This window comes from Pavona decussata, unplaced genomic scaffold, assembly GCF_977016875.1.
Source record: "Pavona decussata unplaced genomic scaffold, jaPavDecu1.1 SCAFFOLD_237, whole genome shotgun sequence".
Lineage (NCBI taxonomy): Eukaryota > Metazoa > Cnidaria > Anthozoa > Scleractinia > Agariciidae > Pavona > Pavona decussata.
In genome coordinates this window covers 155,821-227,909 of record NW_028145642.1, presented here as the reverse complement: position 1 = coordinate 227,909, position 72,089 = coordinate 155,821, and positions in this window count along the sequence as shown.

Here is a 72,089-nt window from a genome sequence, read left to right as displayed (position 1 = left end):
AAAAAACCTAGTTGGGACACATTTTTGTTAGAAATTTTTCAAGTTAACCAAAAACTGCACTTTTTTGGCGGGCCTACCCTACCCCCCTCAGGACCAGTTCTATGACTCTGCTCCAACGGGAGGCACAAAACCTACTCCATAGTAGGTTTTCTTGCATGCTGATTTCATTTTTAATGTTTTCACTTGACTCTGACCAAGGCAAAGTCAAATACTCACCCCTATATGGACGGGGAAGCAAAGTGACGATTTTGGTAGGTCGCCATTTCCAATCAGAAATGTTGCCAATCGCCGTTTTCAATCAGAAATGTTGCCAATCGAACGATCGTCCAAAAAAAACCTAGTTGGGACACATTTTTGTTAGAAATTTTTCAAGTAAACCAAAAACTGCACTTTTTTGGCGGGCCTTCCCTACCCCCCTCAGGGCCAGTTCTATGACTCTGCTCCAACGGGAGGCACAAAACCTACTCCATAGTAGGTTTTCTTGCATGCTGATTTCATTTTTAATGTTTTTACTTGACTCTGACCAAGGCAAAGTCAAATACTCACCCCTATATGGACGGGGAAGCAAAGTGACCATTTTGGTAGGTCGCCATTTTCAATCAGAAATGTTGCCAATCGAACGATCGTCCAAAAAAAACCTAGTTGGGACACATTTTTGTTAGAAATTTTTCAAGTTAACCAAAAACTGCACTTTTTTGGCGAGGCTACCCTATCCCTCTCAGGGCCAGTTCTTTGACTCTGCTCCCACGGGAGGCACAAAACCTACTCCATAGTAGGTTTTCTTGCATGCTGATTTCATTTTTTATGTTTTCCCTTGACTCTGACCAAGGCAAAGTCAAATACTCACCCCTATATGGACGGGGAAGAAAAGTGACGATTTTGATAGCTCGCCATTTTGAATCAGAAATGTTTCCAATCGCCATTTTCAATCAGAAATGTTGCCAATCGAAAAATCGTCCAAAAAAAAACCTAGTTGGGACACATTTTTGTTAGAAATTTTTCAAGTTAACAAAAAACTGCACTTTTTTGGCGGGCGTACCCTACCCCCCTCAGGGCAAGTTCTATGACTCTGCTCCAACGGCAGGCACAAAACCTACTCCATAGTAGGTTTTCTTGGATGCTGATTTCATTTTTAACGTTTTCACTTGTCTCTGACCAAGGCAAAGTCAAATACTCACCCCTATATGGACGGGGAAGCAAAGTGACCATTTTGGTAGGTCGCCATTTTCAATCAGAAATGTTGCCAATCAAAAGATCCTGCAAAAAAAAACTTAGTTTGGACACATTTTTGTTAGAAATTTTTCAAGTTAACCAAAAACTGCACTTTTTTGGCGGGCCTACCCTACCCCCCTCAGGGCCAGTTCTTTGACTCTGCTCCCACGGGAGGCAGAAATCCTACTCCAAAGTAGGTTTTCTTGGATGCTGATTCCATTTTTAATGTTTTCACTTGATTCCGACCAAGGCAAAGTCAAATACTCACCCCTATATGGACGGGGAAGCAAAGTGACGATTTTGATAGGTCGCCATTTTATATTAGAAATGTTGCCAATCGAAAGATCGTCCAAAAAAAACCTAGTTAGGACACATTTTTGTTAGAAATTTTTCAACTTAACCTAAAACTGCACTTTTTTGGTGGGCCTACCCTACCCCCCTCAGGGCCAGTTCTATGACTCTGCTCTTACGGGAGGCACGAAACCTACTCCATAGTAGGTTTTCTTGCATGCTGATTCCATTCTTTATGTTTTCACTAGACTCTGACCAAGGCAAAGTCAAATATTCACCCCTATATGGAAGGGGAAACTAAGTGACGGTTTTGGTAGGTCGCCAATTTCAATCAGAAATGTTGCCAATTGCCATTTTCAATCAGAAATGTTTCCAATCGAAAGATCGTCCAAAAAAAACGTAGTTGGGACACATTTTTCTTAGAAATTTTTCAATTTAGCCAAAAACTGCACTTTTTTCGTGGGCCTACCCTACCCCCCTCAGGGCTAGTTCTATGACTCTGCTCCCACGGGAGGCACAAGACCTACTCCATAGTAGGTTTTCTTTCATGCTGATTCCATTTTTAATGTTTTCACTTGACTCTGACCAAGGCAAAGTCAAATAATCATCTTTATATGGACAAAGAAGCAAATTGACGCTTTTGGTAGGTCGCCATTTTGAATCAGAAATGTTGCCAATCGCTATTTTCAATCAGAAATGTTGCCAATCGAAAGATCGTCCAAAAAAAACCTAGTTGGGACACATTTTTGTTAGAAATTTTTAAAGTTAACCAAAAACTGCACTTTTTTGGCGGGCCTACCCTACCCCCCTGAGGGCCAGTTCTATGACTCTGCTTCCACGGGAGGCACAAAACCTACATCATAGTAGGTTTTCTTGCATGCTGATTCCATTTTTAATGTTTTCACTTGACACTCACCAAGGCAAAGTCAAATACTCACCCGTATATGGACGGGGAACCAAAGTGACGGTTTTGGTAGGTTGCCATTTTCAATCAGAAATGTTGCCAATCGCCATTTTCAATCAGAACTTTTGCCAATCGAAAGATCGTCCAAAAAAAACCTAGTTGGGACACATTTTTGTTAAAAATTTTTCAAGTTAACCTAAAACTGCACTTTTTTAGCGGGCCTACCCTACCCACCTCAGGGCCAGTTCTATGACTCTGCTCTTACGGGAGGAACAAAACCTACTCCATAGTAGGTTTTCTTGCATGCTGATTCCATTTTTAATGTTTTCACTTGACACTCACCAAGGCAAAGTCAAATACTCACCCGTATATGGACGGGGAACCAAAGTGACGGTTTTGGTAGGTCGCCATTTTGAATCAGAAATGTTGCCAATCGCTATTTTCAATCAGAAATGTTGCCAATCGAAAGATCGTCCAAAAAAAACCTAGTCGGGACACATTTTTGTTAGAAATTTTTCAAGTTAACCAAAAACTGCACTTTTTTGGCCCGCTTATCCTACCCCCCTCAGCGCCAGTTCTATGACTCTGCTCCCACGGGAGGCACAAAACCTACTCCATAGTAGGTTTTCTTGCATGCTGATTCCATTTTTAATGTTTTCACTTGACTCTGACCAAGGGAAAGTCAAATAGTCACCCCTATATGGACGGGGAAGCAAAGTGACGATTTTGGTAGGTCGCCATTTTCAATCAGAAATGTTGCCAATCGCCATTTTTAATCAGAAATGTTGCCAAACGAAAGATCGTCCAAAAAAACCTAGGTGGGACACATTTTTGGTAGCAATTTTTCAAGTTAACCAAAAACTGCACTTTATTTGGCGGGCTTTCTCTACCCACCTCAGGGCCAGTTCTATGACTCTGCTCCAACGGGAGGCACAAAACCTACTCCATAGTAGGTTTTCTTGCATGCTGATTTCATTTTTAATGTTATTACTTGACTCTGACCAAGGCAAAGTGAAATATTCACCTCTATATGGACAAGGAAGCAAAGTCACGATTTTGGTTTGTCGCCATTTCCAATCAGAAATGTTGCCAATCAAAAGATCGTCCAAAAAAAACCTAGTTGGGACACATTTTTGTTAGAAATTTTTCAAGTTAACCAAAAACTGCACTTTTTTGGCGGGCCTACCCTACGCCCCTCAGGGCCAGTTCTATGACTCTGCTCCCACGGGAGGCACAAATCCTACTCCAAAGTGGGTGTTCTTGCATGCTGATTCCATTTTTAATGTTTTCACTTGACTCTGACTAAGGCAAAGTCAAATACTCCTCCCTATATGGACGGGGAAGCAAAGTGACGATTTTGGTAGGTCGCCATTTTCAATCGGAAATGTTGCCAATCGAAAGATCGTCCAAAAAAAAACCTAGTTGGGACACGTTTTCTTTCGAAATTTTTTAAGTTCAGCAAAAACTGCACTTTTTTGGCGGGCCTACCCTACCCCCCTCAGGGCCAGTTCTATGACTATGCTCCCACGGGAGGCACTAAACCTTCATCATAGTAGGTTTTCTTGCATGCTGATTCCATTTTTAATGTTTTCACTTGACACTGACCAAGGCAAAGTCAAATACTCACCCCTATATCGACGGGGAAGTAAAGTGACGATTTTGAGAGGTAGCCATTTTCAACCAGAAATGTTGCCAATCGCCATTTTCAATCAGAAATGTTGCCAATCGAAAGATCGTCCAAAAAAAACCTAGTCGGGACACATGGTTTTTAGAAATTTTTCAAGTTAACCAAAAACTGCACTTTTTTGGCGGGCCTTCCCTACCCCCTCAGGGCCAGTTTTATGACTCTGCTCCAACGGGAGGCACAAAACCTACTCCATAGTAGGTTTTCTTGGATGGTGATTTCATTTTTAATGTTATTACTTGACTCTGACCAAGGCAAAGTCAAATACTCAGCAATATATGGACGGGGAAGCAAAGTGACGATTTTGGTAGGTCGCCATTTCCAATCAGAAATGTTGCCAATCGCTGTTTTCAATCAGAAATGTTGCCAATCGAACAATCGTCCAAAAAAAACCTAGTTGGGACACATTTTTGTTAGAAATTTTTCAAGTTAACCAAAAACTGCACTTTTTTGGCGGGCCTACCCTACCCCCCTCAGGGACAGTTACATGACTCTGCTCCCACGGGAGGCACAAAACCTACTCCATAGTAGGTTTTCTTGCATGCTGATTTCATTTTTAATGTTATTACTTGACTCTGACCAAGGCAAAGTCAAATACTCACCTCTATATGGACGGGGAAGCACAGTGACGATTTTGGTAGGTCGCCATTTCCAATCAGAAATGTTGCCAATCGCCGTTTTCAATCAGAAATGTTGCCAATCGAACGATCGTCCAAAAAAAACCTAGTTGGGACACATTTTTGTTAGAAATTTTTCAAGTTAACCAAAAACTGCACTTTTTTTGGCGGGCCTACCCTACCCCCCTTATGACCAGTTCTATGACTCTGCTCCCACGGGAGGCACAAAACCTACTCCATAGTAGGTTTTCTTGCATGCTGATTTCATATTTAATGTTTTCACTTGACTCCGACCAAGGCAAAGTCAAATACTCACCCCTATATGGACGGGGAAGCAAAGTGACGATTTTGGTAGGTCGCCATTTTCAATCAGAAATGTTGCCAATCAAAAGATCGTCCAAAAAAAACCTAGTTGGGACACATTTTTGTTAGAAATTTTTTAAGTTAACCAAAAACTGCATATTTTTGGCGGGCGTACCCTACCCCTCTCAGGGCCAGTTCTATGACTCTGCTCCCACGGGAGGCACAAAACCTACTCCATAGTAGGTTTTCTTGCATGCTGATTCCATTTTTCATGTTTTCACTTGACTCTGACAAGACAAAGTCAAATACTCACCCCTATATGGACGGGGAAGTAAAGTGACGATTTTGAGAGGTAGCCATTTTCAATCAGAAATGTTGCCAATCGCCATTTTCAATCAGAAATGTTGCCAATCGAAAGATCGTCCAAAAAAACCTAGTTGGGACACATGGTTGTTAGAAATTTTTCAAGTTAACCAAAAACTGCACTTTTTTGGCGAGCCTTCCCTACCCCCTCAGGGCCAGTTTTATGACTCTGCTTCAACGGGAGGCACAAAACCTACTCCATAGAAGGTTTTCTTGCATGGTGATTTCATTTTTAATGTTATTACTTGACTCTGACCAAGGCAAAGTCAAATACTCAGCAATATATGGACGGGGAAGGAAAGTGACGATTTTGGTAGGTCGCCATTTCCAATCAGAAATGTTGCCAATCGCCGTTTTCAATCAGAAATGTTGCCAATCGAACAATCGTCCAAAAAAAACCTAGTTGGGACACATTTTTGTTAGAAATTTTTCAAGTTAACCAAAAACTGCACTTTTTTGGCGGGCCTACCCTACCCCCCTCAGAAACAGTTACATGACTCTGCTCCCACGGGAGGCACAAAACCTACTCCATAGTAGGTTTTCTTGCATGCTGATTTCATTTTTAATGTTATTACTTGACTCTGACAGAGGCAAAGTCAAATACTCACCCCTATATGGACGGGGAAGCAAAGTGACGATTTTGGTAGGTCGACATTTCCAATCAGAAATGTTGCCAATCGCCGTTTTCAATCAGAAATGTTGCCAATCGAACGATGGTCCAAAAAAAACCTAGTTGGGACACATTTTTGTTAGAAATTTTTCAAGTTAACCAAAAACTGCACTTTTTTGTCGGGCCTACCCTACCCCCCTGAGGACCAGTTCTATGACTCTGCTCCAACGGGAGACACAAAACCTACTCCATAGTAGGTTTTCTTGCATGCTGATTTCATTTTTAATGTTTTCACTTGAGTCTGACCAAGGCAAAGTCAAATACTCACCCCTATATGGACGGGGAAGCAAAGTGACGATTTTGGTAGCTCGCCATTTTCAATCAGAAATGTTGCCAATCGCCATTTTCAAACAGAAATGTTGCCAATCGAAAGATCGTCCAAAAAAAAACCTAGTTGGGACACATTTTTGTTAGAAATGTTTTCAAGTTAACAAAAACTGCACTTTTTTGGCGGGCCTACCCTACTCCCCTCAGTGCCAGTTCTATGACTCTGCTCCTACGGGAGGCACAAAACCTACTCCATAGTAGGTTTTCTTGCATGCTGATTCCATTCTTAATGTTTTCACTTGACTCTCACCAAGGCAAAGTCAAATACTCACCCCTATATCGACGGGGAACCTAAGTGACGGTTTTGGTAGGTCGCCAATTTCAATCAGAAATGTTGCCAATCGCCATTTTCAATCAGAAATGTTGCCAATCGAAAGATCGTCCAAAAAAAACGTAGTTGGGACACATTTTTCTTAGAAATTTTTTAATTTCGCCAAAAACTGCACTTTTTTGCCGGGCCTACCCTACCCCCCTCAGGGCCAGTGCTGTGACTCTGCTCCCACGGGAGGCACAAAACGTACTCCATAGTAGGTTTTCTTGCATGCTGATTCCATTTTTAATGTTTTCACTTGACTCTGACCAAGGCGAAGTCAAATACTCCTCCTTATATGGACGGAAAAGCAAAGTGGCGATTTTGGTAGGTCGCCATTTTCAATCAGAAATGTTGCCAATCGAAAGATCGTCCAAAAAAAACCTAGTTGGGACACATTTTTGTTAGAAATTTTTCAAGTTAACCAAAAACTGCACTTTTTTGGCGGGCCTAGCCTACCCCCCTCAGGGCCAGTTCTATGACTCTGCTCCCACGGGAGGCACAAAACCTACTCCATGGTAGGTTTTCTTGCATGCTGATTCCATTTTTAATATTTTCGCTTGACTTTGAGAAGGCAAAGTCAAATACTCACCCCTATATGGACGGGGAAGAAAAGTGACGATTTTGGTAGGTCGCCATTTTCAATCAGAAATGTTGCCAATCGCTATTTTCAATCAGAAATGTTGCCAATCGAAAGATCGTCCAAAAAAAAACTAGTTGGGACACATTTTTGTTAGAAATTTTTTAAGTTAACCAAAAACTGCACTTTTTTGGCGGGCGTTCTTTACCCCCCTCAGGGCAGGTTCTATGACTCTGCTCCCACGGGAGGCACAAAACCTACTCGATAGTAGGTTTTCTTGCATGCTGATTCCATTTTTAATGTTTTCACTTGACTCTGACCAAGGCAAACGCAAATACTCACCCCTATATGGACGGGGAAGCAAAGTGACGATTTTGGTAGGTCGCCATTTTCAATCAGAAATGTTGCCAATCGCCATTTTGAATCAGAAATGTTGCCAATCGAAAGATCGTCAAAAAAAAAAAACTAGTTGGGACACATTTTTGTTAGAAATTTTTTAAGTTAACCAAAAACGGCACTTTTTTGGCGGGCCTTCTTTACCCCCCTCAGGGCCAGTTCTATGACTCTGCTCCCACGGGAGGCACAAAACCTACTCGATAGTAGGTTTTCTTGCATGCTGATTCCATTTTTAATGTTTTCACTTGACTCTGACCAAGGCAAAGTCAAATACTCACCCCTATATGGACGGGGAAGCAAAGTGACGATTTTGGTAGTTCGCCGTTTCCGATCAGAAATGTTGCCAATCGCCATTTTCAATCAGAAATGTTGCCAATCAAAAGATCGTCCAAAAAAAACTTAGTTGGGACATATTTTTGTTAGAAATTTTTCAAGTTAACCAAAAACTGCACTTTTTTGGCGGGCCTGCCCTACCCTCCTCAAGGTCAGTTCTATGACTCTGCTCCCACTGGAGGCAAAAAACCCACTCCAACGTAGGTTTGCTTGCATGCTGATTCCATTGTTAATGTTTTCACTTGACTCTGACCAAGGCAAAGTCAAATACTCACCCCGATATGAACGGAGAAGCAAAGTGACGATTTTGGTAGGTCGCCATTTTCAATCAGAAATGTTGCCAATCGCCATTTTCAATCAGAAATGTTGCCAATCGAAAGATCGTCCAAAAAAAACCTAGTTGGGACACATTTTTGTTAGAAATTTTTCAAGTTAACCAAAAACTGCACTTTCTTGGCGGGCCTACCCTACCCCCCTCAGGGCGAGTTCTATGACTCTGCTCCCACGGGAGGCACAAAACCTATTCCATGGTAAGTTTTCTTGCATACTGATTCCATTTTTAATGTTTTCACTTGACTCTGACCAAGGCAAAGTCAAATACTCACACCCATATGGACGGGGAAGCAAAGTGACGATTTTAGTAGGTCGCCATTTTCAATCAGAAATGTTGCCAATCGTAATTTTCAATCAGAAATGCTGCCAATCGAAAGATCGTCCAAAAAAAACCTAGTTGGGACACATTTTTGTTAAAAATTTTTCAACTTAACCAAAAACTGCACTTTGTTGCCGGTTCTACCCTACCCCCCTCAGGGCCAGTTCTATGACTCTGCTCCCACGGGAGGCACAAAACCTACTCCATAGTAGGTTTTCTTGCATGCTGATTCCATTTTTAATGTTTTCACTTGACTCTGATCAAGGCAAAGTCAAATACTCACCCCTATATGGACGTGGAAGCAAAGTGACGATTTTGGTAGGTCGCCATTTTCAATCAGATATGTTGCCAATCGCCATTTTCAATCAGAAATGTTGCCAATCGAAAGATCGTCCAAAAAAAACCTAGTTGGGACACATTTTTATTAGAAATTTTTCAAGTTAACCAAAAACTGCACTATTTTGGCGGGCCTATCCTGCCCTTCTCAGGGCGAGTTCTATGACTCTGCTCCCACGGGAGGCACAAAACCTACCCCATAGTAGGTTTTCTTGCATGCTGATTCCATTATTAATGTTTTCACTTGACTCTGACCAAGGCAAAGTCAAATACTCACCCCTATATGGACGGGGAAGCAAAGTGACGATTTTGGTAGGTCGCCATTTTCAATCAGAAATGTTGCTAATCGAATGATCGTCCAAAAAAAACCTAGTTCTTACACATTTTTGTTAGAAATTTTTAAAGTTAACCAAAAACTGCACTTTCTTGGCGGGCCTACCTTACCCCGCTCAGGGCCAGCTCTATGACTCTGCTCCCACGGGAGGCACAAAACCTACTCCATAGTAGGTTTTCTTGCATGCTGATTCCATTTTTAATGTTTTCACTTGACTCTGACCAAGGCAAAGTCAAATACTCACCCCTATATGGACGGGGAAGCAAAGTGATGATTTTGGTAGGTCGCCATTTTCAATCAGAAATGTTGCCAATCGCCATTTTCAATCAGAAATGTTGCCAATCGAAAGATCGTCCAAAAAAAACCTAGTTGGGACTTATTTTTTTTAGAAATTTTTTAAGTTAACCAAAAACTGCACTTTTCTGGCGGGCCTACCCTACCCCCCTCAGGGCCAGTTCTATGACTCTGCTCCCACGGGAGGCACAAAACCTTCTCCATAGTAGGTTTTCTTGCATCCTGTTTCCATTTTTAATGTTTTCACTTGACTCTGACCAAGGCAAAGTCAAATACTCACCCCTATAAGGACGGAGAAGCAAAGTGACGATTTTGGTAGGTCGCCATTTTCAATCAGAAATGTTGCCAATCGAAAGATCGTCCAAAAAAAACCTAGTTGGAACACATTTTTGTTAGAAATTTTTCAAGTTAACCAAAAACTGCACTTTTTTGGCGGGCCTATCCTATCCCCCTCAGGGCCAGTTCTATAACTCTGCTCCCGCGGGAGGCACAAAACCTACTCCATAGTAGGTTTTCTTGCATGCTGATTCCATTTTTAATGTTTTCACTTGACTCTGACCAAGGCAAAGTCAAATACTCACCCCTATATGACCGGGAAGCAAAGTGATGATTTTGGTAGGTCGCCATTTTCAATCAGAAATGTTGCCAATCGCCATTTTCAATCAGAAATGTTGCCAATCGAAAGATGGTCCAAAAAAAACCTAGTTGTTACACCTTTTTGTTAGAAATTTTTCAAGTTAACCAAAAGCTGCACTTTCTCGGCAGTCATACCCTAAACCCCTCTGGGCCAGTTCTATGACTCTGCTTCCGCGGGAGGCACAAAAATTACTCCATAGTAGGTTTTCTTGCATGCTGATTCCATTTTTAATGTTTTCACTTGACTCTGACCAAGGCAAACTCAAATACTCACCCTTATATGGACGGGGAAGCAAAGTGACGATTTTGGTAGTTCGCCATTTCCGATCAGAAATGTTGCCAATCGCCATTTTCAATCAGAAATGTTGCCAATCGCCATTTTCAATCAGAAATGTTGCCAATCAAAAGATCGTCCAAAAAAAACTTAGTTGGGACATATTTTTGTTAGAAATTTTTCAAGTTAACCAAAAACTGCACTTTTTTGGCGGGCCTGCCCTACCCCCCTCAAGGTCAGTTCTATGACTCTGCTCCCACGGGAGGCACAAAACCTACTCCAACGTAGGTTTTCTTGCATGCTGATTCCATTATTAATGTTTTCACTTGACTCTGACCAGGGCAAAGTCAAATACTCACCCCTATATGGACGGGGAAGCAAAGTGACGATTTTGGTAGGTCGCCATTTTCAATCAGAAATGTTGCCAATCGAAAGATAGTCCAAAAAAAACCACGTTGGGACACATTTTTGTTAGAAATTTTTCAAGTTAACCAAACAGTGCACTTTTTTGCCGGGCCTGCCCTACACCCCTCAGGGCCAGTTCTATGACTCTGCTTCCGGGGGAGGCACAAAACCTACTCTATAGTAGGTTTTCTTGCATGCTGATTCCATTTTTAATGTTTTCACTTGACTCTGACCAAGGGAAAGTCAAATACTCACCCCTATATGGACGGGGAAGCAAAGTGAAGATCTTGGTAGGTCGCCATTTTCAATCAGAAATGTTGCCTATCGGAATTTTCAATCAGAAATGTTGCCAATCGAAAGATCGTCCAAAAAAAACCTAGTTGGGACTTATTTTTTTTAGAAATTTTTTAAGTTAACCAAAAACTGCACTTTTCTGGCGGGCCTACCCTACCCCCCTCAGGGCCAGTTCTATGACTCTGCTCCCACGGGAGGCACAAAACGTTCTCCATAGTAGGTTTTCTTGCATCCTGTTTCCATTTTTAATGTTTTCACTTGACTCTGACCAAGGCAAAGTCAAATACTCAACCCTATAAGGACGGAGAAGCAAAGTGACGATTTTGGTAGGTCGCCATTTTCAATCAGAAATGTTGCCAATCGAAAGATCGTCCAAAAAAAAACCTAGTTGGAACACATTTTTGTTAAAAATTTTTCAAGTTAACCAAAAACTGCACTTTTTTGGCGGGCCTACCCTACCCCCCTCAGGGCCAGTTCTATAACACTGCTCCCGCGGGAGGCACAAAACCTACTCCATAGTAGGTTTTCTTGGATGCTGATTCCATTTTTAATGTTTTCACTTGACTCTGACCAAGGCAAAGTCAAATACTCACCCCTATATGGACGGGGAAGCAAAGTGATGATTTTGGTAGTTCGCCATTTCCGATCAGAAATGTTGCCAATCGCCATTTTCAATCAGAAATGTTGCCAATCGCCATTTTCAATCAGAAATGTTGCCAATCAAAAGATCGTCCAAAAAAAACTTAGTTGGGACATATTTTTGTTAGAAATTTTTCAAGTTAACCAAAAACTGCACTTTTTTGGCGGGCCTGCCCTACCCCCCTCAAGGTGAGTTCTATGACTCTGCTCTCACGGGAAGCACAAAACCTACTCCAACGTAGGTTTTCTTGCATGCTGATTCCATTTTTAATGTTTTCACTTGACTCTGACCAAGGCAAAGTCAAATACTCACCCCTATATGAACGGGGAAGCAAAGTGACGATTTTGGTAGGTCGCCATTTTCAATCAGAAATGTTGCCAATCGCCATTTTCAATCAGAAATGTTGCCAATCGAAAGATCGTCCAAAAAAAAACCTAGTTGGGACACATTTTTGTTAGAAATTTTTCAAGTTAACCAAAAACTGCACTTTTTTGGCGGGCCTATCCTGCCCTTCTCAGGGCGAGTTTTATGACTCTGCTCCCACGGGAGGCACAAAACCTACCCCATAGTAGGTTTTCTTGCATGCTGATTCCATTATTAATGTTTTCACTTGACTCTGACCAGGGAAAGTCAAATACTCACCCCTCTATGGACGGGGAAGCAAAGTGACGATTTTGGTAGGTCGCCATTTTCAATCAGAAATGTTGCCAATCGCCATTTTCAATCAGAAATTTTGCCAATCGAATGATCGTCCAAAAAAAACCTAGTTCTTACACATTTTTGTTAGAAATTTTTCAAGTTAAGCAAAAACTGCACTTTCTTGGCGGGCCTACCCTACCCCCCTCAGGGCCAGTTCTATGACTCTGCTCCCACGGGAGGCACAAAACCTATTCCATGGTAGGTTTTCTTGCATACTGATTCCATTTTTAATGTTTTCACTTGACTCTGACCAAGGCAAAGTCAAATACTCACACCCATATGGACGGGGAAGCAAAGTGACGATTTTGGTAGGTCGCCATTTTCAATCAGAAATGTTGCCAATCGCCATTTTCAATCAGAAATGTTGCCAATCGAAAGATCGTCCAAAAAAACCTAGTTGTTACACCTTTTTGTTAGAAATTTTTCAAGTTAACCAAAAGCTGCACTTTCTCGGCAGGCATACCCTAAACCCCTCTGGGCCAGTTCTATGACTCTGCTTCCGCGGGAGGCACAAAACCTACTCCATAGTAGGTTTTCTTGCATGCTGATTCCATTTTTAATGTTTTCACTTGACTCTGACCAAGGCAAACTCAAATACTCACCCCTATATGGACGGGGAAGCAAAGTGACGATTTTGGTAGTTCGCCATTTCCGATCAGAAATGTTGCCAATCGCCATTTTCAATCAGAAATGTTGCCAATCGCCATTTTCAATCAGAAATGTTGCCAATCAAAAGATCGTCCAAAAAAAACTTAGTTGGGACATATTTTTGTTAGAAATTTTTCAAGTTAACCAAAAACTGCACTTTTTTGGCGGGCCTGCCCTACCCCCCTCAAGGTCAGTTCTATGACTCTGCTCCCACGGGAGGAACAAAACCTACTCCAACGTAGGTTTTCTTGCATGCTGATTCCATTTTTAATGTTTTCACTTGACTCTGACCAAGGCAAAGTCAAATACTCACACCCATATGGACGGGGAAGCAAAGTGACGATTTTGGTAGGTCGCCATTTTCAATCAGAAATGTTGCCAATCGCCATTTTCAATCAGAAATGTTGCCAATCGAAAGATCGTCCAAAAAAACCTAGTTGTTACACCTTTTTGTTAGAAATTTTTCAAGTTAACCAAAAGCTGCACTTTCTCGGCAGGCATACCCTAAACCCCTCTGGGCCAGTTCTATGACTCTGCTTCCGCGGGAGGCACAAAACCTACTCCATAGTAGGTTTTCTTGCATGCTGATTCCATTTTTAATGTTTTCACTTGACTCTGACCAAGGCAAACTCAAATACTCACCCCTATATGGACGGGGAAGCAAAGTGACGATTTTGGTAGTTCGCCATTTCCGATCAGAAATGTTGCCAATCGCCATTTTCAATCAGAAATGTTGCCAATCGCCATTTTCAATCAGAAATGTTGCCAATCAAAAGATCGTCCAAAAAAAACTTAGTTGGGACATATTTTTGTTAGAAATTTTTCAAGTTAACCAAAAACTGCACTTTTTTGGCGGGCCTGCCCTACCCCCCTCAAGGTCAGTTCTATGACTCTGCTCCCACGGGAGGCACAAAACCTACTCCAACGTAGGTTTTCTTGCATGCTGATTCCATTTTTAATGTTTTCACTTGACTCTGACCAAGGCAAAGTCAAATACTCACCCCTATATGAACGGGGAAGCAAAGTGACGATTTTGGTAGGTCGCCATTTTCAATCAGAAATGTTGCCAATCGCCATTTTCAATCAGAAATGTTGCCAATCGAAAGATCGTCCAAAAAAAACCTAGTTGGGACACATTTTTGTTAGAAATTTTTCAAGTTAACCAAAAACTGCACTTTTTTGGCGGGCCTATCCTGCCCTTCTCAGGGCGAGTTCTATGACTCTGCTCCCACGGGAGGCACAAAACGTACTCCATAGTAGGTTTTCTTGCATGCTGATTCCATTATTAATGTTTTCACTTGACTCTGACCAGGGCAAAGTCAAATACTCACCCCTATATGGACGGGGAAGCAAAGTGACGATTTTGGTAGGTCGCCATTTTCAATCAGAAATGTTGCCAATCGTTATTTTCAATCAGAAATGTTGCCAATCGAATGATCGTCCAAAAAAAACCTAGTTCTTACACATTTTTGTTAGAAATTTTTCAAGTTAAGCAAAAACTGCACTTTCTTGGTGGGCCTACCCTACCCCCCTCAGGGCCAGTTCTATGACTCTGCTTCCACGGGAGGCAAAAAACCTATTCCATGGTAGGTTTTCTTGCATACTGATTCCATTTTTAATGTTTTCACTTGACTCTGACCAAGGCAAAGTCAAATACTCACACCCATATGGACGGGGAAGCAAAGTGACGATTTTGGTAGGTCGCCATTTTCAATCAGAAATGTTGCCAATCGCCATTTTCAATCAGAAATGTTGCCAATCGAAAGATCGTCCAAAAAAAACCTAGTTGGGACACATTTTTTTTTGAAATTTTTCAAGTTAACCAAAAACTGCACTTTCTTGGCGGGCCTACTCTACCCCCCTCAGGGCCAGTTCTATGACTCTGCTCCCACGGGAGGCACAAAACGTACTCCATAGTAGGTTTTCTTGCATGCTGATTCCATTTTTAATGTTTTCACTTGACTCTGACCAAGGCAAAGTCAAATACGGGGATGCAAAGTGACGATTTTGGTAGGTCGCCATTTTCAATCAGATATGTTGCCAATCGCCATTTTCAATCAGAAATGTTGCCAATCGAAAGATCGTCCAAAAAAAACCTAGTTGGGACACATTTTTGTTAGAAATTTTTCAAGTTAACCAAAAACTGCACTTTTTTGGCGGGCCTATCCTGCCCTTCTCAGGGCGAGTTCTATGACTCTGCTCCCACGGGAGGCACAAAACCTACCCCATAGTAGGTTTTCTTGCATGCTGATTCCATTATTAATGTTTTCACTTGACTCTGACCAAGGCAAAGTCAAATACTCACCCCTATATGGACGGGGAAGCAAAGTGACGATTTTGGTAGGTCGCCATTTTCAATCAGAAATGTTGCCAATCGCCATTTTCAATCAGAAATGTTGCCAATCGAATGATCGTCCAAAAAAAACCTAGTTCTTACACATTTTTGTTAGAAATTTTTCAAGTTAAGCAAAAACTGCACTTTCTTGGCGGGCCTACGCTACCCCGCTCAGGGCCAGCTCTATGACTCTGCCCCCACGGGAGGCACAAAACCTACTCCATAGTAGGTTTTCTTGCATGCTGATTCCATTTTTAATGTTTTCACTTGACTCTGACCAAGGCAAAGTCAAATACTCACCCCTATATGGACGGGGAAGCAAAGTGACGATTTTGGTAGGTCGCCATTTTCAATCAGAAATGTTGCCAATTGCCATTTTCAATCACAAATGTTGCCAATCGAAAGATCGTCCAAAAAAAACCTAGTTGGGACACCATTTTGTTAGAAATTTTTCATGTTAACCAAAAACTGCACTTTTTTGGCGGGCCTACCCTACCCCCCTCAGGGCCAGTTCTATAACTCTGCTCCCGCGGGAGGTAAAACCTACTCCATAGTAGGTTTTCTTGCATGCTGATTCCATGTTTAATGTTTTCACTTGACTCTGACCAAGGCAAAGTCAAATACTCACACCCATATGGACGGGGAAGCAAAGTGACGATTTTGGTAGGTCGCCATTTTCAATCAGAAATGTTGCCAATCGCCATTTTCAATCAGAAATGCTGCCAATCGAAAGATCGTCCAAAAAAAACCTAGTTGGGACACATTTTTGTTAGAAATTTTTCAAGTTAAGCAAAAACTGCACTTTCTTGGCGGGCCTACCCTACCCCCTTCAGGGCCAGTTCTATGACTCTGCTCCCACGGGAGGCACAAAACCTACTCCATAGTAGGTTTTCTTGCATGCTGATTCCATTTTTAATGTTTTCACTTGACTCTGACCAAGGCAAAGTCAAATACTCACCCGTATATGGACGTGGAAGCAAAGTGACGATTTTGGTAGGTCGCCATTTTCAATCAGATATGTTGCCAATCGCCATTTTCAATCAGAAATGTTGCCAATCGAAAGATCGTCCAAAAAAAACCTAGTTGGGACACATTTTTATTAGAAATTTTTCAAGTTAACCAAAAACTGCACTATTTTGGCGGGCCTATCCTGCCCTTCTCAGGGCGGGTTGTATGACTCTGCTCCCACGGGAGGCACAAAACCTACCCCATAGTAGGTTTTCTTGCATGCTGATTCCATTATTAATGTTTTCACTTGACTCTGACCAAGGCAAAGCCAAATACTCACCCCTATATGGACGGGGAAGCAAAGTGACGATTTTGGTAGGTCGCCATTTTCAATCAGAAATGTTGCCAATCGCCATTTTCAATCAGAAATGTTGCCAATCGAATGATCGTCCAAAAAAAACCTAGTTCTTACACATTTTTGTTAGAAATTTTTCAAGTTAACCAAAAACTGCACTTTCTTGGCGGGCCTACCTTACCCCGCTCAGGGCCAGCTCTATGACTCTGCTCCCACGGGAGGCACAAAACCTACTCCATAGTAGGTTTTCTTGCATGCTGATTCCATTTTTAATGTTTTCACTTGACTCTGACCAAGGCAAAGTCAAATACTCACCCCTATATGGACGGGGAAGCAAAGTGACGATTTTGGTAGGTCGCCATTTTCAATCAGAAATGTTGCCAATCGCCATTTTCAATCAGAAATGTTGCCAATCGAAAGATCGTCCAAAAAAGACCTAGTTGGGACACATTTTTGTTAGAAATATTTCAAGTTAAGCAAAAACTGCACTTTTTTGGCGGGCCTACCCTACCCCCCCTTAGGGCCAGTTCTATGACTCTGCTCCCACGAGAGGCGGAAAACCTACTCCATAGTAGGTTTTCTTGCATGCTGATTCCATTTTTAATGTTTTCACTTGACTCTGACCAAGGCAAAGTCAAATACTCACCCCTATATGGACGGGGAAGCAAAGTGACGATTTTGGTAGGTCGCCATTTTCAATCAGAAATGTTACCAATCGAAAGATCGTCCAAAAAAAACAACGTTGGGACACATTTTTGTTAGAAATTTTTCAAGTTAACCAAACAGTGCACTTTTTTGCCGGGCCTGCCCTACACCCCTCAGGGCCAGTTCTATGACTCTGCTTCCTGGGGAGGCACAAAACCTACTCCATAGTAGGTTTTCTTGCATGCTGATTCCATTTTTAATGTTTTCACTTGACTCTGACCAAGGCAGAGTCAAATACTCACCCCTATATGGACGGGGAAGCAAAGTGACGATCTTGGTAGGTCGCCATTTTCAATCAGAAATGTTGCCTATCGCAATTTTCAATCAGAAATGTTGCCAATCGAAAGATCGTCCAAAAAAAACCTAGTTGGGACTTATTTTTTTTAGAAATTTTTTGAGTTAACCAAAAACTGCACTTTTCTGGCGGGCCTACCCTAACCCCTCAGGGCCAGTTCTATGACTCTGCTCCCACGGGAGGCACAAAACCTTCTCCATACTAGGTTTTCTTGCATCCTGTTTCCATTTTTAATGTTTTCACTTGACTCTGACCAAGGCAAAGTCAAATACTCACCCCTATAAGGACGGAGAAGCAAAGTGACGATTTTGGTAGGTCGCCATTTTCAATCAGAAATGTTGCCAATCGAAAGATCGTCCAAAAAAAACCTAGTTGGAACACATTTTTGTTAGAAATTTTTCAAGTTAACCAAAAACTGCACTTTTTTGGCGGGCCTACCCTACCCCCCTCAGGGCCAGTTCTATAACTCTGCTCCCGCGGGAGGCACAAAACCTACTCCATAGTAGGTTTTCTTGCATGCTGATTCCATTTTTAATGTTTTCACTTGACTCTGACCAAGGCAAAGTCAAATACTCACCCCTATATGGACGGGGAAGCAAAGTGATGATTTTGGTAGGTCGACATTTTCAATCAGAAATGTTGCCAATCGCCATTTTCAATCAGAAATGTTGCCAATCGAATGATCGTCCAAAAAAAACCTAGTTCTTACACATTTTTGTTAGAAATTTTTTAAGTTAACCAAAAACTGCACTTTTTTGGCGGCCCTACCCTACCCCCCTCAGGGCCAGTTCTATGACTCTGCTCCCACGGGAGGCACAAAACCTACTCCATAGTAGGTTTTCTTGCATGCTGATTCCATTTTTAATGTTTTCACTTGACTCTGACCAAGGCAAAGTCAAATACTCACCCCTATATGGACGGGGAAGCAAAGTGACGATTTTGGTAGGTCGCCATTTTCAATCAGAAATGTTGCCAATCGCCATTTTCAATCAGAAATGTTGCCAATCGAAAGATCGTCCAAAAAAAACCTAGTTGGGACACATTTTTGTTAGAAATTTTTCAAGTTAACCAAAAACTGCACTTTTTTGGCGGGCCTACCCTACCCCCCTCAGGGCCAGTTCTATGACTCTGCTCCCACGGGAGGCACAAAACGTACTCCATAGTAGGTTTTCTTGCATGCTGATTCCATTTTTAATGTTTTCACTTGACTCTGACCAAGGCAAAGTCAAATACTCACCCCTATATGAACGGGGAAGCAAAGTGACGATTTTGGTAGGTCGCCATTTTCAATCAGAAATTTTGCCAATCGCCATTTTCAATCAGAAATGTTGCCAATCGAAAGATCGTCCAAAAAAAACCTAGTTGGGTCACATTTTTGTTAGAAATTTTTCAAGTTAACCAAAAACTGCACTTTTTTGGCGGGCCTATCCTGTTCTTCTCAGGGCGAGTTCTATGACTCTGCTCCCACGGGAGGCACAAAACCTACCCCATAGTAGGTTTTCTTGCATGCTGATTTCATTATTAATGTTTTCACTTGACTCTGACCAAGGCAAAGTCAAATACTCACCCCTATATGGACGGGGAAGCAAAGTGACGATTTTGGTAGGTCGCCATTTTCAATCAGAAATGTTGCCAATCGCCATTTTCAATCAGAAATGTTGCCAATCGAATGATCGTCCAAAAAAAACCTAGTTGGGACACATTTTTGTTAGAAATTTTTCAAGTTAAGCAAAAACTGCACTTTCTTGGCGGGCCTACCCTACCCCGCTCAGGGCCAGCTCTATGACTCTGCTCCCACGGCAGGCACAAAACTTACTCCATAGTAGGTTTTCTTGCATGCTGATTCCATTTTTAATGTTTTCACTTGACTCTGACCAAGGCAAAGTCAAATACTCACCCCTATATGGACGGGGAAGCAAAGTGACGATTTTGGTAGGTCGCCATTTTCAATGAGAAATGTTACCAATCGCCATTTTCAATCAGAAATGTTGCCAATCGAAAGATCGTCCAAAAAAAACCTAGTTGGGACACATTTTTGTTAGAAATATTTCAAGTTAACCAAAAGCTGCACTTTCTCGGCAGGCATACCCTACCCCCCTCTAGGCCAGTTCTATGACTCTGCTCCCGCGGGAGGCACAAAACCTACTCCATAGTAGGTTTTCTTGCATGCTGAATCCATTTTTAATGTTTAAACTTGACTCTGACCAAGGCTAAGTCAAATACTCACCCCTATATGGACGGGGAAGCAAAGTGACGATTTTGGTAGGTCGCCATTTTCAATCAGAAATCTTGCCAATCGCCATTTTCATTCAGAAATGTTGCCAATCGAAAGATCGTCCAAAAAAAACCTAGTTGGGACACATTTTTGTTAGAAATTTTTCAAGTTAACCAAAAACTGCACTTTTTTGGCGGGCCTACCCAACCCCCCTCAGGGCCAGTTCTATGACTCTGCTCCCACGGGAGGCACAAAACCTACTCCATAGTAGGTTTTCTTGCATGCTGATTCCATTTTTAATGTTTTCACTTGACTCTGACCAAGGCAAAGTCAAATACTCACCCATATATTGACGGGGAAGCAAAGTGACGATTTTGGTAGGTCGCCATTTTGAAACAGACATGTTGCCAATCGCCATTTTCAATCAGAAATCTTGCCAATCGAAAGATCGTCCAAAAAAAACCTGATTGGGACACATTTTTGTTAGAAATTTTTTAAGTTAACCAAAAACTGCACTTTTTTGGCGGGCCTACCCTACCCCCCTCAGGGCCAGTTCTATGACTCTGCTCCCACGGGAGGCACAAAACCTACTCCATAGTAGGTTTTCTTGCATGCTGATTCCATTTTTAATGTTTTCACTTGACTCTGACCAAGGCAAAGTCAAATACTCACCCCTATATGGACGGGGAAGCAAAGTGACGATTTTGGTAGGTCGCCATTTTCAATCAGAAATGTTGCCAATCGCCATTTTCAATCAGAAATCTTGCCAATCGAAAGATCGTCCAAAAAGAACCTAGTTGGGACACATTTTTGTTAGAAATTTTTCAAGTTAACCAAAACTTCAACTTTTTTGGCGGGCCTACCCTACCCCCCTCAGGGCCAGTTCTATGACTCTGCTCCCACGGGAGGCACAAAACCTATTCCATGGTAGGTTTTCTTGCATACTGATTCCATTTTTAATGTTTTCACTTGACTCTGACCAAGGAAGAATCAAATACTCACACCCATATGGACGGGGAAGCAAAGTGACGATTTTGGTAGGTCGCCATTTTCAATCAGAAATGTTGCCAATCGCCATTTTCAATCAGAAATGTTGCCAATCGAAAGATCGTCCAAAAAAAACCTAGTTGGGACACATTTTTGTTAGAAATTTTTCAAGTTAACCAAAAACTGCACTTTGTTGGCGGGCCTATCCTGCCCTTCTCAGGGCGAGTTCTATGACTCTGCTCCCACGGGAGGCACAAAACCTACCCCATAGTAGGTTTTCTTGCATGCTAATTCCATTATTAATGTTTTCACTTGACTCTGACCAAGGCAAAGTCAAATACTCACCCCTATATGGACGGGGAAGCAAAGTGACGATTTTGGTAGGTCGCCATTTTCAATCAGAAATGTTAAAAATCGCCATTTTTAATCAGAAATGTTGCCAATCGAATGGTCGTCCAAAAAAAACCTAGTTCTTACACATTTTTGTTAGAAATTTTTCGAGTTAACCAAAAACTGCACTTTCTTGGCGGGCCTACCCTACCCCGCTCAGAGCCAGCTCTATGACTCTGCTCCCACGGGAGGCACAAAACCTACTCCAGAATAGGTTTTCTTGCATGCTGATTCCATTTTTAATGTTTTCACTTGACTCTGACCAAGGCAAAGTCAAATACTCACCCCTATATGGACGGGGAAGCAAAGTGACGATTTTCGTAGGTCGCCATTTTCAATCAGAAATGTTGCCAATCGCCATTTTTAATCAGAAATGTTGCCAATCGAATGATCGTCCAAAAAAAACCTAGTTCTTACACATTTTTGTTAGAAATTTTTAAAGTTAACCAAAAACTGCACTTTTTTGGCGGGCCTACCCTGCCCCCCTCAGGGCCGGTTCTATGACTCTGCTCCCACGGGAGGCACAAAACCTACTCCATAGTAGGTTTTCTTGCATGCTGATTCCATTTTTAATGTTTTCACTTGACTCTGACCAAGGCAAAGTCAAATACTCACCCCTATAAGGACGGGGAAGCAAAGTGACGATTTTGGTAGGTCGCCATTTTCAATCAGAAATGTTGCCAATCGCCATTTTCAATCACAAATGTTGCCAATCGAAAGATCGTCCAAAAAAAACCTCGTTGGGACACATTTTTGTTAGAAATTTTTCAAGTTAACCAAAAACTGCACTTTCTTGGCGGGCCTACCATACCCCCCTCAGGGCCAGTTCTATGACTCTGCTCCCGTGGGAGGCACAAAACCTACTCCATAGTAGGTTTTCTTGCATGCTGATTCCATTTTTAATGTTTTCACTTGACTCTGACCAAGGCAAAGTCAGATACTCACACCTATATGGACGGGGAAGCAAAGTGACGATTTTGGTAGGTCGCCATTTTCAATCAGAAATGTTGCCAATCGCCATTTTCAATCAGAAATGTTGCCAATCGAAAGATCGTCCAAAAAAAACCTCGTTGGGACACATTTTTGTTAGAAATCTTTCAAGTTAACCAAAAACTGCACTTTTTTGGCAGGCCTACCTTACCCCCCTTACGGCCAGTTCTATGACTCTGCTCCCACGGGAGGCACAAAACCTACTCCATAGTAGGTTTTCTTGCATGCTGATTCCATTTTTAATGTTTTCACTTGACTCTGACCAAGGCAAAGTCAAATACTCACCCCTATATGGACGGGGAAGCAAAGTGACGATTTTGGTAGGTCGCCATTTTCAATCAGAAATGTTGCCAATCGCCATTTTCAATGACAAATGTTGCCAATCGAAAGATCGTCCAAAAAAAACCTAGTTGGGACACATTTTTGTTAGAAAATTTTCAAGTTAACCAAAGACTGCACTTTTTTGGCGGGCTACCCTACCCCCCTCAGGGCCAGGTCTATGACTCTGCTCCCACGGGAGGCACAAAACCTATTCCATGGTAGGTTTTCTTGCATGCTGATTCCATTTTTAATGTTTTCACTTGACTCTGACCAAGGCAAAGTCAAATACTCACACCTATATGCACGGGGAAGCAAAGTGACGATTTTGGTAGGTCGCCATTTTCAATCAGAAATGTTGCCAATCGCCATTTTCATTCAGAAATGTTGCCAATCGAAAGATCGTCCAAGAAAAACCTAGTTGGGACACATTTTTGTTAGAAATTTTTTAAGTTAACCAAAAACTGCAATTTTTTGGCGGGCCTACCCTACCCCCCTCAGGGCCAGTTCTATGACTCTGCGCCCACGGGAGGCAAAAAACCTACTCCATAAAAGGTTTTCTTGCATCCTGATTCCATTTTTAATGTTTTCACTTGACTCTGACCAAGGTAAAGTCAAATACTCACCCCTATATGGACGGGGAAGAAAAGTGACGATTTTGGTAGGTCGCCATTTTTAATCAGAAATGTTGCCAATCGCCATTTTCAATCAGAAATGTTGCGAATCGAAAGATCGTCCAAAAAAAACCTAGTTGGAACACATTTTTGTTAGAAATTTTTCAAGTTAACCAAAAACTGCACTTTTTTGGCGGGCCTACCCAACCCCCCTCAGGGCCAGTTCTATGACTCTGCTCCCACGGGAGGCACAAAACCTACTCCATAGTAGGTTTTCTTGCATGCTGATTCCATTTTTAATGTTTTCACTTGACTCTGACCAAGGCAAAGTCAAATACTCACCCATATATTGACGGGGAAGCAAAGTGACGATTTTGGTAGGTCGCCATTTTGAAACAGACATGTTGCCAATCGCCATTTTCAATCAGAAATCTTGCCAATCGAAGGATCGTCCAAAAAAAACCTGATTGGGACACATTTTTGTTAGAAATTTTTTAAGTTAACCAAAAACTGCACTTTTTTGGCGGGCCTACCCTACCCCCCTCAGGGCCAGTTCTATGACTCTGCTCCCACGGGAGGCACAAAACCTACTCCATAGTAGGTTTTCTTGCATGCTGATTCCATTTTTAATGTTTTCACTTGACTCTGACAAAGGCAAAGTCAAATACTCACCCCTATATGGACGGGGAAGCAAAGTGACGATTTTGGTAGGTCGCCATTTTCAATCAGAAATGTTGCCAATCGCCATTTTCAATCAGAAATCTTGCCAATCGAAAGATCGTCCAAAAAGAACCTAGTTGGGACACATTTTTGTTAGAAATTTTTCAAGTTAACCAAAACTTCAACTTTTTTGGCGGGCCTACCCTACCCCCCTCAGGGCCAGTTCTATGACTCTGCTCCCACGGGAGGCACAAAACCTATTCCATGGTAGGTTTTCTTGCATACTGATTCCATTTTTAATGTTTTCACTTGACTCTGACCAAGGAAGAATCAAATACTCACACCCATATGGACGGGGAAGCAAAGTGACGATTTTGGTAGGTCGCCATTTTCAATCAGAAATGTTGCCAATCGCCATTTTCAATCAGAAATGTTGCCAATCGAAAGATCGTCCAAAAAAAACCTAGTTGGGACACATTTTTGTTAGAAATTTTTCAAGTTAACCAAAAACTGCACTTTGTTGGCGGGCCTATCCTGCCCTTCTCAGGGCGAGTTCTATGACTCTGCTCCCACGGGAGGCACAAAACCTACCCCATAGTAGGTTTTCTTGCATGCTAATTCCATTATTAATGTTTTCACTTGACTCTGACCAAGGCAAAGTCAAATACTCACCCCTATATGGACGGGGAAGCAAAGTGACGATTTTGGTAGGTCGCCATTTTCAATCAGAAATGTTAAAAATCGCCATTTTTAATCAGAAATGTTGCCAATCGAATCATCGTCCAAAAAAAACCTAGTTCTTACACATTTTTGTTAGAAATTTTTCGAGTTAACCAAAAACTGCACTTTCTTGGCGGGCCTACCCTACCCCGCTCAGAGCCAGCTCTATGACTCTGCTCCCACGGGAGGCACAAAACCTACTCCAGAATAGGTTTTCTTGCATGCTGATTCCATTTTTAATGTTTTCACTTGACTCTGACCAAGGCAAAGTCAAATACTCACCCCTATATGGACGGGGAAGCAAAGTGACGATTTTCGTAGGTCGCCATTTTCAATCAGAAATGTTGCCAATCGCCATTTTTAATCAGAAATGTTGCCAATCGAATGATCGTCCAAAAAAAACCTAGTTCTTACACATTTTTGTTAGAAATTTTTAAAGTTAACCAAAAACTGCACTTTTTTGGCGGGCCTACCCTGCCCCCCTCAGGGCCGGTTCTATGACTCTGCTCCCACGGGAGGCACAAAACCTACTCCATAGTAGGTTTTCTTGCATGCTGATTCCATTTTTAATGTTTTCACTTGACTCTGACCAAGGCAAAGTCAAATACTCACCCCTATAAGGACGGGGAAGCAAAGTGACGATTTTGGTAGGTCGCCATTTTCAATCAGAAATGTTGCCAATCGCCATTTTCAATCACAAATGTTGCCAATCGAAAGATCGTCCAAAAAAAACCTCGTTGGGACACATTTTTGTTAGAAATTTTTCAAGTTAACTGAAAACTGCACTTTCTTGGCGGGCCTACCATACCCCCCTCAGGGCCAGTTCTATGACTCTGCTCCCGTGGGAGGCACAAAACCTACTCCATAGTAGGTTTTCTTGCATGCTGATTCCATTTTTAATGTTTTCACTTGACTCTGACCAAGGCAAAGTCAGATACTCACACCTATATGGACGGGGAAGCAAAGTGACGATTTTGGTAGGTCGCCATTTTCAATCAGAAATGTTGCCAATCGCCATTTTCAATCAGAAATGTTGCCAATCGAAAGATCGTCCAAAAAAAACCTCGTTGGGACACATTTTTGTTAGAAATCTTTCAAGTTAACCAAAAACTGCACTTTTTTGGCGGGCCTACCTTACCCCCCTTACGGCCAGTTCTATGACTCTGCTCCCACGGGAGGCACAAAACCTACTCCATAGTAGGTTTTCTTGCATGCTGATTCCATTTTTAATGTTTTCACTTGACTCTGACCAAGGCAAAGTCAAATACTCACCCCTATATGGACGGGGAAGCAAAGTGACGATTTTGGTAGGTCGCCATTTTCAATCAGAAATGTTGCCAATCGCCATTTTCAATCACAAATGTTGCCAATCGAAAGATCGTCCAAAAAAAACCTAGTTGGGACACATTTTTGTTAGAAAATTTTCAAGTTAACCAAAGACTGCACTTTTTTGGCGGGCTACCCTACCCCCCTCAGGGCCAGGTCTATGACTCTGCTCCCACGGGAGGCACAAAACCTATTCCATGGTAGGTTTTCTTGCATGCTGATTCCATTTTTAATGTTTTCACTTGACTCTGACCAAGGCAAAGTCAAATACTCACACCTATATGCACGGGGAAGCAAAGTGACGATTTTGGTAGGTCGCCATTTTCAATCAGAAATGTTGCCAATCGCCATTTTCAATCAGAAATGTTGCCAATCGAAAGATCGTCCCAAAAAAACCTAGTTCTTACACATTTTTGTTAGAAATTTTTAAAGTTAACCAAAAACTGCACTTTTTTGGCGGGCCTACCCTACCCCCCTCAGGGCCAGTTCTATGACTCTGCTCCCACGGGAGGCACAAAACGTACTCCATAGTAGGTTTTCTTGCATGCTGATTCCATTTTTAATGTTTTCACTTGACTCTGACCAAGGTAAAGTCAAATACTCACCCCTATATGGACGGGGAAGCAAAGTGACGATTTTGGTAGGTCGCCATTTTTAATCAGAAATGTTGCCAATCGAATGATCGTCCAAAAAAAACCTAGTTCTTACACATTTTTGTTAGAAATTTTTAAAGTTAACCAAAAACTGCACTTTTTTGGCGGGCCTACCCTACCCCCCTCAGGGCCAGTTCTATGACTCTGCTCCCACGGGAGGCACAAAACCTACTCCATAGTAGGTTTTCTTGCATGCTGATTCCATTTTTAATGTTTTCATTTGACTCTGACCAACGCAAAGTCAAATACTCACACCTATATGGACGGGGAAGCAAAGTGACGATTTTGGTAGGTCGCCATTTTCAATCAGAAATGTTGCCAATCGCCATTTTCAATCACAAATGTTGCCAATCGAAAGATCGTCCAAAAAAATCCTAGTTAAGACACATTTTTGTTAGAAATTTTTCAAGTTAACCAAAAACTGCACTTTCTTGGCGGGCCTACTCTACCCCCCTCAGGGCCGGTTCTATGACTCTGCTCCCACGGGAGGCACAAAACCTACTCCATAGTAGGTTTTCTTGCATGCTGATTCCATTTTTAATGTTTTCACTTGACTCTGACCAAGGCAAAGTCAAATACTCACCCCTATATGAACGGGGAAGCAAAGTGACGATTTTGGTTGGTCGCCATTTTCAATCAGAAATGTTGCCAATCGCCATTTTCAATCACAAATGTTGCCAATCGAAAGATCGTCCAAAAAAAACCTCGTTGGGACACATTTTTGTTAGAAAATTTTCAAGTTAACCAAAAACTGCACTTTTTTGGCAGGCCTACACTACCCCCCTTACGGCCAGTTCTATGACTCTGCTCCCACGGGAGGCACAAAACCTACTCCATAGTAGGTTTTCTTGCATGCTGATTCCATTTTTAATGTTTTCACTTGACTCTGACCAAGGCAAAGTCAAATACTCACCCCTATGTGGACGGGGAAGCAAAGTGACGATTTTGGTAGGTCGCCATTTTCAATCAGAAATGTTGCCAATCGAAACATTGTCCAAAAAAAACCTAGTTGGGACACATTTTTGTTAGAAATTTTTCAAGTTAACAGAAAACTGCACTTTCTTGGCGGGCCTACCATACCCTTCTCAGGGCCAGTTCTATGACTCTGCTCCCACGGGAGGCACAAACCCTACTCCATAGTAGGTTTTCTTGCATGCTGATTCCATTTTTAATGTTTTCACTTGACTCTGACCAAGGCAAAGTCAGATACTCACCCCTATATGGACGGGGAAGCAAAGTGACGATTTTGGTAGGTCGCCATTTTCAATCAGAAATGTTGCCAATCGCCATTTTCAATCAGAAATGTTGCCAATCGAAAGATCGTCCAAAAAAAACCTCGTTGGGACACATTTTTGTTAGAAATCTTTCAAGTTAACCAAAAACTGCACTTTTTTGGCGGGCCTACCCTACCCCCCTTACGGCCAGTTCTATGACTCTGCTCCCACGGGAGGCACAAAACCTACTCCATAGTAGGTTTTCTTGCATGCTGATTCCATTTTTAATGTTTTCACTTGACTCTGACCAAGGCAAAGTAAAATACTCACCCCTATATGGACGGGGAAGCAAAGTGACGATTTTGGTAGGTCGCCATTTTCAATCAGAAATGTTGCCAATCGCCATTTTCATTCAGAAATGTTGCCAATCGAAAGATCGTCCAAGAAAAACCTAGTTGGGACACATTTTTGTTAGAAATTTTTTAAGTTAACCAAAAACTGCAATTTTTTGGCGGGCCTACCCTACCCCCCTCAGGGCCAGTTCTATGACTCTGCGCCCACGGGAGGCAAAAAACCTACTCCATAAAAGGTTTTCTTGCATCCTGATTCCATTTTTAATGTTTTCACTTGACTCTGACCAAGGTAAAGTCAAATACTCACCCCTATATGGACGGGGAAGAAAAGTGACGATTTTGGTAGGTCGCCATTTTTAATCAGAAATGTTGCCAATCGCCATTTTCAATCAGAAATGTTGCGAATCGAAAGATCGTCCAAAAAAAACCTAGTTGGAACACATTTTTGTTAGAAATTTTTCAAGTTAACCAAAAACTGCACTTTTTTGGCGGGCCTACCCAACCCCCCTCAGGGCCAGTTCTATGACTCTGCTCCCACGGGAGGCACAAAACCTACTCCATAGTAGGTTTTCTTGCATGCTGATTCCATTTTTAATGTTTTCACTTGACTCTGACCAAGGCAAAGTCAAATACTCACCCATATATTGACGGGGAAGCAAAGTGACGATTTTGGTAGGTCGCCATTTTGAAACAGACATGTTGCCAATCGCCATTTTCAATCAGAAATCTTGCCAATCGAAGGATCGTCCAAAAAAAACCTGATTGGGACACATTTTTGTTAGAAATTTTTTAAGTTAACCAAAAACTGCACTTTTTTGGCGGGCCTACCCTACCCCCCTCAGGGCCAGTTCTATGACTCTGCTCCCACGGGAGGCACAAAACCTACTCCATAGTAGGTTTTCTTGCATGCTGATTCCATTTTTAATGTTTTCACTTGACTCTGACAAAGGCAAAGTCAAATACTCACCCCTATATGGACGGGGAAGCAAAGTGACGATTTTGGTAGGTCGCCATTTTCAATCAGAAATGTTGCCAATCGCCATTTTCAATCAGAAATCTTGCCAATCGAAAGATCGTCCAAAAAGAACCTAGTTGGGACACATTTTTGTTAGAAATTTTTCAAGTTAACCAAAACTTCAACTTTTTTGGCGGGCCTACCCTACCCCCCTCAGGGCCAGTTCTATGACTCTGCTCCCACGGGAGGCACAAAACCTATTCCATGGTAGGTTTTCTTGCATACTGATTCCATTTTTAATGTTTTCACTTGACTCTGACCAAGGAAGAATCAAATACTCACACCCATATGGACGGGGAAGCAAAGTGACGATTTTGGTAGGTCGCCATTTTCAATCAGAAATGTTGCCAATCGCCATTTTCAATCAGAAATGTTGCCAATCGAAAGATCGTCCAAAAAAAACCTAGTTGGGACACATTTTTGTTAGAAATTTTTCAAGTTAACCAAAAACTGCACTTTGTTGGCGGGCCTATCCTGCCCTTCTCAGGGCGAGTTCTATGACTCTGCTCCCACGGGAGGCACAAAACCTACCCCATAGTAGGTTTTCTTGCATGCTAATTCCATTATTAATGTTTTCACTTGACTCTGACCAAGGCAAAGTCAAATACTCACCCCTATATGGACGGGGAAGCAAAGTGACGATTTTGGTAGGTCGCCATTTTCAATCAGAAATGTTAAAAATCGCCATTTTTAATCAGAAATGTTGCCAATCGAATGATCGTCCAAAAAAAACCTAGTTCTTACACATTTTTGTTAGAAATTTTTCGAGTTAACCAAAAACTGCACTTTCTTGGCGGGCCTACCCTACCCCGCTCAGAGCCAGCTCTATGACTCTGCTCCCACGGGAGGCACAAAACCTACTCCAGAATAGGTTTTCTTGCATGCTGATTCCATTTTTAATGTTTTCACTTGACTCTGACCAAGGCAAAGTCAAATACTCACCCCTATATGGACGGGGAAGCAAAGTGACGATTTTCGTAGGTCGCCATTTTCAATCAGAAATGTTGCCAATCGCCATTTTTAATCAGAAATGTTGCCAATCGAATGATCGTCCAAAAAAAACCTAGTTCTTACACATTTTTGTTAGAAATTTTTAAAGTTAACCAAAAACTGCACTTTTTTGGCGGGCCTACCCTGCCCCCCTCAGGGCCGGTTCTATGACTCTGCTCCCACGGGAGGCACAAAACCTACTCCATAGTAGGTTTTCTTGCATGCTGATTCCATTTTTAATGTTTTCACTTGACTCTGACCAAGGCAAAGTCAAATACTCACCCCTATAAGGACGGGGAAGCAAAGTGACGATTTTGGTAGGTCGCCATTTTCAATCAGAAATGTTGCCAATCGCCATTTTCAATCACAAATGTTGCCAATCGAAAGATCGTCCAAAAAAAACCTCGTTGGGACACATTTTTGTTAGAAATTTTTCAAGTTAACTGAAAACTGCACTTTCTTGGCGGGCCTACCATACCCCCCTCAGGGCCAGTTCTATGACTCTGCTCCCGTGGGAGGCACAAAACCTACTCCATAGTAGGTTTTCTTGCATGCTGATTCCATTTTTAATGTTTTCACTTGACTCTGACCAAGGCAAAGTCAGATACTCACACCTATATGGACGGGGAAGCAAAGTGACGATTTTGGTAGGTCGCCATTTTCAATCAGAAATGTTGCCAATCGCCATTTTCAATCAGAAATGTTGCCAATCGAAAGATCGTCCAAAAAAAACCTCGTTGGGACACATTTTTGTTAGAAATCTTTCAAGTTAACCAAAAACTGCACTTTTTTGGCGGGCCTACCTTACCCCCCTTACGGCCAGTTCTATGACTCTGCTCCCACGGGAGGCACAAAACCTACTCCATAGTAGGTTTTCTTGCATGCTGATTCCATTTTTAATGTTTTCACTTGACTCTGACCAAGGCAAAGTCAAATACTCACCCCTATATGGACGGGGAAGCAAAGTGACGATTTTGGTAGGTCGCCATTTTCAATCAGAAATGTTGCCAATCGCCATTTTCAATCACAAATGTTGCCAATCGAAAGATCGTCCAAAAAAAACCTAGTTGGGACACATTTTTGTTAGAAAATTTTCAAGTTAACCAAAGACTGCACTTTTTTGGCGGGCTACCCTACCCCCCTCAGGGCCAGGTCTATGACTCTGCTCCCACGGGAGGCACAAAACCTATTCCATGGTAGGTTTTCTTGCATGCTGATTCCATTTTTAATGTTTTCACTTGACTCTGACCAAGGCAAAGTCAAATACTCACACCTATATGCACGGGGAAGCAAAGTGACGATTTTGGTAGGTCGCCATTTTCAATCAGAAATGTTGCCAATCGCCATTTTCAATCAGAAATGTTGCCAATCGAAAGATCGTCCCAAAAAAACCTAGTTCTTACACATTTTTGTTAGAAATTTTTAAAGTTAACCAAAAACTGCACTTTTTTGGCGGGCCTACCCTACCCCCCTCAGGGCCAGTTCTATGACTCTGCTCCCACGGGAGGCACAAAACGTACTCCATAGTAGGTTTTCTTGCATGCTGATTCCATTTTTAATGTTTTCACTTGACTCTGACCAAGGTAAAGTCAAATACTCACCCCTATATGGACGGGGAAGCAAAGTGACGATTTTGGTAGGTCGCCATTTTTAATCAGAAATGTTGCCAATCGAATGATCGTCCAAAAAAAACCTAGTTCTTACACATTTTTGTTAGAAATTTTTAAAGTTAACCAAAAACTGCACTTTTTTGGCGGGCCTACCCTACCCCCCTCAGGGCCAGTTCTATGACTCTGCTCCCACGGGAGGCACAAAACCTACTCCATAGTAGGTTTTCTTGCATGCTGATTCCATTTTTAATGTTTTCATTTGACTCTGACCAACGCAAAGTCAAATACTCACACCTATATGGACGGGGAAGCAAAGTGACGATTTTGGTAGGTCGCCATTTTCAATCAGAAATGTTGCCAATCGCCATTTTCAATCACAAATGTTGCCAATCGAAAGATCGTCCAAAAAAATCCTAGTTAAGACACATTTTTGTTAGAAATTTTTCAAGTTAACCAAAAACTGCACTTTCTTGGCGGGCCTACTCTACCCCCCTCAGGGCCGGTTCTATGACTCTGCTCCCACGGGAGGCACAAAACCTACTCCATAGTAGGTTTTCTTGCATGCTGATTCCATTTTTAATGTTTTCACTTGACTCTGACCAAGGCAAAGTCAAATACTCACCCCTATATGAACGGGGAAGCAAAGTGACGATTTTGGTTGGTCGCCATTTTCAATCAGAAATGTTGCCAATCGCCATTTTCAATCACAAATGTTGCCAATCGAAAGATCGTCCAAAAAAAACCTCGTTGGGACACATTTTTGTTAGAAAATTTTCAAGTTAACCAAAAACTGCACTTTTTTGGCAGGCCTACACTACCCCCCTTACGGCCAGTTCTATGACTCTGCTCCCACGGGAGGCACAAAACCTACTCCATAGTAGGTTTTCTTGCATGCTGATTCCATTTTTAATGTTTTCACTTGACTCTGACCAAGGCAAAGTCAAATACTCACCCCTATGTGGACGGGGAAGCAAAGTGACGATTTTGGTAGGTCGCCATTTTCAATCAGAAATGTTGCCAATCGAAACATTGTCCAAAAAAAACCTAGTTGGGACACATTTTTGTTAGAAATTTTTCAAGTTAACAGAAAACTGCACTTTCTTGGCGGGCCTACCATACCCTTCTCAGGGCCAGTTCTATGACTCTGCTCCCACGGGAGGCACAAACCCTACTCCATAGTAGGTTTTCTTGCATGCTGATTCCATTTTTAATGTTTTCACTTGACTCTGACCAAGGCAAAGTCAGATACTCACCCCTATATGGACGGGGAAGCAAAGTGACGATTTTGGTAGGTCGCCATTTTCAATCAGAAATGTTGCCAATCGCCATTTTCAATCAGAAATGTTGCCAATCGAAAGATCGTCCAAAAAAAACCTCGTTGGGACACATTTTTGTTAGAAATCTTTCAAGTTAACCAAAAACTGCACTTTTTTGGCGGGCCTACCCTACCCCCCTTACGGCCAGTTCTATGACTCTGCTCCCACGGGAGGCACAAAACCTACTCCATAGTAGGTTTTCTTGCATGCTGATTCCATTTTTAATGTTTTCACTTGACTCTGACCAAGGCAAAGTAAAATACTCACCCCTATATGGACGGGGAAGCAAAGTGACGATTTTGGTAGGTCGCCATTTTCAATCAGAAATGTTGCCAATCGCCATTTTCAATCACAAATGTTGCCAATCGAAAGATCGTCCAAAAAAAACCTAGTTGGGACACATTTTTGTTAGAAAATTTTCAAGTTAACCAAAGACTGCACTTTTTTGGCGGGCTACCCTACACCCCTCAGGGCCAGTTCTATGACTCTGCTCCCAGGGAGGCACAAAACCTATTCCATGGTAGGTTTTCTTGCATGCTGATTCCATTATTAATGTTTTCACTTGACTCTGACCAAGGCAAAGTCAAATACTCACACCTATATGCACGGGGAAGCAAAGTGACGATTTTGGTAGGTCGCCATTTTCAATCAGAAATGTTGCCAATCGCCATTTTCAATCAGAAATGTTGCCAATCGAAAGATCGTCCCAAAAAAACCTAGTTTGGACACATATTTGTTAGAAATTTTTCAAGTTAACCAAAAACTGCACTTTCTTGGCGGGCCTACCCTACCCCCCTCAGGGCCGGTTCTATGACTCTGCTCTCACGGGAGGCACAAAACCTACTCCATAGTAGGTGTTTTTGCATGCTGATTCCATTTGAATGTTTTCACTTGACTCTGACCAAGGCAAAGTCAAATACTCACTCCTATATGGACGGGGAAGCAAAGTGACGATTTTGGTAGGTCGCCTTTTTCAATCAGAAATGTTGCCAATCGCCATTTTCAATCAGAAATGTTGCTAATCGAAAGATGGTCCAAAAAAAACCTAGTTGGGACACATTTTTGTTGGAAATTTTTCAAGTTAACCAAAAACTGCACTTTCTTGACGGGCCTACCCTACTCCTCTCAGGGCCAGTTCAATGACTCTGCACCCAGGGGAGGCACAACACCTACTACATAGTAGGTTTTCTTGCATGCTGATTCCATTTTTAATGTTTTCACTTGACTCTGACCAAGGCAAAGTCAAATACTCACCCCTATATGGACGGGGAAGCAAAGTGAGGATTTTATTAGGTCACCATTTTCAATCGGAAATGTTGCAAATTGCCATTTTCAATCAGAAATGTTGCCAATCGAAAGATCGTCCAAAAAAAACCTAGTTGGGACACATTTTTGTTAGAAATTTTTCAATTTAACCAAAAACTGCACTTTCTTGGCGGGCTCATCCTACCCCCCTCAGGGCCAGTTCTATGACTCTGCTCCCACGGGAGGCACAACACCTACTACATAGTAGGTTTTCTTGCATGCTGATTCCATTTTTAATGTTTTCACTTGACTCTGACCAAGGCAAAGTCAAATACTCACCCCTATATTCACGGGAAAGGAAAGTGACGATTTTGGTAGGTCGCCATTTTCAATCAGAAATGTTGCCAATCGCCATTTTCAATCAGAAATGTTGCCAATCGAAAGATTGTCCAACAAAAACCTAGTTGGGACACATTTTTGTTAGAAATTTTTCAAGTTAACCAAAAACTGCACTTTTTTGGCGGGCCTATCCTCCCCTCCTCAGGGCGAGTTCTATGACTCTGCTCCCACGGGAGGGACAAAACTTACTCCATAGTAGTTTTCTTGGATGCTGATTCCATTTTTAATGTTTTCACTTGACTCTGACCAAGGCAAAGTCAAATACTCACCCCTATATGGACGGGGAAGCAAAGTGACGATTTTGGTAGGTCGCCATTTTCAATCAAAAATGTTGCCAATCGCCATTTTCAATCAGAAATGTTGCCAATCGAAAGATCGTCCAAAAAAAACCTAGTTGGGACACATTTTTGTTAGAAATTTTTCAAGTTAACCAAAAACTGCACTTTCTTGGCGGGCCGACCGTACCCCCCTCAGGGCCAGTTCTATGACTCTGCTCCCACGGGAGGCACAAAACCTACTCCATAGTAGGTTTTCTTGCATGCTGATTCCATTTTTAATGTTTTCACTTAACTCTGACCAAGGCAAAGTCAAATACTCACCCCTATATGGACGGCGAAGCAAAGTGACGATTTTGGTAGGTCGCCATTTTCAATCAGAAATGTTGCCAATCGCCATTTTCAATCAGAAATGTTGCCAATCCAAACATCGTCCAAAAAAAACCTAGTTGGGACACATTTTTGTTAGAAATTTTTAAAGTTAACCAAAAACTGCACTTTTTTGGCGGGCCTACCCTACCCCATTCAGGGCCAGTTCTATGCCTCTGCTCCGACGGGAGGCACAAAACCTATTCCATGGTAGGTTTTCGTGCATGCTGATTCCATTTTTAATGTTTTCACTTGACTCTGACCAAGGCAAAGTCAAATACTCACCCTATATGGACGGGGAAGCAAAGTGACGATTTTGGTAGGTCGCCATTTTCAATCAGAAATGTTGCCAATCGCCATTTTCAATCACAAATGTTGCCAATCGAAAGATCGTCCAAAAAAAACCTAGTTGGGACACATTTTTGTTAGAAATTTTTCATGTTAATCAAAAACTGCCCTTTTTTGGCGGGCCTACCCTACACCCCTCACGGCCAGTTCTATGACTCTGCTCCCACGGGAGGCACAAAACCTACTCCATAGTAGGTTTTCTTGTATGCTGATTCAGTTTTTAATGTTTTCACTTGACTCTGACCAAGGCAAAGTCAAATACTCACCCCTATATGGATGGGGAAGCAAAGTGACGATCTTGGTAGGTCGCCATTTTCAATCAGAAATGTTGCCAATCGCCATTTTCAATCAGAAATGTTGCCAAGGCAAAGTCAAATATATATGGACGGGGAAGCAAAGTGACGATTTTGGTAGGTCGCCATTTTCAATCAGAAATGTTGCCAATCGCCATTTTCAATCAGAAATGTTGCCAATCGAAAGATCGTCCAAAAAAAACCTAGTTGGGACACATTTTTGTTAGAAATTTTTCAATTTAACCAAAAACTGCACTTTCTTGGCGGGCCTACCCTACCCCCCTCAGGGCCAGTTCTATGACTCTCCTCCAGCGGGAGGCACAAAACCTACTCCATAGTAGGTTTTCGTGCATGCTGATTCCATTTTAATGTTTTCACTTGACTCTGACCAAGGCAAAGTCAAATACTCACCCCTATATGGACGGGGAAGCAAAGTGACGATTTTGGTAGGTCGCCATTTTCAATCAGAAATGTTGCCAATCGCCATTTTCAATCAGACATGTTGCCAATCGAAAGATCGTCCAAAAAAAACCTAGTTGGGACACATTTTCTTTAGAAATTTTTCAAGTTAACCAAAAACTGCACTTTTTTGGCGGGCCTACCATACCCCCCTCACGGCCAGTTCTATGACTCTGCTCCCACGGGAGGCACAAAACCTACTCCATAGTAGGTTTTCTTGCATGCTGATTCCATTTTTAATGTTTTCACTTGACTCTGACCAAGGCAAAGTCAAATACTCACCCCTATATGGATGGGGAAGCAAAGTGACGATTTTGGTAGGTCGCCATTTTCAATCAGAAATGTTGGCAATCGCCATTTTCAATCAGAAATGTTGCCAATCGAAAGATCGTCCAAAAAAAACCTAGTTGGGACACATTTTTGTTGGAAATTTTTCAAGTTAACCAAAAACTGCACTTTCTTGGCGGGCCTACGCTACTCCTCTCAGGGCCAGTTCTATGACTCTGCTCCCAGGGGAGGCACAAAACCTACTCCATAGTAGGTTTTCTTGCATGCTGATTCCATTTTTAATGTTTTCACTTGACTCTGACCAAGGCAAAGTCAAATAATTACCCCTATATGGACGGGGAAGCAAAGTGACGATTTTGGTACGTCGCCATTTTCAATCAGAAATGTTGCCAATCGCCATTTTTAATCAGAAATGTTGCCAATCGAACGATCGTCCAAAAAAAACCTAGTTGGGACACATTTTTGTTAGAAAATTTTTCAAGTTAACCAAAAACTGCACTTTCTTGGCGGGCCTACCCTACCCCCCTCAGGGCCTCTTCTATGACTCTGCTCCCCCGGGAGGCACAAGACCTACTCCATGGTAGGTTTTCTTGCATGCTGATTCCATTTTTAATGTTTTCACTTGACTCTGACCAAGGCAAAGTCAAATACTCACCCCTATATGGACGGGGAAGCAAAGTGACGATTTTGGTAGGTCGCCATTTTCAATCAGAAATGTTGCCAATCGCCATTTTCAATCACAAATGTTGCCAATCGAAAGATCGTCCAGGAAAAACCTAGTTGGGACACATTTTTGTTAGAAATTTTTCAAGTTAACCAAAAACTGCACTTTCTTGGCGGGCCTACCCTACTCCCCTCAGGGCCAGTTCTATGACTCTGCTCCCACGGGAGGCACAAAACCTACTCCATAGTAGGCTTTCTTGCATCCTGATTCCATTTTTAATGTTTTCCCTTGACTCTGACCAAGGCAAAGTCAAATACTCACCCCTATATGGACGGGGAAGCAAAGTGAGGATTTTATTAGGTCGCCATTTTCAATCAGAAATGTGGCCAATCGCTATTTTCAATCAGAAATGTTGCCAATCGAAAGATCGTCCAAAAAAAACCTAGTTGGGACACATTTTTGTTAGAAATGTTTCAAGTTAACCAAAGACTGCACTTTTTTGGCGGGCCTACCCTACCCCCCTCAGGGCCAGTTCTATGACTCTGCTCCCACGGGAGGCACAAAGCCTATTCCATGGTAGGTTTTCTTGCATGCTGATTCCATTTTTAATGTTTTCACTTGACTCTGATCACGGCAAAGTCAAATACTCACACCTATATGGACGGGGAAGCAAAGTGAGGATTTTATTAGGTCGCCATTTTCAATCAGAACTGTTGCCAATCGCCATTTTCAATCAGAAATGTTGCCAATCGAAAGATCCTCCAAAAAAAACCTAGTTGGGACACATTTTTGTTCGAAATTTTTCAATTTAACCAAAAACTGCACTTTCTTGGCGGGCCTACCCTACCCCCCTCACGGCCAGTTCTATGACTCTGCTCCCACGGGAGGCACAAAACCTACTCCATAGTAGGTTTTCTTGCATCCTGATTCCATTTTTAATGTTTTCACTTGACTCTGACCAAGGCAAAGTCAAATACTCACCCCTATATGCACGGGAAAGCAAAGTGACGATTTTGGTAGGTCGCCATTTTCAATCAGAAATGTTGCCAATCGAAAGATCGTCCAAAAAAAACCTAGTTGGGACACATTTTTGTTAGAAATTTTTCAAGTTAACCAAAAACTGCACTTTTTTGGCGGGCCTATTCTCCCCCCCTCAGGGCGAGTTCTATGACTCTGCTCCCACGGGAAGCACAAAACCTACTCCATAGTAGTTTTCTTGCATCCTGATTCCATTTTTAATGTTTTCACTTGACTCTGACCAAGGCAAAGTCAAATACTCACCCCTATATGCACGGGAAAGCAAAGTGACGATTTTGGTAGGTCGCCATTTTCAATCAGAAATGTTGCCAATCGAAAGATCGTCCAAAAAAAACCTAGTTGGGACACATTTTTGTTAGAAATTTTTCAAGTTAACCAAAAACTGCACTTTTTTGGCGGGCCTATTCTCCCCCCCTCAGGGCGAGTTCTATGACTCTGCTCCCACGGGAAGCACAAAACCTACTCCATAGTAGTTTTCTTGCATGCTGATTCCATTTTTATTGTTTTCTCTTGACTCTGACCAAGGCAAAGTCAAATACTCACCCCTATATGGACGGGGAAGCAAAGTGACGATTTTGGTTGGTCGCCATTTTCAATCAGAAATGTTGCCAATCGCCATTTTCAATCAGAAATGTTGCCAATCGAAAGATCCTCCAACAAAAACCTAGTTGGGACACATTTTTGTTAGAAATTATTCAAGTTAACCAAAAACTGCACTTTTTTGGCGGGCCTACCCTACCCCCCTGAGGGCCAGTTCTATGACTCTGCTCCAGCGGGAGGCACAAAACCTACTCCATAGTACGTTTTCTTGCATGCTGATTCCATTTTTAATGTTTTCACTTGACTCTGACTAAGGCAAAGTCAAATACTCACCCCTATATGGACGGGGAAGCAAAGTGAGGATTTTATTAGGTCGCCATTTTCAATCAGAACTGTTGCCAATCGCCATTTTCAATAAGAAATGTTGCCAATCGAAAGATCAAAAAAAAAAAACCTAGTTGGGACACATTTTTGTTAGAAATTTTTCAATTTAACCAAAAACTGCACTTTCTTGGCGGGCCTACCATACCCCCCTCACGGGCAGTTCTATGACTCTGCTCCCACGGGAGGCACAAAACCTACTCCATAGTAGGTTTTCTTGCATCCTGATTCCATTTTTAATGTTTTCACTTGACTCTGACCAAGGCAAAGTCAAATACTCACCCCTATATGCACGGAAAAGCAAAGTGACGATTTTGGTAGGTCGCCATTTTCAATCAGAAATGTTGCCAATCGCCATTTTCAATCAGAAATGTTGCCAATCGAAAGATCGTCCAAAAAAAACCTAGTTGGGAGACATTTTTGTTAGAAATTTTTCAAGTTAACCAAAAACTGCACTTTTCTGGCGGGCCTATCCTCCCCCCCTCAGGGCGAGTATTATGACTCTGCTCCCACGGAAGGCACAAAACCTACTCCATAGTAGTTTTCTTGCATGCTGATTCCATTTTTAATGTTTTCACTTGACTCTGACCAAGGCAAAGTCAAATACTCACCCCTATATGGACGGGGAAGCAAAGTGACGATTTTGGTAGGTCGCCATTTTCAATCAGAAATGTTGCCAATCGAAAGATCGTCCAAAAAAAACCTAGTTGGGACACATTTTTGTTAGAAATTTTTCAAGTTAACCAAAAGCTGCACTTTTTTGGCGGGCCTACCCTACCCCCCTCACGGCCAGTTCTATGACTCTGCTCCCACGGGAGGCACAAAACCTTCTCCATAGTAGGTTTTCTTGCATGCTGATTCCATTTTTAATGTTTTCACTTGACTCTGACCAAGGCAAAGTCAAATACTCACCCCTATATGGATAGGGAAGCAAAGTGACGATTTTGGTAGGTCGCCATTTTCAATCAGAAATGTTGCCAATCGCCATTTTCAATCAGAAATGTTTCCAATCGCAAGATCGTCCAAAAAAAACCTAGTTGGGACACATTTTTGTTAGAAATTTTTCAAGTTAACCAAAAACTGCACTTTTTTGGCGGGCCTACCCTACCCCCCTCCGGGCGAGTTCTATGACTCTGCTCCCACGGGAGGCTTAAAACCTACTCCATGGTAGGTTTTCTTGCATGCTGATTCCATTTTTAATGTTTTCACTTGACTCTGACCAAGGCAAAGTCAAATACTCACCCCTATATGGACGGGGAAGCAAAGTGACGATTTTGGTAGGTCGCCATTTTCAATCAGAAATGTTGCCAATCGCCTGACCAAGGCAAAGTCAAATACTCACCCCTATATGGATGGGTAAGCAAAGTGACGATTTTGGTAGGTCGCCATTTTTAATCAGGAATGTTGCCAATCGCCATTTTCAATCAGAAATGTTGCCAATCGAAAGATCGTCCAAAAAAAACCTAGTATGGACACATTTTTCTTAGAAATTTTTTTAAGTTAACCAAAAACTCCACCTTCTTGGCGGGCCTACCCTACCCCCCTCAGGGCCAGTTCTATGACTCTGCTCCCACAGGAGGCACAAAACCTACTCCATAGTAGGTTTTCTTGCATGCTGATTCCTATATGGACGGGGAAGCAAAGTAACGATTTTCGTAGGTCGCCATTTTCAATCAGAAATGTTGCCAATCGCCATTTTCAATCACAAATGTTGCCAATCGAAAGATCGTCCGAAAAAAAACCTAGTTGGGACACATTTTTGTTAGAAATTTTTCAAGTTAACCAAAAACTGCACTTTTTTGGCGGGCCTATCCTGCCCCCCTCAGGGCGAGTTTTATGACTCTGCTCCCACGGGAGGCACAAAACCTACTCCATAGTAGGTTTTCGTGCATGCTGATTCCATTTTTAATGTTTTCACTTGACTCTGACCAAGGCAAAGTCAAATACTCACCCCTATATCGAAAGGGGAAGCAAAGTGACGATTTTGGTAGGTCGCCATTTTCAATCAGAAATGGTGCCAATCGAAAGATCGTCCAAAAAAAACCTCGTTGGGACACATTTTTGTCAGAAATTTTTGAAGTTAACCAAACACTGCACTTTTTTGGCGGGCCTACCCTACCCCCCTCAGGGCCAGTTTTATGTTTCTGCTCCCACGGGAGGCACTAAACCTATTCCATGGTAGGTTTTCTTGCATGCTGATTCCATTTTTAATGTTTTCACTTGACTCTGACCAAGGCAATGTCAAATACTCACCCCTATATGGACGGGGAAGCAAAGTGACGATTTTGGTAGGTCGCCATTTTCAATCAGAAATGTTGCCAATCGCAAGATCGTCCAAAAAAAACCTAGTTGGGACACATTTTTATGAGAAAATTTTCAAGTTAATCAAAAACTGCCCTTTTTTGGCGGGCCTACCCTACACCCCTCACGGCCAGTTCTATGACTCTGCTCCCACGGGAGGCACAAAACCTACTCCATAGTAGGTTTTCTTGCATGCTGATTCCATTTTTAATGTTTTCACTTGACTCTAACCAACGCAAAGTCAAATACTCACCCCTATATGGATGGGGAAGCAAAGTGACGATTTTGGTGGGTCGCCATTTTCAATCAGAAATGTTGCCAATCGAAAGATCGTCCAAAAAAAACCTAGTTTGGACACATTTTCGTTAGAAATTTTTCAAGTTAACCATAAACTCCACTTTCTTGGCGGGCCTACCCTACCCCCCTCAGGGCCAGTTCTATGACTCTGCTCCCACGGGAGGCACAAAACCTACTCCATAGTAGGTTTTCTTGAATGCTGATTTCATTTTTAATGTTTTCACTTGACTCTGACCAAGGCAAAGTCAAATACTCACCCCTATATGGACGGGGAAGCAAAGTGACGATTTTGGTAGGTCGCCATTTTCAATCAGAAATGTTGCCAATCTCCATTTTCAATCAGAAATGTTGCCAATCAAAAGAACGTCCAAAAAAAACCTAGCCGGGACACATTTTTGTTAGAAATTTTTCAAGTTAACCAAAAACTGCACTTTTTTGGCGGGTCTATCCTGCCCCCCTCAGGGCGAGTTCTATGACTCTTCTCCCACGGGAGGCACAAAACCTACTCCATAGTAGGTTTTCTTGCATGCTGATTCCATTTTTAATGTTTTCACTTGACTCTGACCAAGGCAAAGTCAAATACTCACCCCTATATGTACGGAGAAGCAAAGTGACGATTTTGGTAGGTCGGAATTTTCAATGAGAAATGTTTCCAATCGCCATTTTCAATCACAAATGTTGCCAATCGAATGATCGTCCAAAAAAAACCTAGTTGTTACACATTTTTGTTAGAAATTTTTCAAGTTAACAAAAACTGCACTTTCTTGGCGGGCCTACCCTACCCCCCTCAGGGCCAGTTCTATGACTTTGCTCCCACGGGAGGCACAAAACCTACTCCATAGTAGGTTTTCTTGCATGCTGATTCCATTTTTAATGTTTTCACTTGACTCTGACCAAGGCAAAGTTAAATACTCACCCCTATATGGACGGGGAAGCAAAGTGACGATTTTGGTAGGTCGCCATTTTCAATCAGAAATGTTGCCAATCGCCATTTTCTATCAGAAATGTTGCCAATCGAAAGATCGTCCAAAAAAAACCTCGTTGGGACACATTTTTGTTAGAAATCTTTCAAGTTAACTAAAAACTGCATTTTTTTGGCGGGCCTACCCTACCTCCCGTCACGGCCAGTTCTATGACTCTGCTCCCACGGGAGGCACTAAACCTATTCCATGGTAGGTTTTCTTGCATGCTGATTCCATTTTTAATGTTTTCACTTGACTCTGACCAAGGCAAAGTCAAATACTCACACCTATATGGACGGGGAAGCAAAGTGACGACTTTGGTAGGTCGCCATTTTCAATCAGAAATGTTGCCAATCGCCATTTTCAATCAGAAATGTTGCCAATCGAAAGATCGTCCAAAAAAAACCTAGTTGCGACACATTTTTGTTAGAAATTTTTCAAGTTAACCAAAAACTGAACCTTCTTGGCGGGCCTACCCTACCCCCCTCAGGGCCAGTTCTATGACTCTGCTCCCACGGGAGGCACTAAACCTATTCCATGGTAGATTTTCTTGCATGCTGATTCCATTTTTAATGTTTTCACTTGACTCTGACCAAGGCAAAGTCAAATACTCACCCCTATATGGACGGGGAAGGAAAGTGACGATTTTGGTAGGTCGCCATTTTCAATCAGAAATGTTGCCAATCGAAAGATCGTCCAAAAAAAACCTAGTTGAGACACATTTTTATGAGAAATATTTCAAGTCAATCAAAAACTGCCCTTTTTTGGCGGGCCTACCCTACACCCCTCACGGCCAGTTCTATGAATCTGCTCCCACGGGAGGCACAAAACCTACTCCATAGTAGGTTTTCTTGCATGCTGATTCCATTTTTAATGTTTTCACTTGACTCTGACCAAGGCAAAGTCAAATACTCACCCCTATATGAATGGGGAAGCAAAGTGACGATTTTGGTAGGTCGCCTTTTTCAATCAGGAATGTTGCCAATCGAAAGATCGTCCAAAAAATAACTAGTTTGGACACATTTTTGTTAGAAATTTTTCAAGTTAACCAAAAACTGCACTTTCTTGGCGGGCCTACCCTACCCCCCTCAGGGCCAGTTCTATGACTCTGCTCCCACGGGAGGCACAAAACCTATTCCATGGTAGGCTTTCTTGCATGCTGATTCCATTTTTAATGTTTTCACTTGACTCTGACCAAGGCAAAGTCAAATACTCACACCTATATGGACGGGGAAGCAAAGTGACGATTTTGGTAGGTCGCCATTTTTAATCAGAAATGTTGCCAATCGCCATTTTCAATCAGAAATGTTGCCAATCGAGAGATCGTCCAAAAAAAACCTAGTTGGGACACATTTTTGTTAGAAATTTTTCAAGTTAACCAAAAACTGCACTTTCTCTGCGGGCCTACCCTACCCCCCTTAGGGCCAGTTCTATGACTCTGCTCTCACGGGAGGTACAAAACCTACTCCATAGTAGGTTTTCTTGCATGCTGATTCCATTTTTAATGTTTTCACTTGACTCTGACCAAGGCAAAGTCAAATACTCACCCCTATATGGACGGGGAAGCAAAGTGACGATTTTCGTAGGTCACCATTTTCAATCAGGAAATGTTGTCAATCGCCATTTTCAATCAGAAATTTTGCCAATCGAAAGATCGTCCAAAAAAAACCTAGTTGGGACACATTTTTGTTAGAAATTTTTCAAGTTAACCAAAAACTGCACTTTCTTGGCGGGCCTACCCTACACCCCTCACGGCCAGTTCTATGACTCTGCTCCCACGGGAGGCACAAAACCTACTCCATAGTAGGTTTTCTTGCATGCTGATTCCATTTTTAATGTTTTCACTTGACTCTGACCAAGGCAAAGTCAAATACTCACCCCTATATGGATGGGGAAGCAAAGTGACGATTTTGGTAGGTCGCCATTTTCAATCAGGAAATGTTGCCAATCGCCATTTTCAATGAGAAATGTCGCCAATCAAAAGATCGTCCAAAAAAAACCTAGCTGGGACACATTTTTGTTACAAATTTTTCAAGTTAACCAAAAACTGCACTTTTTTGGCGGGTCTATCCTGCCCCCCTCAGGGCGAGTTCTATGACTCTTCTCCCACGGGAGGCACAAAACCTACTCCATAGTAGGTTTTCTTGCATGCTGATTCCATTTTTAATGTTTTCACTTGACTCTGACCAAGGCAAAGTCAAATACTCACCCCTATATGTACGGAGAAGCAAAGTGACGATTTTGGTAGGTCGCCATTTTCAATGAGAAATGTTGCCAATCGCCATTTTCAATCAGAAATGTTGCCAATCGAAAGATCGTCCAAAAAAAACCTAGTTGGGACACATTTTTGTTAGAAATTTTTCAATTTAACCAAAAACTGCACTTTTTTAGCGGGCCTACCCTACCCCCCTCAGGGCCAGTTCTATGACTCTGCTCCCACGGGAGGCACAAAACCTACTCCATAGTAGATTTTCTTGCATGCTGATTCCATTTTTAATGTTTTCACTTGACTCTGACCAAGGCAAAGTCAAATACTCACCCCTATATGGACGGGGAAGCAAAGTGACGATTTTGGTAGGTCGCCATTTTCAATCAGAAATGTTGCCAATCGCCATTTTTAATCACAAATGTTGCCAATCGAAAGATCGTCCAAAAAAAACCTAGTTGGGACACATTTTTGTTAAAAATTTTTCAAGTTAACCAAAAACTGCACTTTTCTGGTGGGCCTACCCTACCCCCTTCAGGGCCAGTTCTATGACTCTGCTCCCACGGGAGGCACAAAACCTATTCCATGGTAGGTTTTCTTGCATGCTGATTCCATTTTTAATGTTTTCACTTGACTCTGACCAAGGCAAAGTCAAATACTCACACCTATATGGACGGGGAAGCAAAGTGACGATTTTGGTAGGTCGCCATTTTCAATCAGAAATGTTGCCAATCGCCATTTTCAATCAGAAATGTTGCCAATCGAGAGATCGTCCAAAAAAAACCTAGTTAGGACACATTTTTGTTAGAAATTTTTCAAGTTAACCAAAAACTGCACTTTCTCTGCGGGCCTACCCTACCCCCCTTAGGGCCAGTTCTATGACTCTGCTCTCACGGGAGGTACAAAACCTACTCCATAGTAGGTTTTCTTGCATGCTGATTCCATTTTTAATGTTTTCACTTGACTCTGACCAAGGCAAAGTCAAATACTCACCCCTATATGGACGGGGAAGCAAAGTGACGATTTTCGTAGGTCGCCATTTTCAATCAGGAAATGTTGTCAATCGCCATTTTCAATCAGAAATTTTGCCAATCGAAAGATCGTCCAAAAAAAACCTAGTTGGGACACATTTTTGTTAGAAATTTTTCAAGTTAACCAAAAACTGCACTTTCTTGGCGGGCCTACCCTACACCCCTCACGGCCAGTTCTATGACTCTGCTCCCACGGGAGGCACAAAACCTACTCCATAGTAGGTTTTCTTGCATGCTGATTCTATTTTTAATGTTTTCACTTGACTCTGACCAAGGCAAAGTCAAATACTCACCCCTATATGGATGGGGAAGCAAAGTGACGATTTTGGTAGGTCGCCATTTTCAATCAGGAAATGTTGCCAATCGCCATTTTCAATGAGAAATGTCGCCAATCAAAAGATCGTCCAAAAAAAACCTAGCTGGGACACATTTTTGTTACAAATTTTTCAAGTTAACCAAAAACTGCACTTTTTTGGCGGGTCTATCCTGCCCCCCTCAGGGCGAGTTCTATGACTCTTCTCCCACGGGAGGAACAAAACCTACTCCATAGTAGGTTTTCTTGCATGCTGATTCCATTTTTAATGTTTTCAGTTGACTCTGACCAAGGCAAAGTCAAATACTCACCCCTATATGTACGGAGAAGCAAAGTGACGATTTTGGTAGGTCGCCATTTTCAATGAGAAATGTTGCCAATCGCCATTTTCAATCAGAAATGTTGCCAATCGAAAGATCGTCCAAAAAAAACCTAGTTGGGACACATTTTTGTTAGAAATTTTTCAATTTAACCAAAAACTGCACTGTTTTAGCGGGCCTACCCTACCCTCCTCAGGGCCAGTTCTATGACTCTGCTCCCACGGGAGGCACAAAACCTACTCCATAGTAGGTTTTCTTGCATGCTGATTCCATTTTTAATGTTTTCACTTGACTCTGACCAAGGCAAAGTCAAATACTCACCCCTATATGGACGGGGAAGCAAAGTGACGATTTTGGTAGGTCGCCATTTTCAATCAGAAATGTTGCCAATCGCCATTTTTAATCACAAATGTTGCCAATCGAAAGATCGTCCAAAAAAAACCTAGTTGGGACACATTTTTGTTAAAAATTTTTCAAGTTAACCAAAAACTGCACTTTTCTGGCGGGCCTACCCTACCCCCCTCAGGGCCAGTTCTATGACTCTGCTCCCACGGGAGGCACAAAACCTATTCCATGGTAGGTTTTCTTGCATGCTGATTCCATTTTTAATGTTTTTACTTGACTCTGACCAAGGCAAAGTCAAATACTCACACCTATATGGACGGGGAAGCAAAGTGACGATTTTGGTAGGTCGCCATTTTCAATCAGAAATGTTGCCAATCGCCATTTTCAATCAGAAATGTTGCCAATCGAAAGATCGTCAAAAAAAAACCTAGCTGGGACACATTTTTGTTAGAAATTTTTCAAGTTAACCAAAAACTGCACTTTCTTTTCGGGCCTACCCTACTCCTCTCAGGGCCAGTTCTATGACTCTGCTCCCACGGGAGGCACAAAACCTACTCCATAGTAGGTTTTCTTGCGTGCTGATTCCATTTTTAATGTTTTCACTTAACTCTGACCAAGGCAAAGTCAAATACTCACCCCTATATGGACGGGGAAGCAAAGTGACGATTTTGGTAGGTCGCCATTTTCAATCAGGAAATGTTGCCAATCGCCATTTTCAATCAGAAATTTTGCCAATCGAAAGATCGTCCAAAAAAAACCTAGTTGGGACACATTTTTGTTAGAAATTTTTCAAGTTAACCAAAAACTGCACTTTCTTGGCGGGCCTACCCTACACCCCTCACGGCCAGTTCTATGACTCTGCTCCCACGGGAGGCACAAAACCTACTCCATAGTAGGTTTTCTTGCGTGCTGATTCCATTTTTAATGTTTTCACTTGACTCTGACCAAGGCAAAGTCAAATACTCACCCCTATATGGATGGAGAAGCAAAGTGACGATTTTGGTAGGTCGCCATTTTCAATCATGAATGTTGCCAATCGCCATTTTAAATCAGAAATGTTGCCAATCGAAAGATCGTCCAAAAAAAACCTAGTTGGGACACATTTTTGTTAGAAATTTTTTGAGTTAACCAAAAACTGCATTTTTTTGGCGGGCCTACCCTACCCCCCTCACGGCCAGTTCTATGACTCTGCTCCCACGGGAGGAACAAAACCTACTCCATAGTAGGTTTTCTTGCATGCTGATTCCATTTTTAATGTTTTTACTTGACTCTGACCAAGGCAAAGTCAAATACTCACACCTATATGGACGGGGAAGCAAAGTGACGATTTTGGTAGGTCGCCATTTTCAATCAGAAATGTTGCCAATCGCCATTTTCAATCAGAAATGTTGCCAATCGAAAGATCGTCAAAAAAAAACCTAGCTGGGACACATTTTTGTTAGAAATTTTTCAAGTTAACCAAAAACTGCACTTTCTTGGCGGGCCTACCCTACTCCTCTCAGGGCCAGTTCTATGACTCTGCTCCCACGGGAGGCACAAAACCTACTCCATAGTAGGTTTTCTTGCGTGCTGATTCCATTTTTAATGTTTTCACTTAACTCTGACCAAGGCAAAGTCAAATACTCACCCCTATATGGACGGGGAAGCAAAGTGACGATTTTGGTAGGTCGCCATTTTCAATCAGGAAATGTTGCCAATCGCCATTTTCAATCAGAAATTTTGCCAATCGAAAGATCGTCCAAAAAAAACCTAGTTGGGACACATTTTTGTTAGAAATTTTTCAAGTTAACCAAAAACTGCACTTTCTTGGCGGGCCTACCCTACACCCCTCACGGCCAGTTCTATGACTCTGCTCCCACGGGAGGCACAAAACCTACTCCATAGTAGGTTTTCTTGCATGCTGATTCCATTTTTAATGTTTTCACTTGACTCTGACCAAGGCAAAGTCAAATACTCACCCCTATATGGATGGAGAAGCAAAGTGACGATTTTGGTAGGTCGCCATTTTCAATCATGAATGTTGCCAATCGCCATTTTAAATCAGAAATGTTGCCAATCGAAAGATCGTCCAAAAAAAACCTAGTTGGGACACATTTTTGTTAGAAATTTTTCAAGTTAACCAAAAACTGCACTTTCTTGGCGGGCCTACCCTACCGCCCTCAGGGCCAGTTCTATGACTCTGCTCCCACGGGAGGCACAAAACCTACTCCATAGTAGGTTTTCTTGCATGCTGATTCCATTTTTAATGTTTTCACTTGACTCTGACCAAGGCAAAGTCAAATACTCACCCCTATATGGACGGGGAAGCAAAGTGAAGATTTTGGTAGGTCGCCATTTTCAATCAGAAAAGTTGCCAATCGCCATTTTCGATCAGAAATGTTGCCAATCGAAAGATCGTCCAGAAAAAACCTAGTTGTTACACATTTTTGTTAGAAATTTTTCAAGTTAACCAAAAACTGCACTTTCTTGGCGGGCGTACCCTACACCTCTCAGGGCCAGTTCTATGACTCTGCTCCCACGGGAGGCACAAAACCTACTCCATACTAGGTTTTCTCTCATGCTGATTCTCTTTTTAATGTTTTCACTTGACTCTGACCAAGGAAGTGTCAAATACTGACCCCTATATGGACGGGGAAGCAAAGTGAAGATTTTGGTAGGTCGCCATTTTCAATCAGAAAAGTTGCCAATCGCCATTTTCGATCAGAAATGTTGCCAATCGAAAGATCGTCCAGAAAAAACCTAGTTGTTACACATTTTTGTTAGAAATTTTTCAAGTTAACCAAAAACTGCACTTTTTTGGCGGGCGTACCCTACACCTCTCAGGGCCAGTTCTATGACTCTGCTCCCACGGGAGGCAAAAAACCTACTCCATAGTAGGTTTTCCTGCATGCTGATTCCATTTTTAATGTTTTCACTTGACTCTGATCAAGGCAAAGTCAAATACTCACCCCTATATGGACGGGGAAGCAAAGTGACGATTTTGGTACGTCGCCATTTTCAATCAGAAATGTTGCCAATCGCCATTTTCAATCAGAAATGTTGCCAATCGAAAGATCGTGCAAAAAAAACCTAGTTGGGACACATTTTTGTTAGAAATTTTTCAAGTTAACCAAAAACTGCACTTTCTTGGCGGGCCCACCCTACCCCCCTCACGGCCAGTTCTATGACTCTGCTCCCACGGGAGGCACAAAACCTACTTCATAGTAGGTTTTCTTGCATGCTGATTCCATTTTTAATGTTTTCACTTGACTCTGACCAAGGGAAAGTCAAATACTCACCCCTATATGGATGGGGAAGCAAAGTAACGATTTTGGTAGGTCGCCATTTTCAATCAGAAATGTTGCCAATCGCCATTTTGAATCAGAAATGTTGTTAATCGCCATTTTCAATCACAAATGTTGCCAATCGAAAGATCGTCCAAAAAAAGCTAGTTGGGACACATTTTTGTTAGAAATTTTTAGAGTTAACCAAAAACTGCACTTTTTTGGCGGGCCTACCCTACCCCCCTCACGGCCAGTTCTATGACTCTGCTCCCACGGGAGGCACAAAACCTACTCCATAGTAGGTTTTCTTGCGTGCTGATTCCATTTTTAATGTTTTCACTTGACTCTGACCAAGGCAAAGTCAAATACTCACCCCTATATGGACGGGGAAGCAAAGTGACGATTTTGGTAGGTCGCCATTTTCAATCAGAAATGTTGCCAATCGCCATTTTCAATCAGAAATGTTGCCAATCGAAAGATCGTCCAAAAAAATCCTAGTTGGGACACATTTTTGTTAGAAATTTTTCAAGTTAACCAAAAACTGCACTTTCTTGGCGGGCCTACCCTACCCCATTCAAGGCCAGTTCTATGACTCTGCTCCCACGGGAGGCACAAAACCTACTCCATAGTAGGTTTTCTTGCATGCTGATTCCATTTTTAATGTTTTCACTTGACTCTGATCAAGGCAAAGTCAAATACTCACCCCTATATGGACGGGGAAGCAAAGTGACCATTTTGGTAGGTCGCCATTTTCAATCAGAAATGTTGCCAATCGCCATTTTCAATCAGAAATGTTGCCAATCGAAAGATCGTCCAAAAAAAACCTCGTTGGGACACATTTTTGTTAGAAATTTTTCAAGTTAACCAAAAACTGCACTTTTTTGGCGGGCCTACCCTACCCCCCTCACGGCCAGTTCTATGACTCTGCTCCCACGGGAGGCACAAAACCTACTCCATAGTAGGTTTTCTTGCATGCTGATTCCATTTTTAATGTTTTCACTTGACTCTGACCAAGGCAAAGTCAAATACTCACCCCTATATGGACGGGTAAGCAAAGTGACGATTTTGGTAGGTCGCCATTTTCAATCAGAAATGTTGCCAATCGCCATTTTCAATCAGACATGTTGCCAATCGAAAGATCGTCCAAAAAAAACCTAGTTGGGACACATTTTTGTTAAAAATTTTTCAAGTTAATCAAAAACTGCACTTTCTTGGCGGGCCTACCCTACTCCTCTCAGGGCCAGTTCTATGACTCTGCTCCCACGGGAGGCACAAAACCTACTCCATAGTAGGTTTTCTTGCGTGCTGATTCCATTTTTAATGTTTTCACTTGACTCTGACCAAGGCAAAGTCAAATACTCACACCTATATGGACGGGGAAGCAAAGTGACGATTTTGGTAGGTCGCCATTTTCAATCAGGAAATGTTGCCAATCGCCATTTTCAATCAGAAATTTTGCCAATCGAAAGATTGTCCAAAAAAAACCTAGTTGGGACACATTTTTGTTAGAAATTTTTCAAGTTAACCAAAAACTGCACTTTTTTGGCGGGCTTATCCTGCCCCCCTCAGGGCGAGCTCTATGACTCTGCTCCCACGGGAGGCACAAAACCTACTCCATAGTAGGTTTTCTTACATGCTGATTCCATTTTTAATGTTTTCACTTGACTCTGACCAAGGAAAAGTCAAATACTCACCCCTATATGGACGGGGAAGCAAAGTGACGATTTTGGTAGGTCGCCATTTTCAATCAGAAAAGTTGCCAATCGCCATTTTCAATCAGAAATGTTGCCAATCGAAAGATCGTCCAAAAAAAACCTAGTTGTTACACATTTTTGTTAGAAATTTTTCAAGTTAACCAAAAACTGCACTTTTTTGGCGGGCCTACCCTACACCCCTCAGGGCCAGTTCTATGACTCTGCTCCCACGGGAGGCACAAAACCTACTCCATAGTAGGTTTTCTTGCATGCTGATTCCATTTTTAATGTTTTCACTTGACTCTGATCAAGGGAAAGTCAAATACTCACTCCTATATGGACGGGGAAGCAAAGTGACCATTTTGGTAGGTCGCCATTTTCAATCAGAAATGTTGCCAATCGCCATTTTCAATCAGAAATGTTGCCAATCGAAAGATCGTCCAAAAAAAACCTCGTTGGGACACATTTTTGTTAGAAATCTTTCAAGTTAACCAAAGACTGCACTTTTTTGGCGGGCCTACCCTACCCCCCTCACGGCCAGTTCTATGACTCTGCTCTCACGGGAGGCACAAAACCTACTCCATAGTAGGTTTTCTTGCATGCTGATTCCATTTTTAATGTTTTCACTTGACTCTGACCACGGCAAAGTCAAATACTCACCCCTATATGGACGGGGAAGCAAAGTGACGATTTTGGTAGGTCGCCATTTTCAATCAGAAATGTTTCCAATCGCCATTTTCAATCACAAATGTTGCCAATCGAAAGATCGTCAAAAAAAAAACCTAGTTGGGAAACATTTTTGTTAGAAATGTTTCAAGTTAACCAAAAACTGCACTTTTTTGGTTGGCCTACCCTACCCCCTTCAGGGCCAGTTCTATGACTCTGCTCCCACGGGAGGCACAAAACCTATTCCATGGTAGGTTTTCTTGCATGCTGATTCCATTTTTAATGTTTTCACTTGACTCTGACCAAGGCAAAGTCAAATACTCACACCTATATGGACGGGGAAGCAAAGTGACGATTTTGGTAGGTCGCCATTTTCAATCAGAAATGTTGCCAATCGCCATTTTCAATCAGAAATGTTGCCAATCGAAAGATCGTCCAAGAAAAACCTAGTTGGGACACATTTTTGTTAGAAATTTTTCAAGTTAACCAAAAACTGCACTTTCTTGGCGGGCCTACCCTACTCCTCTCAGGGGCAGTTCTATGACTCTGCTCCCACGGGAGGCACAAAACCTACTCCATAGTAGGTTTTCTTGCGTGCTGATTCCATTTTTAATGTTTTCACTTGACTCTGACCAAGGCAAAGTCAAATACTCACCCCTATATGGACGGGGAAGCAAAGTGACGATTTTGGTAGGTCGCCATTTTCAATCAGGAAATGTTGCCAATCGCCATTTTCAATCAGAAATTTTCCCAATCGAAAGATCGTCCAAAAAAAACCTAGTTCGGACACATTTTTGTTAGAAATTTTTCAAGTTAACCAAAAACTGCACTTTTTTTGCGGGCCTATCCTGCCCCCCTCAGGGCGAGTTCTATGACTCTTCTCCCACGGGAGGCACAAAACCTACTCCATAGTAGGTTTTCTCTCATGCTGATTCTCTTTTTAATGTTTTCACTTGACTCTGACCGAGGCAAAGTCAAATACTCACCCCTATATGGACGGGGAAGCAAAGTGACGATTTTGGTAGGTCGCCATTTTCAATCAGAAATGTTGCCAATCGCCATTTTCAATCAGAAATGTTGCCAATCGAAGGATCGTCCAAAAAAAACCTAGTTGTTACACATTTTTGTTAGAAATTTTTCAAGTTAACCAAAAACTGCACTTTTTTGGCGGGCCTACCCTACACCTCTCAGGGCCAGTTCTATCACTCTACTCCCACGGGAGGCACAAAACCTACTCCATAGTAGGTTTTCTTGCATGCTGATTCCATTTTTAATGTTTTCACTTGACTCTGATCAAGGCAAAGTCAAATACTCACCCCTATATGGACGGGGAAGCAAAGTGACGATTTTGGTAGGTCGCCATTTTCAATCACAAATGTTGCCAATCGCCATTTTCAATCAGAAATGTTGCCAATCGAAAGATCGTCCAAAAAAAACCTCGTTGGGACACATTTTTGTTAGAAATCTTTCAAGTTAACCAAAAACTGCACTTTTTTGGCGGGCCTACCCTACCCCCCTCACGGCCAGTTCTATGACTCTGCTCCCACGGGAGGCACAAAACCTACTCCATAGTAGGTTTTCTTGCATGCTGATTCCATTTTTAATGTTTTTACTTGACTCTGACCAAGGAAAAGTAAAATACTCACCACTATATGGACGGGGAAGCAAAGTGACGATTTTGGTAGGTCGCCATTTTCAATCAGAAATGTTGCCAATCGCCATTTTCAATCACAAATGTTGCCAATCGAAAGATCGTCCAAAAAAAACCTAGTTGGGACACATTTTTGTTAAAAATTTTTCAAGTTAACCAAAAACTGCACTTTTTTGGCGGGCCTACCCTACCCCCTTCAGGGCCAGTTCTATGACTCTGCTCCCACGGGAGGCACAAAACCTATTCCATGGTAGGTTTTCTTGCATGCTGATTCCATTTTTAATGTTTTCACTTGACTCTGACCAAGGCAAAGTCAAATACTCACACCTATATGGACGGGGAAGCAAAGTGACGATTTTGGTAGGTCGCCATTTTCAATCAGAAATGTTGCCAATCGCCATTTTCAATCAGAAATGTTGCCAATCGAAAGATCGTCCAAAAAAAACCTAGTTGGGACACATTTTTGTTAGAAATTTTTCAAGTTAACCAAAAACTGCACTTTTTTGGCGGGCCTATCCTGCCCCCCTCAGGGCGAGTTCTATGACTCTGCTCCCACGGGACGCACAAAACCTACTCCATAGTAGGTTTTCTTGCATGCTGATTCAATTTTTAATGTTTTCACTTGACTCTGACCAAGGCAAAGTCAAATACTCACCCCTATATGGACGGGGAAGCAAAGTGACGATTTTGGTAGGTCGCCATTTTCAATCAGAAATGTTGCCAATCGCCATTTTCAATCACAAATGTTGCCAATCGAAAGATCGTCCAAAAAAAACCTAGTTGGCACACATTTTTGTTAGAAATGTTTCAAGTTAACAAAAAACTGCACTTTGTTGGCGGGCCTACCCTACCCCCTTGAGAGCCAGTTCTATGACTCTGCTCCCACGGGAGGCACAAAACCTATTCCATGGTAGGTTTTCTTGCATGCTGATTCCATTTTTAATGTTTTCACTTGACTCTGACCAAGGCAAAGTCAAATACTCACACCTATATGGACGGGGAAGGAAAGTGACGATTTTGGTAGGTCGCCATTTTCAATCAGAAATGTTGCCAATCGCCATTTTCAATCAGAAATGTTGCCAATCGAAAGATCGTCCAAAAAAAAACCTAGTTGGGACACCTTTTTGTTAGAAATTTTTCAAGTTAACCAAAAACTGCACTTTCGTGGCGGGCCTACCCTACTCCTCTCAGGGGCAGTTCTATGACTCTGCTCCCACGGGAGGCACAAAACCTACTCCATAGTAGGTTTTCTTTCGTGCTGATTCCATTTTTAATGTTTTCACTTGACTCTGACCAAGGCAAAGTCAAATACTCACCCCTATATGGACGGAGAAGCAAAGTGACGATTTTGGCAGGTCGCCATTTTCAATCAGAAAAGTTGCCAATCGCCATTTTCAATCAGAAATGTTGCCAATCGAAAGATCGTCCAAAAAAAACCTAGTTGTTACACATTTTTGTTAGAAATTTTTCAAGTTAACCAGAAACTGCACTTTTTTGGTGGGCCTACCCTACACCTCTCAGGGCCAGTTCTATGACTCTGCTCCCACGGGAGGCACAAAACCTACTCCATAGTAGGTTTTCCTGCATGCTGATTCCATTTTTAATGTTTTCACTTGACTCTGATCAAGGCAAAGTCAAATACTCACCCCTATATGGACGGGGAAGCAAAGTGACGATTTTGGTAGGTCGCCATTTTCAATCAGAAATGTTGCCAATCGCCATTTTCAATCAGAAATGTTGCCAATCGAAAGATCGTCCAAAAATAACCTAGTTGGGACACATTTTTGTTAGAAATTTTTCAAGTTAACCAAAAACTGCACTTTCTTGGCGGGCCTACCCTACCCCCCTCAGGGCCAGTTCTATGACTCTGCCCCCACGGGAGGCTCAAAACCTACTCCATAGTAGGTTTTCTTGCATGCTGATTTTATTTTTAATGTTTTCACTTGACTCTGACCAAGGCAAAGTCAAATACTCACCCCTATATGGACGGGGAAGCAAAGTGACGATTTTGGTAGGTCGCCATTTTCAATCAGAAATGTTGCCAATCGCCATTTTCAATCAGAAATGTTGCCAATCGAAAGATCCTCCAACAAAAACCTAGTTGGGACACATTTTTGTTAGAAATTTTTCAAGTTAACCAAAAACTGCACTTTTTTGGCGGGCCTACCCTACCCCCCTCAGGGCCAGTTCTATGACTCTGCTCCAGCGGGAGGCACAAAACCTACTCCATAGTACGTTTTCTTGCATGCTGATTCCATTTTTAATGTTTTCACTTGACTCTGACTAAGGCAAAGTCAAATACTCACCCCTATATGGACGGGGAAGCAAAGTGAGGATTTTATTAGGTCGCCATTTTCAATCAGAACTGTTGCCAATCGCCATTTTCAATAAGAAATGTTGCCAATCGAAAGATCAAAAAAAAAAAACCTAGTTGGGACACATTTTTGTTAGAAATTTTTCAATTTAACCAAAAACTGCACTTTCTTGGCGGCCTACCCTACCCCCCTCAGGGCCAGTTCTATGACTCTGCTCCCACGGGAGGCACAAAACCTACTCCATAGTAGGTTTTCTTGCATGCTGATTCCATTTTTAATGTTTTCACTTGACTCTGACCAAGGCAAATTCAAATACTCACCCCTATATGCACGGAAAAGCAAAGTGACGATTTTGGTAGGTCGCCATTTTCAATCAGAAATGTTGCCAATCGCCATTTTCAATCAGAAATGTTGCCAATCGAAAGATCGTCCAAAAAAAACCTAGTTGGGACACATTTTTGTTAGAAATTTTTCAAGTTAACCAAAAACTGCACTTTTCTGGCGGGCCTATCCTCCCCCCCTCAGGGCGAGTATTATGACTCTGCTCCCACGGAAGGCACAAAACCTACTCCATAGTAGTTTTCTTGCATGCTGATTCCATTTTTAATGTTTTCACTTGACTCTGACCAAGGCAAAGTCAAATAATCACCCCTATATGGACGGGGAAGCAAAGTGACGATTTTGGTAGGTCGCCATTTTCAATCAGAAATGTTGCCAATCGAAAGATCGTCCAAAAAAAACCTAGTTGGGACACATTTTTGTTAGAAATTTTTCAAATTAACCAAAAGCTGCACTTTTTTGGCGGGCCTACCCTACCCCCCTCACGGCCACTTCTATGACTCTGCTCCCACGGGAGGCACAAAACCTTCTCCATAGTAGGTTTTCTTGCATGCTGATTCCATTTTTAATGTTTTCACTTGACTCTGACCAAGGCAAAGTCAAATACTCACCCCTATATGGACGGGGAAGCAAAGTGACGATTTTGGTAGGTCGCCATTTTCAATCAGAAATGTTGCCAATCGAAAGATCGTCCAAAAAAAACCTCGTTGGGACACATTTTTGTTAGAAATTTTTCAAGTTAACCAAACACTGCACTTTTTTGGCGGGCCTGCCCCTCACCCCTCAGGGCCAGTTCTATGACTCTGCTCCCACGGGAGGCACAAAACCTACTCCATAGTAGGTTTTCTTGCATGCTGATGCCATTTTTAATGTTTTCACTTGACTCTGACCAAGGCAAAGTCAAATACTCACCCCTATATGGACGGGGAAGCAAAGTGACGATTTTGGTAGGTCGCCATTTTCAATCAGAAATGTTGCCAATCGCCATTTTCAATCAGAAATGTTGCCAATCGAAAGATCCTCGAACAAAAACCTAGTTGGGACACATTTTTGTTAGAAATTTTTCAAGTTAACCAAAAACTGCACTTTTTTGGCGGGCCTACCCTACCCCCCTCAGGGCCAGTTCTATGACTCTGCTCCAGCGGGAGGCACAAAACCTACTCCATAGTACGTTTTCTTGCATGCTGATTCCATTTTAAATGTTTTCACTTGACTCTGACTAAGGCAAAGTCAAATAGTCACCCCTATATGGACGGGGAAGCAAAGTGAGGATTTTATTACGTCGCCATTTTCAATCAGAAATGTTGCCAATCGCCATTTTCAATAAGAAATGTTGCCTATCGAAAGATCAAAAAAAAAAAACCTAGTTGGGACACATTTTTGTTAGAAATTTTCCAATTTAACCAAAAACTGCACTTTCTTGGCCGGCCTACCCTACCCCCCTCAGGGCCAGTTCTATGACTCTGCTCCCACGGGAGGCACAAAACCTACTCCATAGTAGGTTTTCTTGCATCCTGATTCCATTTTTAATGTTTTTACTTGACTCTGACCAAGGCAAAGTCAAATACTCACCCCTATATGCACGGAAAAGCAAAGTGACGATTTTGGTAGGTCGCCATTTTCAATCAGAAATGTTGCCAATCGCCATTTTCAATCAGAAATGTTGCCAATCGAAAGATCGTCCAAAAAACACCTAGTTGGGACACATTTTTGTTAGAAATTTTTCAAGTTAACCAAAAACTGCACTTTTCTGGCGGGCCTATCCTCCCCCCCTCAGGGCGAGTATTATGACTCTGCTCCCACGGAAGGCACAAAACCTACTCCATAGTAGTTTTCTTGCATGCTGATTCCATTTTTAATGTTTTCACTTGACTCTGACCAAGGCAAAGTCAAATACTCACCCTTATATGGACGGGGAAGGAAAGTGACGATTTTGGTAGGTCGCCATTTTCAATCAGAAATGTTGCCAATCGAAAGATCGTCCAAAAAAAACCTAGTTGGGACACATTTTTGTTAGAAATTTTTCAAGTTAACCAAAAGCTGCACTTTTTTGGCGGGCCTACCCTACCCCCCTCACGGCCAGTTCTATGACTCTGCTCCCACGGGAGGCACAAAACCTACTCCATAGTAGGTTTTCTTGCATGCTGATTCCATTTTTAATGTTTTCACTTGACTCTGACCAAGGCAAAGTCAAATACTCACCCCTATATGGATAGGGAAGCAAAGTGACGATTTTGGTAGGTCGCCATTTTCAATCAGAAATGTTGCCAATCGAAAGATCGTCCAAAAAAAACCTAGTTAGGACACATTTTTGTTAGAAATTTTTCAAGTTAACCAAAAACTGCACTTTCTTGGCGGGCCTACCCTACTCCCCTCACGGCCAGTTCTATGACTCTGCTCCCACGGGAGGCACAAAACCTACTCCATAGTAGGTTTTCTTGCATGCTGATTCCATTTTTAATGTTTTCACTTGACTCTGACCAAGGCAAAGTCAAATACTCACCCCTATATGGACGGGGAAGCAAAGTGACGATTTTGGTAGGTCGCCATTTTCAATCAGAAATGTTGCCACTCGCCATTTTCAATCAGAAATGTTGCCAATCGCAAGATCGTCCAAAAAAAACCTAGTTGGGACACATTTTTGTTAGAAATTTTTCAAGTTAACCAAAAACTGCACTTTTTTGGCGGGCCTACCCTACCCCCCTCCGGGCGAGTTCTATGACTCTGCTCCCACGGGAGGCTTAAAACCTACTCCATGGTAGGTTTTCTTGCATGCTGATTCCATTTTTAATGTTTTCACTTGACTCTGACCAAGGCAAAGTCAAATACTCACCCCTATATGGACGGGGAAGCAAAGTGACGATTTTGGTAGGTCGCCATTTTCAATCAGAAATGTTGCCAATCGCAATTTTCAATCAGAAATGTTGCCAATCGAATGATCGTCCAAAAAAAGCCTAGTTGGCACACATTTTTGTTAGAAATTTTTCAAGTTAACCAAAAACTGCACTTTCTTGGCGGGCCTACCCTCCCCCCTTCAGGGCCAGTTCTATAACTCTGCTTCCACGGGAGGCACAAAACCTACACCATAGTAGGTTTTCTTGCATGCTGATTCCATTTTTAATGTTTTCACTTGACTCTGACCAAGGCAAAGTCAAATACTCACCCCTATATGGACGGGGAAGCAAAGTGACGATTTTGGTAGGTCGCCATTTTCAATCAGAAATGTTGCCAATCGCCTGACCAAGGCAAAGTCAAATACTCACCCCTATATGGATGGGGAAGCAAAGTGACGATTTTGGTAGGTCGCCATTTTTAATCAGGAATGTTGCCAATCGCCATTTTCAATCAGAAATGTTGCCAATCGAAAGATCGTCCAAAAAAAACCTAGTATGGACACATTTTTCTTAGAAATTTTTTTAAGTTAACCAAAAACTCCACCTTCTTGGCGGGCCTACCCTACCCCCCTCAGGGCCAGTTCTATGACTCTGCTCCCACAGGAGGCACAAAACCTACTCCATAGTAGGTTTTCTTGCATGCTGATTCCTATATGGACGGGGAAGCAAAGTAACGATTTTCGTAGGTCGCCATTTTCAATCAGAAATGTTGCCAATCGCCATTTTCAATCACAAATGTTGCCAATCGAAAGATCGTCCGAAAAAAAACCTAGTTGGGACACATTTTTGTTAGAAATTTTTCAAGTTAACCAAAAACTGCACTTTTTTGGCGGGCCTATCCTGCCCCCCTCAGGGCGAGTTTTATGACTCTGCTCCCACGGGAGGCACAAAACCTACTCCATAGTAGGTTTTCTTGCATGCTGATTCCATTTTTAATGTTTTCACTTGACTCTGACCAAGGCAAAGTCAAATACTCACCCCTATATCGAAAGGGGAAGCAAAGTGACGATTTTGGTAGGTCGCCATTTTCAATCAGAAATGTTGCCAATCGAAAGATCGTCCAAAAAAAACCTCGTTGGGACACATTTTTGTCAGAAATTTTTGAAGTTAACCAAACACTGCACTTTTTTGGCGGGCCTACCCTACCCCCCTCAGGGCCAGTTTTATGTTTCTGCTCCCACGGGAGGCACTAAACCTATTCCATGGTAGGTTTTCTTGCATGCTGATTCCATTTTTAATGTTTTCACTTGACTCTGACCAAGGCAATGTCAAATACTCACCCCTATATGGACGGGGAAGCAAAGTGACGATTTTGGTAGGTCGCCATTTTCAATCAGAAATGTTGCCAATCGCAAGATCGTCCAAAAAAAACCTAGTTGTGACACATTTTTATGAGAAAATTTTCAAGTTAATCAAAAACTGCCCTTTTTTGGCGGGCCTACCCTACACCCCTCACGGCCAGTTCTATGACTCTGCTCCCACGGGAGGCACAAAACCTACTCCATATTAGGTTTTCTTGCATGCTGATTCCATTTTTAATGTTTTCACTTGACTCTAACCAACGCAAAGTCAAATACTCACCCCTATATGGATGGGGAAGCAAAGTGACGATTTTGGTGGGTCGCCATTTTCAATCAGAAATGTTGCCAATCGAAAGATCGTCCAAAAAAAACCTAGTTTGGACACATTTTCGTTAGAAATTTTTCAAGTTAACCATAAACTCCACTTTCTTGGCGGGCCTACCCTACCCCCCTCAGGGCCAGTTCTATGACTCTGCTCCCACGGGAGGCACAAAACCTACTCCATAGTAGGTTTTCTTGAATGCTGATTTCATTTTTAATGTTTTCACTTGACTCTGACCAAGGCAAAGTCAAATACTCACCCCTATATGGACGGGGAAGCAAAGTGACGATTTTGGTAGGTCGCCATTTTCAATCAGAAATGTTGCCAATCGCCATTTTCAATCAGAAATGTTGCCAATCAAAAGAACGTCCAAAAAAAACCTAGCCGGGACACATTTTTCTTAGAAATTTTTCAAGTTAACCAAAAACTGCACTTTTTTGGCGGGTCTATCCTGCCCCCCTCAGGGCGAGTTCTATGACTCTTCTCCCACGGGAGGCACAAGACCTACTCCATAGTAGGTTTTCTTGCATGCTGATTCCATTTTTAATGTTTTCACTTGACTCTGACCAAGGCAAAGTCAAATACTCACCCCTATATGTACGGAGAAGCAAAGTGACGATTTTGGTAGGTCGGAATTTTCAATGAGAAATGTTTCCAATCGCCATTTTCAATCACAAATGTTGCCAATCGAATGATCGTCCAAAAAAAACCTAGTTGTTACACATTTTTGTTAGAAATTTTTCAAGTTAACAAAAACTGCACTTTCTTGGCGGGCCTACCCTACCCCCCTCAGGGCCAGTTCTATGACTCTGCTCCCACGGGAGGCACAAAACCTACTCCATAGTAGGTTTTCTTGCATGCTGATTTCATTTTTAATGTTTTCACTTGACTCTGACCAAGGCAAAGTCAAATACTCACCCCTATATGGACGGGGAAGCAAAGTGACGATTTTGGTAGGTCGCCATTTTCAATCACAAATGTTGCCAATCGCCATTTTCAATCAGAAATGTTGCCAATCGAAAGATCGTCCAAAAAAAACCTAGATGGGACACATTTTCGTTAGAAATTTTTCAATTTAACCAAAAAACTGCACTTTTTTGGCGGGCCTGCCCTACCCCATTCAGGGCCAGTTCTATGACTCTGCTCCCACGGGAGGCACAAAACCTACTCCATAGTAGGTTTTCTTGCATGCTGATTCCATTTTTAATGTTTTCACTTGACTCTGACCAAGGCAAAGTCAAATAATTACCCCTATATGGACGGGGAAGCAAAGTGACGATTTTGGTAGGTCGCCATTTTCAATCAGAAATGTTGCCAATCGCCATTTTCAATCAGAAATGTTGCCAATCGAAAGATCGTCCAAAAAAAACCTCGTTGGGACACATTTTTGTTAGAAATCTTTCAAGTTAACCAAAAACTGCATTTTTTTGGCGGGCCTACCCTACCTCCCGTCACGGCCAGTTCTATGACTCTGCTCCCACGGGAGGCACAAAACCTACTCCATAGTAGGTTTTCTTGCATGCTAATTCCATTTTTAATGTTCTCACTTCACTCTGACCAAGGCAAAGTCAAATACTCACACCTATATGGACGGGGAAGCAAAGTGACGATTTTGGTAGGTCGCCATTTTCAATCAGAAATGTTGCCAATTGCCGTTTTCAATCAGAAATGTTGCCAATCGAAAGATCGTCCAAAAAAAACCTAGTTGGGACACATTTTTGTTAAAAATTTTTCAAGTTAACCAAAAACTGCACTTTCTTGGCGGGCCTACCCTACCCCCCTCAGGGCCAGTTCTATGACTCTGCTCCCACGGGAGGCACTAAACCTATTCCATGGTAGGTTTTCTTGCATGCTGATTCCATTTTTAATGTTTTCACTTGACTCTGACCAAGGCAAAGTCAAATACTCACACCTATATGGACGGGGAAGCAAAGTGACGATTTTGGTAGGTCGCCATTTTCAATGAGAAATGTTGCCAATCGCCATTTTCAATCAGAAATGTTGCCAATCGAAAGATCGTCCAAAAAAAACCTAGTTGGGACACATTTTTGTTAGAAATTTTTCAAGTTAACCAAAAACTGAACCTTCTTGGCGGGCCTACCCTACCCCCCTCAGGGCCAGTTCTATGACTCTGCTCCCACGGGAGGCACTAAACCTATTCCATGGTAGATTTTCTTGCATGCTGATTCCATTTTTAATGTTTTCACTTGACTCTGACCAAGGCAAAGTCAAATACTCACCCCTATATGGACGGGGAAGGAAAGTGACGATTTTGGTAGGTCGCCATTTTCAATCAGAAATGTTGCCAATCGAAAGATCGTCCAAAAAAAACTTAGTTGAGACACATTTTTATGAGAAAGTTTTCAAGTTAATCAAAAACTGCCCTTTTTTGGCGGGCCTACCCTTCACCCCTCACGGCCAGTTCTATGAATCTGCTCCCACGGGAGGCACAAAACCTACTCCATAGTAGGTTTTCTTGCATGCTGATTCCATTTTTAATGTTTTCACTTGACTCTGACCAAGGCAAAGTCAAATACTCACCCCTATATGAATGGGGAAGCAAAGTGACGATTTTGGTAGGTCGCCATTTTCAATCAGGAATGTTGCCAATCGAAAGATCGTCCAAAAAAAACCTAGTTTGGACACATTTTTGTTAGAAATTTTTCAAGTTAACCAAAAACTGCACTTTCTTGGCGGGCCTACCCTACCCCCCTCAGGGCCAGTTCTATGACTCTGCTCCCACGGGAGGCACAAAACCTATTCCATGGTAGGCTTTCTTGCATGCTGATTCCATTTTTAATGTTTTCACTTGACTCTGACCAAGGCAAAGTCAAATACTCACACCTATATGGACGGGGAAGCAAAGTGACGATTTTGGTAGGTCGCCATTTTCAATCAGAAATGTTGCCAATCGCCATTTTCAATCAGAAATGTTGCCAATCGAGAGATCGTCCAAAAAAAACCTAGTTGGGACACATTTTTGTTAGAAATTTTTCAAGTTAACCAAAAACTGCACTTTCTATGCGGGCCTACCCTACCCCCCTTAGGGCCAGTTCTATGACTCTGCTCTCACGGGAGGTACAAAACCTACTCCATAGTAGGTTTTCTTGCATGCTGATTCCATTTTTAATGTTTTCACTTGACTCTGACCAAGGCGAAGTCAAATACTCACCCCTATATGGACGGGGAAGCAAAGTGACGATTTTCGTAGGTCACCATTTTCAATCAGGAAATGTTGTCAATCGCCATTTTCAATCAGAAATTTTGCCAATCGAAAGATCGTCCAAAAAAAACCTAGTTGGGACACATTTTTGTTAGAAATTTTTCAAGTTAACCAAAAACTGCACTTTCTTGGCGGGCCTACCCTACACCCCTCACGGCCAGTTCTATGACTCTGCTCCCACGGGAGGCACAAAACCTACTCCATAGTAGGTTTTCTTGCATGCTGATTCCATTTTTAATGTTTTCACTTGACTCTGACCAAGGCAAAGTCAAATACTCACCCCTATATGGATGGGGAAGCAAAGTGACGATTTTGGTAGGTCGCCATTTTCAATCAGGAAATGTTGCCAATCGCCATTTTCAATGAGAAATGTCGCCAATCAAAAGATCGTCCAAAAAAAACCTAGCTGGGACACATTTTTGTTACAAATTTTTCAAGTTAACCAAAAACTGCACTTTTTTGGCGGGTCTATCCTGCCCCCCTCAGGGCGAGTTCTATGACTCTTCTCCCACGGGAGGCACAAAACCTACTCCATAGTAGGTTTTCTTGCATGCTGATTCCATTTTTAATGTTTTCACTTGACTCTGACCAAGGCAAAGTCAAATACTCACCCCTATATGTACGGAGAAGCAAAGTGACGATTTTGGTAGGTCGCCATTTTCAATGAGAAATGTTGCCAATCGCCATTTTCAATCAGAAATGTTGCCAATCGAAAGATCGTCCAAAAAAAACCTAGTTGGGACACATTTTTGTTAGAAATTTTTCAATTTAACCAAAAACTGCACTTTTTTAGCGGGCCTACCCTACCCCCCTCACGGCCAGTTCTATGACTCTGCTCCCACGGGAGGCACAAAACCTACTCCATAGTAGATTTTCTTGCATGCTGATTCCATTTTTAATGTTTTCACTTGACTCTGACCAAGGCAAAGTCAAATACTCACCCCTATATGGACGGGGAAGCAAAGTGACGATTTTGGTAGGTCGCCATTTTCAATCAGAAATGTTGCCAATCGCCATTTTTAATCACAAATGTTGCCAATCGAAAGATCGTCCAAAAAAAACCTAGTTGGGACACATTTTTGTTAAAAATTTTTCAAGTTAACCAAAAACTGCACTTTTCTGGCGGGCCTACCCTACCCCCTTCAGGGCCAGTTCTATGACTCTGCTCCCACGGGAGGCACAAAACCTATTCCATGGTAGGTTTTCTTGCATGCTGATTCCATTTTTAATCTTTTTACTTGACTCTGACCAAGGCAAAGTCAAATACTCACACCTATATGGACGGGGAAGCAAAGTGACGATTTTGGTAGGTCGCCATTTTCAATCAGAAATGTTGCCAATCGCCATTTTCAATCAGAAATGTTGCCAATCGAAAGATCGTCAAAAAAAAACCTAGCTGGGACACATTTTTGTTAGAAATTTTTCAACTTAACCAAAAAGTGCACTTTCTTGGCGGGCCTACCCTACTCCTCTCAGGGCCAGTTCTATGACTCTGCTCCCACGGGAGGCACAAAACCTACTCCATAGTAGGTTTTCTTGCGTGCTGATTCCATTTTTAATGTTTTCACTTAACTCTGACCAAGGCAAAGTCAAATACTCACCCCTATATGGACGGGGAAGCAAAGTGACGATTTTGGTAGGTCGCCATTTTCAATCAGGAAATGTTGCCAATCGCCATTTTCAATCAGAAATTTTGCCAATCGAAAGATCGTCCAAAAAAAACCTAGTTGGGACACATTTTTGTTAGAAATTTTTCAAGTTAACCAAAAACTGCACTTTCTTGGCGGGCCTACCCTACACCCCTCACGGCCAGTTCTATGACTCTGCTCCCACGGGAGGCACAAAACCTACTCCATAGTAGGTTTTCTTGCATGCTGATTCCATTTTTAATGTTTTCACTTGACTCTGACCAAGGCAAAGTCAAATACTCACCCCTATATGGATGGAGAAGCAAAGTGACGATTTTGGTAGGTCGCCATTTTCAATCATGAATGTTGCCAATCGCCATTTTAAATCAGAAATGTTGCCAATCGAAAGATCGTCCAAAAAAGACCTAGTTGGGACACATTTTTGTTAGAAATTTTTTGAGTTAACCAAAAACTGCACTTTTTTGGCGGGCCTACCCTACCCCCCTCACGGCCAGTTCTATGACTCTGCTCCCACGGGAGGAACAAAACCTACTCCATAGTAGGTTTTCTTGCATGCTGATTCCATTTTTAATGTTTTTACTTGACTCTGACCAAGGCAAAGTCAAATACTCACACCTATATGGACGGGGAAGCAAAGTGACGATTTTGGTAGGTCGCCATTTTCAATCAGAAATGTTGCCAATCGCCATTTTCAATCAGAAATGTTGCCAATCGAACGATCGTCAAAAAAAAACCTAGCTGGGACACATTTTTGTTAGAAATTTTTCAAGTTAACCAAAAACTGCACTTTCTTGGCGGGCCTACCCTACTCCTCTCAGGGCCAGTTCTATGACTCTGCTCCCACGGGAGGCACAAAACCTACTCCATAGTAGGTTTTCTTGCGTGCTGATTCCATTTTTAATGTTTTCACTTAACTCTGACCAAGGCAAAGTCAAATACTCACCCCTATATGGACGGGGAAGCAAAGTGACGATTTTGGTAGGTCGCCATTTTTAATCAGAAATGTTGCTAATCGCCATTTTCAATCAGAAATGTTGCCAATCGAAAGATCGTCCAAAAAAAACCCAGTTGGGACACATTTTTGTTAGAAATTTTTCAAGTTAACCAAAAACTGCACTTTCTTGGTGGGCCTACCCTACCCCCCTCATGGCCAGTTCTATGACTCTGCTCCCACGGGAGGCACAAAACCTACTCCATAGTAGGTTTTCTTGCATGCTGATTCCATTTTTAATGTTTTCACTTGACTCTGACCAAGGCAAAGTCAAATACTCACCCCTATATGGACGGGGAAGCAAAGTAACGATTTTGGTAGGTCGCCATTTTCAATCAGAAATGTTGCCAATCGCCATTTTCAATCAGAAATGTTGCCAATCGAAAGATCGTCCAAAAAAAACCTAGTTGGGACACATTTTTGTTAGAAATTTTTCAAGTTAACCAAAAACTGCACTTTTTTGGCGCGCCTACCCTACTCCCCTCACGGCCAGTTCTATGACTCTGCTCTCACGGGACGCACAAAACCTACTCCATAGTAGAATTTCTTGCATGCTGATTCCATTTTTAATGTTTTCACTTGACTCTGACCAAGGAAAAGTCAAATACTCACCCCTATATGGACGGGGAAGCAAAGTAACGATTTTGGTAGGTCGCCATTTTCAATCAGAAATGTTGCCAATCGCCATTTTCAATCAGAAATGTTGCCAATCGAAAGATCGTTAAAAAAAAACCTAGTTGGGACACAATTTTGTTAGAAATTTTTCAAGTTAACCAAAAACTGCACTTTCTTGGCGGGCCTACCCTACTCCTCTCAGGGCCAGTTCTATGACTTTGCTTCCACCGGAGGCACAAAACCTACTCCATAGTAGGTTTTCTTGCATGCTGATTCCATTTTTAATGTTTTCACTTGACTCTGACCAAGGCAAAGTCAAATACTCACACCTATATGGACGGGGAAGCAAAGTCACGATTTTGGTAGGTCGCCATTTTCAATCAGGAAATGTTGCCAATCGCCATTTTCAATCAGAAATTTTGCCAATCGAAAGATCGTCCAAAAAAAACCTAGTTGGGACACATTTTTCTTAGAAATTATTCAAGTTAACCAAAAAATGCACTTTTTGGGCGGGCGTACCCTACACCTCTCAGGGCCAGTTCTATGACTCTGCTCCCACGGGAGGCACAAAACCTACTCCATACTAGGTTTTCTCTCATGCTGATTCTCTTTTTAATGTTTTCACTTGACTCTGACCAAGGCAAAGTCAAATACTGACCCCTATATGGACGGGGAAGCAAAGTGAAGATTTTGGTAGGTCGCCATTTTCAATCAGAAAAGTTGCCAATCGCCATTTTCAATCAGAAATGTTGCCAATCGAAAGATCGTCCAAAAAAAACCTAGTTGTTACACATTTTTGTTAGAAATTTTTCAAGTTAACCAAAAACTGCACTTTTTTGGCGGGCGTACCCTACACCTCTCAGGGCCAGTTCTATGACTCTGCTCCCACGGGAGGCAAAAAACCTTCTCCATAGTAGGTTTTCCTGCATGCTGATTCCATTTTTAATGTTTTTACTTGACTCTGATCAAGGCAAAGTCAAATACTCACCCCTATATGGACGGGGAAGCAAAGTGACGATTTTGGTACGTCGCCATTTTCAATCAGAAATGTTGCCAATCGCCATTTTCAATCAGAAATGTTGCCAATCGAAAGATCGTGCAAAAAAAACCTAGTTGGGACACATTTTTGTTAGAAATTTTTCAAGTTAACCAAAAACTGCACTTTCTTGGCGGGCCCACCCTACCCCCCTCACGGCCAGTTCTATGACTCTGCTCCCACGGGAGGCACAAAACCTACTTCATAGTAGGTTTTCTTGCATGCTGATTCCATTTTGAATGTTTTCACTTGACTCTGACCAAGGCAAAGTCAAATACTCACCCCTATATGGATGGGGAAGCAAAGTAACGATTTTGGTAGGTCGCCATTTTCAATCAGAAATGTTGCCAATCGCCATTTTCAATCAGAAATGTTGTTAATCGCCATTTTCAATCACAAATGTTGCCAATCGAAAGATCGTCCAAAAAAAGCTAGTTGGGACACATTTTTGTTAGAAATTTTTAGAGTTAACCAAAAACTGCACTTTCTTGGCGGGCCTACCCTACCCCCCTCACGGCCAGTTCTATGACTCTGCTCCCACGGGAGGCACAAAACCTACTCCATAGTAGGTTTTCTTGCGTGCTGATTCCATTTTTAATGTTTTCACTTGACTCTGACCAAGGCAAAGTCAAATACTCACCCCTATATGGATGGGGAAGCAAAGTGACGATTTTGGTAGGTCGCCATTTTCAATCAGAAATGTTGCCAATCGCCATTTTCAATCAGAAATGTTGGCAATCGAAAGATCGTCCAAAAAAATCCTAGTTGGGAAACATTTTTGTTAGAAATTTTTCAAGTTAACCAAAAACTGCACTTTCTTGGCGGGCCTACCCTACCCCATTCAGGGCCAGTTCTATGACTCTGCTCCCACGGGAGGCACAAAACCTACTCCATAGTAGGTTTTCTTGCATGCTGATTCCATTTTTAATGTTTTCACTTGACTCTGATCAAGGCAAAGTCAAATACTCACCCCTATATGGACGGGGAAGCAAAGTGACCATTTTGGTAGGTCGCCATTTTCAATCAGAAATGTTGCCAATCGCCATTTTCAATCAGAAATGTTGCCAATCGAAAGATCGTCCAAAAAAAACCTCGTTGGGACACATTTTTGTTAGAAATTTTTCAAGTTAACCAAAAACTGCACTTTTTTTGCGGGCCTACCCTACCCCCCTCACGGCCAGTTCTATGACTCTGCTCCCACGGGAGGCACAAAACCTACTCCATAGTAGGTTTTCTTGCATGCTGATTCCATTTTTAATGTTTTCACTTGACTCTGACCAAGGCAAAGTCAAATACTCACCCCTATATGGACGGGTAAGCAAAGTGACGATTTTGGTAGGTCGCCATTTTCAATCAGAAATGTTGCCAATCGCCATTTTGAATCAGAAATGTTGCCAATCGAAAGATCAAAAAAAAAAAACCTAGTTGGGACACATTTTTGTTAAAAATTTTTCAAGTTAATCAAAAACTGCACTTTCTTGGCGGGCCTACCCTACTCCTCTCAGGGCCAGTTCTATGACTCTGCTCCCACGGGAGGCACAAAACCTACTCCATAGTAGGTTTTCTTGCGTGCTGATTCCATTTTTAATGTTTTCACTTGACTCTGACCAAGGCAAAGTCAAATACTCACACCTATATGGACGGGGAAGCAAAGTGACGATTTTGGTAGGTCGCCATTTTCAATCAGGAAATGTTGCCAATCGCCATTTTCAATCAGAAATTTTGCCAATCGAAAGATTGTCCAAAAAAAACCTAGTTGGGACACATTTTTGTTAGAAATTTTTCAAGTTAACCAAAAACTGCACTTTTTTGGCGGGCCTATCCTGCCCCCCTCAGGGCGAGCTCTATGACTCTGCTCCCACGGGAGGCACAAAACCTACTCCATAGTAGGTTTTCTTACATGCTGATTCCATTTTTAATGTTTTCACTTGACTCTGACCAAGGAAGAGTCAAATACTCACCCCTATATGGACGGGGAAGCAAAGTGACGATTTTGGTAGGTCGCCATTTTCAATCAGAAAAGTTGCCAATCGCCATTTTCAATCAGAAATGTTGCCAATCGAAAGATCGTCCAAAAAAAACCTAGTTGTTACACATTTTTGTTAGAAATTTTTCAAGTTAACCAAAAACTGCACTTTTTTGGCGGGCCTACCCTACACCCCTCAGGGCCAGTTCTATGACTCTGCTCCCACGGGAGGCACAAAACCTACTCCATAGTAGGTTTTCTTGCATGCTAATTCCATTTTTAATGTTTTCACTTGACTCTGATCAAGGGAAAGTCAATACTCACTCCTATATGGACGGGGAAGCAAAGTGACCATTTTGGTAGGTCGCCATTTTCAATCAGAAATGTTGCCAATCGCCATTTTCAATCAGAAATGTTGCCAATCGAAAGATCGTCCAAGAAAAACCTCGTTGGGACACATTTTTGTTAGAAATCTTTCAAGTTAACCAAAGACTGCACTTTTTTGGCGGGCCTACCCTACCCCCCTCACGGCCAGTTCTATGACTCTGCTCTCACGGGAGGCACAAAACCTACTCCATAGTAGGTTTTCTTGCATGCTGATTCCATTTTTAATGTTTTCACTTGACTCTGACCACGGCAAAGTCAAATACTCACCCCTATATGGACGGGGAAGCAAAGTGACGATTTTGGTAGGTCGCCATTTTTAATCAGAAATGTTGCCAATCGCCATTTTCAATCACAAATGTTGCCAATCGAAAGATCGTCAAAAAAAAAACCTAGTTGGGAAACATTTTTGTTAGAAATGTTTCAAGTTAACCAAAAACTGCACTTTTTTGGTTGGCCTATCCTGCCCCCCTCAGGGCGAGTTCTATGACTCTG